The sequence below is a fragment of the Rosa rugosa genome, chromosome 3 (assembly GCF_958449725.1).
Source record: "Rosa rugosa chromosome 3, drRosRugo1.1, whole genome shotgun sequence".
NCBI classification, from domain to species: Eukaryota; Viridiplantae; Streptophyta; class Magnoliopsida; order Rosales; family Rosaceae; genus Rosa; species Rosa rugosa.
This window is the reverse complement of record NC_084822.1, coordinates 3,329,403-3,391,233: the sequence shown is the minus strand read 5'-3', so window position 1 is coordinate 3,391,233 and position 61,831 is coordinate 3,329,403. Positions and strand designations below refer to the sequence as shown.

Sequence of the window (61,831 nt, the reverse complement as noted above, 5' to 3'; positions counted from 1 at the left end):
CTAATTTGTGGTTATTGGACAGTTTCGTGGCTCGTGGATGGAGCGGAAGTGTTTCGGACGAATTTTTATTCGGAAAATATGACTTTAGGGGTGGCACAAAGGTTGAATTTTGAACCGTTGAGATTCTCCAAAAACTTCCTTCATGAAAGTTGTAGAGCGCGACGATACGAGTTCGTGGACATGTGGAACGCGAAAATCGGAGTTCGTATGAAGAAGTTATGGCCATTGGAAGAAGTTTCCATTATGGTATAAATATGAATTTTCCGAAATTATGAAAATAATTTCCAAGTTTCCATTTTCAGAAACTTTCTTTTCTCTCCGTTCTCTCTCCTCAGCCTCCGCGCAACCTGACCCGAGTTTTCCGGCTGTTCCTGACGTCCGCCGGCGACGAAACCAACGCAGACGTGATCGCCACCATCTCGCCGTCCTCCCTCTGGTGCTTGACGGCGACGGAGACCATCGGAAAGTGGAGATCGGAGGAGCTACAGTTGACGTAGTCGGATCCTGTCGGATTTTCTCAGTTTCCGGCGACTCCTCGGCCGATCGTTCTCAGTTTTGGAATCTCCTCCTCCTTCTGATCATCCTCATACCCGCCTTAAAGGACGATTTTGCGTGTGGAGTGGAAGATCAAGGGTTGAAGATCAGCGGTGCACAGTGAATCTGGAGCTGGATCAGACGACAGCGATTGGTCGATCTTGTGAGCTTGATCTAGGACGATCTAGACCGATTTAGGCTTAGCTTCAGGTATGAAAGTTGCTCTACTCTTCATGATGATCATGTTTGTTGGCCTTGATTTTCCAGTGGTCGAGTTTGACCCGACGGCGGCACCACCGCCTGTGGCAGCGTTCCGGCCATGTAAGGGATAGTTTCTGGTATTATATATTTTCTACTGGTCGATACGAGCATTTTGATATATAATATGCAATTTTTGGAGATCGTATGATTAAGTTGTAATTTTTACTGTTTCGGACCGTTTGATGATTCGATCCGTGAGGATTTGAGCGTCCGATCGACTTGTGATTTTGACATATCGATCGTATAAGTATTCCGGAGACATTGGGTGGTCTCGGATGTGGTTTCGCCTCATTTGGCGTCACTTTGGGAATTTTGGTTCTATTTAGGGTTTCGAACGTTATTCATTGTGATTCGTTGACTGAATCAGAGCTGTACTTCCTTAGGTACTTGGCGAAGTATTTGGACTGTTATTTTGTGGATTGGCTGCTTTGTTCTATATTGAAGACGCAGCGGGAGTTTCGAGGTGAGTAATCTCACAAGGTTCATTTACGAACGGAATACCTTTATTTTTTAGAGTTATTTAGTAACTGCAAACTATAGTTGATATTAGTAGGCATTCCTGAGCGGATGACTACGTATATTTATATATATATATACATATTTACGTAAAATATATATGTTTTGGTGGTTTGTGGACTTATGAAAACAATAGGCATGAATGATGCGTTTTATTGTTTTGGGTTGTGGCTTTTGGAAAACAAATGATTGTGGAAATGTTGATTTTGATTTGTTTTGAAAAGCGTTGAGATTTGGGAAAAGTGTTGAGATTTGTGTATGAAAACAATATGCATGAATTGATGTTTTTTATTGTTTTGTGTTATGGCTTTTCGGAAAATAATGATTATGAAATTGTTGATTTCGATTGTTTTCAAAAGCGTTGCGATTTGTGTAATGTTTTTGAGTCCTGTGCGACTGCTTTAATGATTTGCTCAAAGGGACTGTGCGGCCCGAGGAACTAAGGTCTATGACCTTGGGCAGAATATCAGGTAATCACATCTTTGGCCAGACGAGTGGTTACGTTTCAGTTAGAGCTCTAGTCTGTCTGCCATATAGGTAATTCATGGGGTAACGGGAATTGGTTATTGATAACTCATGACATTACGTGTTTTTAGGGAACAAGGTGTGAGTTGCTTCCTTATTAACGGTTTTTAAGGGGACAAGGTGCAAGTTGTTTTCCTTATTAACGATTTGATAGAAATCAAGATGTGAGTTGCTTTCTATGGTACGATTTGGTACGATTGATAGAATTCAAGGTGTGAGTTGTTTTCTATGTTATATTTGATAGAAATCAAGGTGTGAGTTGCTTTCTATGGTACGATTTGGTACGATTGATAGAATTCAAGGTGTGAGTTGTTTTCTATGTTATATTTGATAGAATTCAAGGTGTGAGTTGTTTTCTATGTTCTAATTGATAGAAACCAAGGAGTGTGTTGTTTTCTATGTTTCGTTTTAAAAGAAACCAAGGTGTATGTTGCTTTCTTTTATTTCGATTTGAATGGGAATTAAAGTATGAGTTGTTCTCCTTTATTTCGTGTTTTAAGGGATCAAAGCGTGATTTGGGTTCTTGATTGAAACGTGCGGGGTTCATCCCGTGATTTTGGTGTGAGTTGTTTTGAGTTACTCATACAAGCTTGCAAAAGCTTACCGGGTTTGTTGTGTGACAACCCGGTGCACTATTCAAACGGTGTAGGGGTTAATCTTGCAGGTCAGGGTAATCGTGGCTGAAGCTGAGGTAGCTTGTTGGCAGCAGAACAGGTAGGAAGCAAATTTGGTTGGCTTTGCCATTGTCATGACTTCCGTTATGTAGTAAACTCTGAGGAGCTTTTACGTTTTATCTTGTTGTTGACAATTTAATTCGTAAGCTTATGTAATATATGACTCTGTGGGCGGGTCAATATTGACATTGTGGGTTCAAGGTATCAATACATATGTAGTTTAAAGGGAAAAAGTTTCCAGGCCAAGTGCTTGGTATTGATGGTTGAACGATCACACATATGTAATTATGGGGTTATATATCGATTTTTATTTGTGTTAAAAATCAGGGGCGTGACAGCAAAAGAGGCTCATTTTTCTCTAAAATAGAGTAAAATCAAAATATAGGTGTTAGAAATCCTAAATTATAGTCATGAACAAATCACTGTAGTGAAAACACAAACGTGAACAAACCACTACAACAAATTTTAATCGCAAACAAAACATCGCAATGAATTCCCCGCAGTGAATATTGTAACCTATCTCAAATTGAATACATGAAATTAAACTATCTGTGTAATACATTCTAGGAAAGTAAATAACAATCTTACTTGAACCACTCGAGTTGTCCATTTGGTTCTTCTCCTGATTACACATTATTTTTCTCTTTCAGTTGATGGGACTATTTCAGAATGAGAAAACAACATGTGTATCAGCAGGGACCAAATCTGACATATATACAGTTAGCCATTCACGTCAGTTTCTTCCATCAAGAAACTGTCATCATATGTTAACTGTATTTTCAAACTAAACATCAGATAATACCTCATAACTGCATTTATTTGAATTTCATAATTCTAACAGATTATAAGTAGGACCAAATATGATTTAATATAGTATCTATACTTATTTCAATGCTTGAACTCAAAAACCAGTCATACATATATCTACATTCAGCTTTATACAATGTCATGTTCATTAGGATATCTAACAGGAAGCTGTTGGAGTTGTTCTAAGTGACTAACAGTAGTACTCAGCTTATAAATTTACACTTTACAATATATCCAACTTTATGTGAAGCATCAAGCACTCGAATTAAACTTTCTTGAAGATTGCAAGTTCGTAGGTGTTGCTAGCTTAACCAACTTAATTAGACCAATAAGCGGGTGGAAAACAAGCAAATGCAAAAAATTGGCTGCTAGCAATAAAAGCCGTATAGGCTGAAGGAAAAGACAAAAATTACATGGAGTTATTGTTGAAGGAAATTTCCTGGAAATTCATTCTAACTATCTAGTAAATCATTCAGCCTAGAGGAACCAAATCATTGTGAGAATGACCGAAAACGTATTTAAAATTGAACATGGACATGTTTTCTCTAGATGAAAATACTTTATCATTGTGAGAATGACCAAATTCAACGGTTTGCTCTTGAGGTTAGCTGCCCTAGTAAAAAGTGGAACGGTTGAGATTTAAGAATATTAGACTAGTTAGAATTTAGAACTAAATACAAATCATTCTCAAATTTTATCAAAATCGATATATCAATTTGTCCTTAAAGTCGATATTGACCACGTCAATAGACTCATATTCATTTAGTTCACCACAATGCTAGAAAGATATGCAAATTTAGACTATTCAATATATGTTAAAACTAACGATCATACGATGTAATTACAAGCTTATTCTTTCTCTCTCCAAATTTTTTTGCTGGTTAATTGAACCGATTTTGTTTTACCTTAACTATTAGGGGAAATGATCATTTACCCAATTTCAGCTTAAAAATTGCTCACTTGCACAACGAAGAGTTTAAAAACCCCATTTACCCAAAACACTCTAAGGGATTATTTCCCCTTTACCCAATTAATTCTTTTTTTATTCTTTTTATTTATTTTTGGGACTTTTTTGCCCTCTCCTTCTTTCTCACTTATAGAGAGAAGTCATCCTCCACCTTGCTAAGCTCCGGTGACCAGTGGTAGCCGCGGACTCCGGTGACCGGATTCCGGCAACTGGTCGCCGAAATCTCGAATCCGGCTACCGGACTGGTGACCGGATTCCGGCGTCTGAATTTATTGCCCCCGAATAATGCCCAGTAACTATATTATTGCCCCCCAGTAATCATATTATTGCCCCCCAATACTCATATTATTGCTTTCCAATAATCATATTATTGCCTCCAATAATCATATTATTGTCGTCCAGTGAATTGTATAAACTCCCAAAACCAAAATTAATACCCTACAGACACAATTGATCAATTTATATGCATATTATTGCCCCCCAGTAATATGAGTATTGTCCCCCAGTAATCCTATTATTGTCTCCCAATAAACATATTATTGCCCCCAATGCTCATATTATTACCCTCTAATAATCATATTATTGCCCTCAAGTGAATTTCGTAAACTCTCAAAAACCAAAATGAATACAATATAGACACAATTGATCAATGAAACCAATATGTTCAGTTGTGCATATTTTTTCCTCCCCCATTCTCGGAGCTCTTCCCATCGAATCAGAAACAAAAAAAAAACCATCGAAATCAGGAAAAAAAAAACCATCGAAATCAGGAAAAAAGAAAAAAAAAAAATTCTCCGGCCACCCACGCTTCCCTTCTGGACACCCACGCTCCTCCAGTCCGATTCCAGAACGATTTCGGCCGGATCGCCTTCGTCTTCTCCACGTCATGCACCCCATGCCTTCTTCTTCTTCTTCCTCCTGCTCCTCTTCTCTCTTCACTATCCAATCCGTCACAAAATTAAAAGGAAATGGCTGGGCTCGAAATGGTGCTCCTCGTTGGACATGGCTGGGCTCTGATCTTTGAGAGAAAGAAAGAGAAATGGAATTTATCAAAGGATGAGAGACGAGCAGCGTCAGAGGAAGGGATTGCAGCGGTCTGATTCGTTGATGTCCTGAGTTGTAGATTTGAGTCAAGGAGTGGGCAAATCGGTCGTGGGATTCTTCGAGGCAGTTGCAGTCGCAGAGAGCGTGGATGACGCTGCTGAGGTTGAGCGGGTCGGGGCGGTAGCCACAGAGGCGGAGGCGGAGGCGGTAGCCACAGAGGCGGAGGTTGAGCGGGTCGGGGCGGTAGCCACAGAGGCGGAGGTGGTAGAGGAGGTGGAGGGCTTGGTCGACATTGCGGTGGCAGGTGCAGAAGAAGAAGAAAATTGAGAGGTGATCGGTGGTGGGAGAAGGAAACGTAGGTGGGAGGGCCGGCGAGATCCAGTTGAGAGAGTGAGTCTGAGAGAGAGAGATGAATGGAATTTATTAAGTAAAACGAGGGTAATACTGTCAAACACTGTTGATTTGGGTAAATGAGGTTAAAAAACTCTTGCTAGAGTAAGTGGCAATTTTTAGCCTAAAATCAGATAAGTGGTCACGGCCCCTAACTATTATATTCAAAGACACAACCTTTAATGTAAATTATATTGAATTGACTTCATTAACCATTCCTGCCAATCCTCTCACTGTAGAGGTTAACATTCTCACACAAAATTAACCCAAGTAGTCCATACCTGGTTGCATTCTCTTGAGTTGGTACGCGTGCAAATGTGTATCGATTTCAAACTATTAACAGGAGATCCATGAATACGTAGACATAAAAATACGTATGGGGCATGCCATTCTAGAATGAAATTGATGGTGTGGTACATGCCACATTATGATACTCAAATCTTGTTATAAAGTACATATGGGCATTTTGATTGCTCCAACCCAACCAAGATATTTCAGTTTCCAGAGACATATTCCCCACTTCCACTACTTCACTTCCTAAATTCCTTAACAACCAAATCTCTGTCAAAGCAATGGCCAAGGTGGAACTTCGAGAACTGGGTAACACAGGGCTCAAGCTCAGCTGCGTTGGCTTCGGCGCTTCCCCTCTCGGCAACGTTTTCGGCCCAGTCTCCGACGAAGAAGCCATCGGCTCCGTTCGCGAAGCTTTTAGCCGAGGCATCAACTTCTTCGACACCTCTCCGTATGTAAAATCTCATCCTCCGCAGTTTCTATGTATTCTGTTCTGTTTGGTTTGTATGAAAAACGTGAGAAAAGTTTGATGCTTTGTAATCCTATGTTTGGTTACAACATAAGAAACTGAAGAGTTGGGATTTGTGTCAATGCTGATCAAAATGAAACTATTAACACTTTAGAATTCTCATTATTTCTGACCAAGAAAACATTTTTTTTTGATGACCTTGTGTTTGATCTATAGGAGTAGACATAGTTTGATGTTATGGATTGAATCCACCCTTCTTTTGTTGTTATATCTACTTTCCATTTTGATATGTTGTTTTTTTTGCCCATTTTTAGGTACTATGGAGGGACATTGTCGGAGAAGGTGCTTGGTAAAACACTAAAGGCTTTAGGAGTTCCGAGGAGTGAGTATATTGTGGCAACAAAGTGCGGACGATATGCTGAAGGTTTCGATTTCAGTGCTGATAGAGTGACTAAGAGCATTGATGAGAGCTTGGAGAGGTTGCAGCTAGATTACGTTGATATATTGCAATGCCATGACATTGAATTTGGGAATCTCGATCAGGTGCTTTGCTATTTTTTCTCTGAGCACTTCAATGTCTATTAGTTTTATTTGGCCACAAATCTTCTGTTGTGGAATTGTTGAGTACAATCATATTTAGTATGGGATATTGATCATGCTTATGTTCTTCTGCTTGGTTTTGTAACCAGATTGTCAATGAGACAATTCCTGCTCTACAGAAACTGAAAGAAGCAGGGAAGATCCGTTTCATTGGTATCACGGGACTTCCTTTGCGAGTTTTCACATATGTTCTTGACCGGGTACCACCTGGCACAGTGGACGTTGTTCTGTCATATTGCCATTACAGTATTAATGATTCAGCACTGGAGGATTTACTGCCTTACCTGAAGAGCAAAGGTGTTGGCGTAATTAGTGCTTCTCCACTTGCAATGGGGCTTCTCACTGAGCGTGGTCCTCCAGAATGGCATCCGGCATCTCCTGAACTCAAGGTACACTTTCTCAAGACAGCATTTTATTTCAGGCCCCTAAGTGGATCGTCTTGTTTACCAGTTTAGCAATTTGTTCCTGTAAAGTTTTTTATTCTCATAACTGATTTAATGTGTTATATATGTTGCAGTCTACTTGTCAAGCTGCTGCTTTGTATTGTAAAGAGAGAGGGAAGAATATTTCAAAGTTAGCTATGCAATACAGCTTGTCCAATAAGGATATCTCATCAGTGCTGGTTGGCATGAACTCTATTAAACAGGTTCTATTCCATCACTTAAACTTTAACTTTCACATCATCATGCAAAGTAAATGAATTACGTATACACATTCACATCACTTCAGATGATACCCTTTTCTTTTCATACAGATGTCTATAAATAATTGATCGAGTATTGAATCATAGTGCTTGGTTGCTTAAGAAGCTGGGAATTACGGAGGATGGGACTGAATATTTTTGTCACCTTCTTTCTAAAACTATTAATCAGATCCCTGCTTCTTTTATACATTAAACTGCACTATTTCATAGACACCACTTCACTCAAACTTAAAGTCCATCTATTAACCATAATCAGACAGCTAGAACTCTTTAACAATATCTAGCTAGCGGTAGTTTAAATTTACATTGGTTTTATGTACTTGAGGGTAGAGCTGCTATAGGATCAGAGGGCTCTCTAGTTTCTGGAGAACGATTGCTGTGCTGATCTGAAATATCATAACTTGCTGAGATGTTAAAGCCACTCAACAACCCCATCCTCCCCCCCCCCCCCCCCCCCCCCCCCAGGTGTGCAGGGTTTTAGGTAATGACTAATGAGGCTTTGGCTCGTTATTCTTGAAGGAAAAATGTATATGGATGACCAGATTTCCCAGACAAAGCAAGGCCTTGAATAATTCCTCAGGCTAGCAGTATAATTGGTGGGAGTGATAGGAATTTGAATATAGTACTCTGTACTGCTCCATACAGATTTTCCTTCATACTGTAAAATTTGTTCAAATTCTATGATAGCAGTATAATTGGTGGGAGTGATAGGAATGGTAGGGGTGAGATCTACAGCTGGAGAAGAAATTTTGTGCATAGTAACCATGAATAGTTTGTACTTTGTAGGTAACCGATCTTAGACCGAGTGCGCATAGGATGAATATTGCTGAGTTCTGGGCAGGCAGTAGAGGGATAAACATATGAGTGAGGTGAATTTGAAGTGTGAGTAGAAGAAAGCATAGGAGAGTGATGAGACGAAAGGAGAACCACAACTCAGCACATTAGGAGAAATAGGCGGTGACGACCGAAGAGAATATGAAGAAACAATAGGGAATTAAAAGACTGAGAGGATTGAAAATGAATATCTTGACTTGAAAACAAGTGGAAGTGGAAGACAAACACAAAGTAAACAACTTATAAAAGGAAGGAAAGGAAGACAATGAAGACACAGTAGAATTTGAACAAATTTTACAGTAGGAAGGAAAATCTGTATGGAGCACAACATGTCTGGATACAAATATTTTACCAAAACCTAAATTCAAGCATCTATATCCTTTATCATGCAATCTATGTACCCAAGAGAAAATACAGGGCTTACTTTTGGGTTCGGGTTTTTGATTGGTAAATATAGGCAACTTTTCCTTTGGTAGATGAATAACCAGAAGCTTTCAAATGGAAAAAATTCTTAATAGAATTGGAGGGCAATCTGTTAAAGAGAAAATTTGAGGTAGAAGGAAACATCAACACACTATTTAAGAGGAGCATTTGGTTGAGCCCTTGTTCAGCTGTTCTCTATGGTTTTTCTCCCCAATCCCATTTTACTCAGGAGTGGATGAATAATGCCTTGCTTGGCTAGAATGAAAGATGACTGATGAATTCTCCACTGTTATTTGATCTTATGATGAAGAATATATTTGGTCTCCACTTGGCATAGAAAGGCATGTGAAGTTGGATGAAACATCAACAAAAGTTAAAAACAGCATATTCAGAAATCTTGCTTAGAAGGATGCCCAACTCTTCTATGCCACATGCCAGTAGAAGCTTTAGGATTGATTTAAACACTGAAGCATAAATATAGATTGGATACAAATCAGCCTTAGCTGGACAGTGAAAGAGAGTCTTCCCCTAAAGTTGGTCCTTCACACCAAGCCAATAGAAGGATGTTATTGAACAAGAATTATCAGAGATAGACTTATGAACAGACAACAAATAGGCTATATCAGGCACATGAAGAATATTATTTACATGAAATTCTTATAATGGAGTAGAAAAAGTAGAGGCAATGTTTCCCATGTGCAAACCTTGACCATCGCTAACATAGACTTTCACTCCCATCGGTTTACTCAGATGTAGAAGTGAAACTAGGAATGTTACATGATTGGAAGCCTTGAAAGCTACATTAGCTGAGTGCTTTCTCTTTAGCCAAATAGTAACAGGATTTAGTAGAGTACACAGAGAAGTGCCAAAATGAGCATGCGCTGGTGGTAAACCATTGAGAGATGGACAATTATTGAAGCTTGATTCAAAGGTGTTTTGGAAGCCGCAAGACTATCAGCAATCCGCTTGAAATCATTCTGGTATTGTTTCATAGTCTGGGATGATTTAGAGAGACTTTGATGCTTAGTCTGAGATTATAGAACCTTGCAGAAAGTTACACAATTCGTCTTCTTTCTTAGCCAGAGAGTAAATCTACCTGAGTAGTACCAGTTCCATCTTTGCCAAGAAGTAACTTGGGGCTTTATCAACACCTTTCTTCAACCTAGAAAACTTACAACTCCTAATTGGAAGGCTGATATTCTTCCACAATAGGTAGTTGTCATTCTTTAGCTTGATATGAAGGACATTAACAAGATAATGAGGACTCACAGTGGAACTGATAGAAGCAATTAGGTTTCATAAGTTCATCGTTTTTAATAGAGAATGAGAAATTCATGAATTTAGGAAAAAAGTCGGTCAAACACAAAATGAAACTCAGGGAAGTACTAAGCAGAAGGCTCTGATACTATGATTAAATTGAATCCGAGTGTTTGGTCTCTCGAAAAGTTGCGTAGTATGGAGAGACTTTAACGACTGAATCTTTCTTATTAAAGATAATAATAAGGTACATTGTTCAACCAAAATTTAGTTATGGCAAATGAGCCATGTGGGGATCAACTCTCTAACGATCTAATTTTCCAGCTATTAGTTATGGAATTTATCTCACTTTTCAGCTATTAGTTCTGGCAGAAATTTAACAAGTTCTAACTAAAGTAATCTTGTTTAAGTTTACATTGATTACTTGAAGTTACAGCTGCTTTATGATAGTTGTTCTTGCTGACTTAATATGTTCAGTTTCTATTTGGATGAACTCCTCATCTTAACACATTCTTGTCTCTATGTTGTACACAATCATTTTTAAAATCAGGTAGAGGAAAATGTTGCTGCTGCTGTGGAGCTTTCAACTGTTGGGAAAGATGAGCAAACCATATCAGAGGTTGAAGCTATTCTGAAACCTGTCAAGAATCAGACTTGGCCTAGTGGAATCCAGCAGAGCTAACAATTTTGGTGCTCTAGCTTGCATGTAACTATTTGTATCTTGTACATTTAGTGCTTTCAGTTGCTTGGATTGGCCCTACTGGCAAGATAATAATTATCTGGGAGCCTGACTAAAAGTTTGGATGAATCAATAAAATTTGTGTTGTATTTCCAAATTTGTGCCTAGTATTCTTGTTGATTGTAGTCCTTCCCTACCTTTGAGGCACTTTTTTGTTCACTTACTGTGTAGCTAATTCTTAATCTAGTCTATAGATTGCCCGCCCGTTCTTGGATTAGCTAGCTATTCTGCATGATGCTGATTTTTGGGTAGGAATTGTTTTCAGATGATGTTCACTATTTAGATGTACTATTTTTTTCATTATGCATTGTTTCAGGCATCATAGTTCACTGTCCACATATTCTTACGAGGCATCCAAATTTACATGATTTTGTTTATAAATGATTTAAACATTCTGAGTCTCCAGGTGAGATGAAGGCTAGAAAATCCAAGTTAATTAGACCCACCTTTGATATAGTGCAACTGAGCCATGTGGGGGTTGGATACTAATAAGTTGGATCCAAAGGCATGATCAAAGAACAATTATATAAAAGCATACCGACTATTGATGACTTGGTTTCCACTGCTTTGCATTACGAATAAGCAAACCTGTATCGATACTTTTTTGTCCTTGCAAATTTTTATCCAATAACTTGGATCAAATGGGCATCAATTTGGGAAAAAAATCAACCTGACTAAGATGAAGACACATACTCTCAAATTTCTTGAAGAGGACAGTGGTCCTCCAGAATGGCACCCAGCATCTCCTGGATTGAAGGTACAGTTTCTCAACACATCAATTCTAATTGGCATTTCCTCTTGTTTACTACTGTAGCACTTTTTTTTTTCTTTCTTTCTTTTTTTTCAATGTGATTTAAATATCATAACTGATTTAGTGTGTCACATACATTGCAGTCTGCCTGCCGTGATGCTACTTTGTATTGTAAGGCGAGAGGGAAGAATATTTCAAAGCTAAGTATGGCTGGTTTCCAATACGGCTTGTCAAATAAGGATTTCTTATCAGGGATGGTTGGCATGAACTCTCTTAAACAGGTTCTATTCCATCACTTACCTTTCACTTGTGCATTGGTCAAGAATTATAACAATAGACTCCATTCTTCTTTAAAGAGTTTTAGTAGCATGATCACTGTGCAGAGGTTTTAATGGAAACTGAAAAGTCTCTGGCTCTACTGTGTGTGTGTGTGTGTGTGTGTCCAAGTATCATAAGTATGCAAAGCTCAAGATTCAACATCCCTTGTAATATCATTGGGACATTTTGTTTGTGACAAATGCTGATGATCACCTGGATTTGTCTTCCAACCTACTATTGTCATGAGGACTAGCTTCAGCCTTCATGCCTAGTTTCCCGAAGTAGAGAAACATCTTGCCCCACCACTGAAAAGATGAAGAATAGTGAGAATGGAATCAGATGATTTCATTGATAGTGAGAACAAGTATTTGTACAGAGAGACTCTTACAAGTATGGAAATAGCTGAATCTAGGATAACTAGCTACAAGTCAGCAATTACATATAAGAAGGCTAATGTTAAGCTAATGTACAGCTATATGCAGATCTTCATGTCTCAGTAAGGAATATATGGAGGATTGATTTCCTAACACTCCCCCTCAAGTTGGAGAGTGGATATCCTGCACTCCCAACTTGCGAATCATAGGAACAAAGATTTCCTTCCCCAAAGGCTTGGTTAATACGTCAGCTAGCTGATGTGCAGAACTGATGAATTTGGTAGAAACAGATCCATCTTGAACCTTGTCTCTAATATAATGACAATCCATCTCGATGTGCCTAGTTCTCTCATGAAAAACTGGGTTGGCTGCAATGTGTAAAGCGGCCTTGTTGTCACAATATAGCGAAGCAGATTCATGATGTGTAAGCCCCAAGTCCTCTAATAAATAACGAAGCCATGTTAATTCACAGCAAGCCCCTGTCATTGCACGGTATTCGGCCTCAGCAGATGAAAGTGAAACCGTTTTCTGTCTCTTTGATCTCCAAGATATCAATGAAGGTCCAAGAAAGATACAATAACCCGTAGTTGACCTCCTAGTGAGTGGGCAACCTGCCCAATCCGAATCACAATAAGCTCTCAACCTAAAGTCACTGTTTGATGAGAAGAAGAGACCTTGTCCAGGTGCACCCTTCAAATAACGAACGACCCGAAGGGCTGCTTCCATATGAAGTTTTCGGGGTTGGTGCATAAACCTACTCAAGACATGTACAGGATATGTGATATCGGGCCTCGAAACAGTCAAATATATCAACCTCCCAACTAATCTTCTATACCTGCCCGGATCCCTGAACAAATCGCTCTTGTCTGACAACTTCAAACCTTTCTCCATAGGAGTATCAACGGGAGCTGCGCCCAACAGCCCCGCATCTTTGATAATCTCTAATGCGTACTTACGCTGAGATATAAAAATCCCATTTCTAGAAGAAGAAATTTCAATTCCCAGAAAATATTTTAATTCACCAAGATCTTTAAGACGGAAACTGCTATGTAAAAACTTCTTAATCTCAGCAATACTGGTGAGATCATTACCAGTAATCAGTATATCATCCACATAGATTAAGAGGGCAGTAAATGACTTGCCTTGTTTCTTAGTGAACAGGGAGTAGTCAGCTCGCGATTGCACAAAACCAGCTGAACGAATAGCGTCTGAAAATTTAGAGAACCACTGCCGGGAAGCCTGCTTTAAGCCATACAATGACTTATGTAATCGGCAGACTAAGTGCTCCTCCCCCTGTCGCCGAAGCCCGGGCGGTGGAGACATATAAATCTCTTCAGCAAGGTCGCCATGGAGGAAAGCATTGTTGACGTCTAACTGGTGAAGCGTCCATCCACGTGCAGCAGCCAAGGCAAGGAGGCAACGAACCGAAATTATCTTAGCAGTAGGGGAGAAAGTGTCATGATAGTCAACACCCTCCAATTGGGTAAAACCCTTGGCCACCAACCGTGCTTTGTACCTCTCAATGGAACCATCGGACTTGTGTTTAACCTTGTATACCCAACGGCAGCCAATGGGTGTCTTGCCTGGGGGAAGAGAGGTGAGAGTCCAGGTACCGTTAGCCTGCAGAGCGTCTAATTCGGATTGCATCGCATCCCGCCATTCGGGAAGAGCAACAGCCTCGGAATAGGAGCTGGGTTCTGTCACGGCACTGATTTGAGCAACAAAGGTGCAATAGGCAGGCAAATATCTGTGATAGGAAACATAGTTGACCAGGGGATAGCGAGTACCTTTTGACGGACCTGGCAGGAAGGAAGGCGATTGGGGGGAACAAACGTTGGAGCAGACGTAGTCATGAAGCTTGGCCGGCGGACCGGTCTGGCGGCTGGAGCGACGGAGGGGGATGGGATCAGGAGCAGGGTTGGGGTCGATGGGAGGGTCGGGTTCGACGGGGAAAAGATCTGTGGGTAGTGGGGTTGGCGGTGATGGAGGAAGAGGCGAAGATGATTCTGGGGCCGGAGATGGAGCTGGAGAAGGGGCCGATTCTACAGGAACAGAGGATGAGGGCGGAGCGACCAAATCCGCAGGAACAGATGAAGCAGGCGGTGGTGTTGGAGAAAGAGAAGGTGTGGGAGCCACCGGCGCCGGTGGTTTAGGTCGACGGGAATAAGTGCGAAGGGTGGTGGGAGGAGGGGAAGGCGAGGAAGAAGAAGAAGACGGGGCTGCAGTGGGTGGAGTCGTGGAGACGCGTGAAAAACAAAGTCAAGGAGAGAGGATGTGGAATGGGTTGGTAATGGAATTGGGCCTGGGTCGTGGGCCAATGGTGAAGGAATGGAGTTGGGCTGAATTGAAGCATATGGAAAAACATTCTCATGAAATTTGACATCCCGGCTAGTAAAGACCTTTTTGGTTGATAAGTCGAATAATTTGAAGGCTTTTTGACCAACAGGGTAACCAATGAACATTGAAGGTATGGCACGATGATCAAATTTGTGAGAAGGGTGAACATTGGTGGCATAGGCTAAGCACCCAAAAACCCGGAGATGAGATAGAGATGGCAGTTTTGAATAAAGTAGTTCAAACGGAGTTTTGAAAGAAAGAGTTGGTGAAGGTAACCGATTGATGATGTGGACAGCGGTGAGAACACACTCTCCCCAAAATTGGGTAGGAAGATGAGCCTGAAATTTGAGAGCACGGGCCACTTGGAGAATATGCCGATGTTTGCGTTCCACAACCCCATTTTGTTGAGGTGTGTAAACACAAGAATGTTGAAAAACAACCCCATTATCTTGAAAAAAAGAACGAAGTGAGATAAATTCACCACCATTGTCACTTCGAAAAGTTTTAATGCGAGAGTCAAATTGAGTGAGAGTGTATGTAAAGAAGCGTTTGAGAAGTGGTTGTGCTTCATCTTTGTGTCGCATTAAAAAAACCCAAGTGAAACGTGTAAAGTCATCAACAATAGTGAGGAAATAAAAAGCACCAGAAAGGGAAGGGTGTCGATAACGACCCCAAATGTCACAATGAATAATCTCAAAAGGTCGTGTAGAAGAAATAGAACTAGTACTGAATGGTAAACGACTTTGCTTAGCCAGAGGGCATATGTGGCAAGCATTATTAGGCTGAATGGAAATATTCAAAAAGTTCTTGGCAATGAAATTTAAACATGAGGATGATATATGGCCTAAGCGATTATGCCAGAGATCAGTGGATGAGATAGTGAGGTTGCAGGCTGGTCGGTTGGTGGAAGGAGTGGTCACAGATTTCTCCGTCGCTAGTGCCACCAAATAGTATAGCCCGTCACGTTGTTCACCCAAACCAATCGTCCTCTTCGTAACCAGATCCTGCAAAATACACCAATAAGGGAAGAATGTTACTGAACAATTCAGACCTCTTGTCAGACGACTAACTGACATTAAATCAACTTTGAATCGTGGCACAGATAATACATCATGTAGATAATATACGGTATTCAAAGGCAAAGACCCTTTTGCAACAATATTCATTTTATCACCACTAGGTAACAACACGGGTGGTAACGAGCTGCTTTTCTTCTGATGCAATAAATGAGATGATGAAGTGATATGATCCGTCGCCCCGCTATCAATAATCCAATTACGGGAAGCGACTTTAGACAAACCTGGCTTTGTAACCGCATTTGCTTTGGAGCTAGACCCCTCATTTTGTTTGTTAAGGATGGACAAAAACTGCTTGAATTGGGCTTCTGATAATGAAACAACTGGGCCTCCTTCATCCTTGTCTAATGCCTCAGATACCTGATTTGCCGATGGAACACCTCTTGAATTCGAGTTATGCTTAGCCTTAGGATGACCCGGTGGGTATCCAATTAATTGATAGCATGTTTGAACCCAATGACCTGCATCTCCACAATAAGAACATTGAGGCCGACCTCTCCCCAAACCACGACGCCGATCACCGTCAAAACGGCGGCCTTCTTGCGCTCTATCTGGGCGAAAATTTGGGCGAGAGTCTTGCTGCCAGTTTGGACGATAGTCAGGCTGCCAGTTTGGACGATCTGATCTCTCGAGTCGTCCTCCTCTAGCTGGGTTCGGATTAGGCTTGCTGTTCCTAATTGCCATAGCCGCACCAGAGCTTGAATCGGTTGAGGGATGAGAGTCACTAATAAGTCGTTGCTTCTCTTCTTGAGTGACGGCAGCGTATGCTTGACGAACGGTTGGAAGAGGATTCATAAGAAGGATTTGCCCGCGTGTTGCACTGTAAGTCTCATTCAAACCCATTAAGAATTGCATCAATTTTTGTTGATCTGCCTGTGCTCCACATGTTGCGTCTGAATACATGGCCAATTCATCCCATAAGCCCTTCAATTTTGTGTAGTAGGTAGAGACAGAGAGTTGTTCTTGTCGTAGGCTAGCAATTTCTCGCTGAATCTCAAAGATGCGAGGTGCATTGCATTGAGAGAATCGCTCACGAAAGTCTTCCCAAACCTCATGAGCAGTAGGATAATAGATGACACTATCCGCAATTTCTGAATTGACAGTATTAACAATCCAAGAGTGAACCATGTCGTTACACCGTGACCAAGTTGCATACCCTTCTGGATCCACTTCTTCTGAAGGAGCCTTGATTGAGCCGTTGACAAATCCGAGCTTGTTCTTGGAGTTTAAGGCCAAAGTCATAGCCCTTTTCCAACCAGAATAATTATCTCCATTCAAGGGTTTGGAGACTAGAACCAATCCCGGATGATCCGAGTGATGAGTGAAATATGGGTTTGAGATGTCAGATTTTGAAGTATCTGATGCGGTTGCTGACTTGGATGGACTAGAACCGTCAACTGACTTGGCGGTCTGAATGTCATCGATGGCCATGATAGCTGACGAATTAAGGGGATGCTACACGAGAGATTATGATGTAGCTAAGAGTCAGGATCTTGTTCCTGCTCTGATACCATGAAAAGATGAAGAATAGTGAGAATGGAATCAGATGATTTCATTGATAGTGAGAACAAGTATTTGTACAGAGAGACTCTTACAAGTATGGAAATAGCTGAATCTAGGATAACTAGCTACAAGTCAGCAATTACATATAAGAAGGCTAATGTTAAGCTAATGTACAGCTATATGCAGATCTTCATGTCTCAGTAAGGAATATATGGAGGATTGATTTCCTAACAACCACAACATAATTCTATATGTATATACATCATAGATAATAGACATGACATTCAGCACCGAATTTTCTGCTTTTGGTTCCAAATTCATCAAGTTTCAGTACAAGCTAAGGATCTTCAATTTCACATGAAGCATGCATGTCCTACTGCGAATCCCATCACTTCATACACCCACTTAAATAATCAAAACTGGCTAAATACTTGTGTTTAGAGACAATTGGGGTTTCTTAGGTGACATATATCAATGCATGGTTAGCCATCAAACTAATGATATGACTTGATACTCAATTTCACCCTACCTTCAATGTTATGGTTATGGTTGCAGAATAAAAGGAGATGGACCAACCATATAACACCTGCAGGCAGATGGGACTAGAGACTATTCAGCAGCAACTAATATTGTGAATTTGTGACAAAAACATGGTATAGGATTTGGTGATGGATGAACTTGGACCATAGTTTCAGTTTTAAAGATATAGCTCTCTTGACTCCATTTAGTCAATTGGCTAGAGCAGGAGCGTGCTTTACTATTTAGTCTAGAAGACATTTAAATTGGATTGGGATAGGAGAGTGGTAGGCTTGATCTTAGGCAAGTTACAACCTCTTGATAGTCATATACACACACACATGCTATGGGTATCAAATTTTTATCACCCATCCGAAGATCTCTGCATATGGCTAAGCAATTGAGTATGCCTACTACAAATGTCCCAAAGGGCCACTTTTCTGTTTCTGCAGAAGACGAACAGAAAAAGAGATTCATAATACCAATATTATACTTGAACCAACAGTAGTTCAAAGACTTCCTGAGTTTCTCTGAAGAAAAGTTTGGATTCACTCATTCCCTGCACTGAAAATACTAAAGAAGTATTTCAGACTTTCAGTTCATGTTTACATCCTTTGCAATGATCTGACCAGCACAGCTGATTGAAGCTTTTCAATTTTGTGCATTATTCATACTTGTTTTGTATTTTCAAAGTTTGCAGAACTGGGTGAGCTTTGGCAAGGTTGCTGTGTTCCAAGGTTGCTGTGTTCCAAAGTTGCTGTTATACTCATTGCTGTGTTCCATGGTTGGAGAACTGATGGTCATAACTATTCTGTGAGGTGACTTTACTAGTATATGACTTGACCAACTGTAAGTGATATATGAAAATTTTTGCATTTCTGAAAATCTACTAGCTCATTCTTCATATATGTCACATCAGATGTTTGTGGCGGTAATGGGTTCGAGCTGCTTTGGAACACAGCAAGTAGATTTCTTGACCCAATGACTACTGGAAAGAGAAATGTATGAGAATACTTGGTTCTTTTTCTTTCATTATGAGCCGCTCAGAAGTGCTAACTTCTGCATTGGTTCTACAGGTGTTATAGGCAACAGATAATCGTAACAAGTGGTTGGAAGTTGTAGACTTATGGTCGATCAAGACAATCTTACCACCTGTTAAAATAGTTCAATTTGAATAGAAAATATGATATTTGGAACTTTTTGTTAATCATGTTAAAAAAATTAATTTAGGAACTTTCTATTTAAACAGTAAACTTCCTGATTTCCTTGAGGGAGCTTGCTCGTCGTTCCCCTGGAAGAATTCTAGTGAGGTTACACTGCTGTCACAAACAATATTGATATTTATTATGAGCTTTTCCTGACAGGAAACTTGCATCATTACAGTCATTACTCATAGATATGACTTCTTTTTACAGCTGGTAGGTAAGCATGGGAGAAGCAATGTCTCTATATATATATAGGCTCATTTGATGCTTTTCAGTTTTGAATGCATCTAGGAAGCAAAAGCAGGAACACAAAGGATTTATCTGAAATGAATATTGGATCGAACCAAATAACTGAAACTTACCAAGAAACTTGATATGGAAAAATTGGTAGATTGGCCAATCAAGCTTCTCTTAATTTTATCTACTACCCATTCCAATTTTTCACTGAGAAAATCAATTCAACTTGAAGTACCAAAACTTAGGACAAATGCATTGAAGATCACATGGTTTGTCTCAAAACTAACAACTACATCCTGCTGATCTTCTGTCCCTATTATATAATGGCCTACCATCACTTGCTGAATAAAACATATAGCCCACAGAAAAACTCAGACTATAGTGACTCAGACAGGAACTTGAGCCTACCAGATGAATGGTTTTGAGTGATAGAGTCTTTATTTCCCTCCATTTAATCATGTTTAATATAAAAATTGATTGGCCAGACATGTTAGATGAGGATCAAACTTCATCCATGAAAGAGCAGATACCATACTACTTTACTCTAGGCAGACATTTGAGTTGGACTCGTATAAGTGGTAGGACATGATGTATTGAAAGTTGCCGTCTTTATTTGGATAAAATGACCAATCAACTTTTGAAACTCAGTCTAAAGACAGAAGCATGTGGCCTTAGACGTATGTAGTATATATCCTCTTAAACATGTCTTCCCTATATATATACACACAGAAACACAGCTAAAGAAAGTATCATCCCAAGTCTTCACATCCTCTTCTACTTACAGAAACACAGCTAAAGAAATTGTCCTTCCCCAAGTCTTCACACCCTCTTTACACACAAACTATGGGTATCAAATTGCTATCAACTATTCGGCGATCTCTACTGACGTCTAAGCTTTCAAGTGTGGCTACTACGAATGTCCCAAAGGGCCACTTGGCTGTTTATGTAGGGGAAGAACAGAAAAAGAGATTCATCATACCAATATCATACTTGAACCACCAGTGGTTCAAAGAGTTGCTAAATTTTTCTGAAGAGAAATTTGGATTCACTCATCCAATGGGTGGTATCACTATCCCATGCACTGAGGAGGCCTTCATTGGTTTCAGTCGTTCTTGTTTACATTCCTCGTAAGGATCTTGTCTTACAGACATGGCTGATCAAACTCAACAATTTTGCAGTATGTAGGGTTGACAATGAATGACTTGTAAATGTTATCTTTGTATTGTTATACAGAGAAGTTAATTCAAACTCGTTTCTTATATCTGTTTCACAAGAGCTGATCTAGTACTATTTTTCCTGGATGTCAAACTGTTTGGTTTTTCACAATCATTTTCAATTTCAATTTCTAATTTTAGTTCTTAGTGTTCCTTAGGCCGGTTTCTTATGCAGAGGCACCTAAAAACCAATGTACAAGAACAGATTACAATTACCTAATGGTTAAAGAGGAATTATGCATGTGGTTCTTTGTTTTTTTTTCTCTTTTTTGTTGGCGAATGGATTATGGTTCTTCTATTTTAGCATATACACTAAACGTATATTGTGTCATTGTGTCAAAGCCAGTTCCTGAATATTGTACAACTTAAACAAAGGTCTTGAATGATTTTTTTTATGTTGTTCTTCACTTTTTTCCAATAGTAGTTCTATAAAACCATGGATCAACCACAGAGTATCATGTTGATTAATGAAACTACCTGGACAAACCAACAATGAATTAGGCCTCTGGATCAGCACTCATAACATCTTCGTTGAATAGGACAGAGTCCATGTTTATCTAGTCCTGTCTTTTCTTATTCTTTTTTTTTTTGGCAATGCTTATCTAGTCTGTCTAACCATGACAGTCGACTCCTAGTGATAGGCTGTCCATGTGAATTAGTCAAGAGGGGACCCAATTATAATGGTTTAGCTAGCCTAAAAGGTAATCTTAAAGTAGAAATGATCATATGGATGAATTCTGGGGTCTAACTCATCACCACAAAAAAAGGCTTATTTGATCACTGAACTCGTCACTAAAGAAGATAGTATATGTGCACAATGAGTCAGAGAATCTGAGTATCATCTTTAATAATTGGTCCTGGTACTTCTAATGGTAGGAGCTTCACAAAGGTCACCACAGTCAGCACTGCTTTACGAATTATTAGTTGAAACATTAGTCAAAAACTCTATATATCTCTCAGGTTTAGCCACTTTAACACTGGTTCCTTGTGTTAATATCAGGACAGAATATGTTAGATAACTCCATATACCTTTCAAGGTGAAACAGCACTCATAGAAACATTTCTCCTACCAACTGAAACTCTTTCAGACAAAAATGACTAATTAGATTCAGAATTCTTAAAAGTTTTCCAAGATAAAAGCACAAATAGACACAAAGGAAAGCACTAAATGGGAGATGATATTGCTGCAAGAAAATGCCAAACGATAGATTCAACAGTGAAATATGGATACAATCGAATAGCAAGAAATGCTAGTTGTTCGCAGTGGCTGCACATTGTCTAGTAATGGCATATTGGCATTACAACTTGGGGTTCAATTTCTTTAAGTTTCCCAACTACTCGTCCCTTCACTGCATATACCAACTTGACAACCAAAAAACAGTCTAAACACCTGTCTGGTTGTAGTGTATAGAGACAACTAATTGTAATTGGGGTTTGGTTTAGGACAAATTCTTGATGAATCAAATGGTTTGTCTCCCAACTAAGAAGACTTGACACATTTCACACTGCTTGTCTTCTGTCACATTCAAAGAACATATTATGGTTCTGAAGTTTATGCTATTTCCATTGTACCATCACTTTCTGACTAAAACATAGAAATCCACAGAAAATACAAACCGGTCACTAGAGACTAGTCCAGTAAAACCAACAGATGGAACAAACCGTGTGTGATGATAGGAACTTGGTGGTAATTACTAAGATCTCAAATGAAAGGTTTTGAAATAGACATTACTTTCCCCTCCATTTAGTCAATTTTGATATCTAATTGATTGGCCATACAAGGAATAAGATCAAACTTATGTATTAAGCCAGGTAGACATTTGAATTGGAATTGCATAGGTGAGTGGTAGGGAATGATGTCAAGCAAGTAGCAACCTTCATTGGATAAATTGACCAGTAACCCCTTTTTTCTTTTTCTTTTTTTTGGAAAACCAGACTTGAGACAGAAGCATGTGAATTTACTTATCCTCTTAGAAATATATATATATATATATACAGATTTTATCCAGAGCGAGGCATCACTTTGAAATTTCAGAGCGAGGTTAGGGTTTAGGGACACTTTTTGGTCACATATCCACATCTCGACCGTTCAGTCTTTAGGTACTAATGTATAGATCATCTATGCAAAATTTCAGCTAAATTGATGATCTTTAAGGTATATAACTCACTTAAACCAGTGGACGAATTGAATATGTTCAACCTAAACCGTACTAGCTTTAAGGTAGTTATCAATGCCTTAACGACCATCAATTTGGTTGAAATTTTGCAAAGATGATCTATACATTAGTAGCTAAAAACTGAACGGTCGAGATGTGGAAATGCGACCGAAAAGTGACTCTAAACCCTAACCTCGCTCTGAAATTTCAGAGCGAGGCATCGCTCTGGATAAGATATATATATATATACAAAAACACAACTAAAGAAGTCATCAGCCTAAGTCTCCTCTATTATAACAGCTTTTTTCAAATCAATCCATTATCCACAAAAACGATGGGTATCAAATTGCTATCAGCCATTTGAAGATCTCTCCATATGGCTAAGCAATCAAGTATGGCTACTACGAATGTCCCAAAGGGCCACTTTGCGGTTTATGTAGGAGAGGAACAGAAAAAGAGATTTGTAATACCAGTATCATACTTGAACCAGAAGTGGTTCAAAGACTTGCTGAGTCGTTCTGAAGAAAAGTTTGGATTCACTCATCCGATGGGTGGCATCACTATTCCATGCACTGAAGAGGCCTTCATTGGTTTTAGTTCTTGTTTACAGTCCTTGTAATGGGCTGATTTGACCAAAATAGCAAGCTGATCAAAACTCTTCAATTTTGCGCCACGAAGAGTTGGCAATCACTTTTTAAATTTCATCGTTCGTATAGTTGTACTGAGAATTAAATTGGAATCAAGTTCTGTTTCACCAGTATTGAGTTAGTTTAATTATTTGCTTCTTCACAATTATCTTCCTACATACTGCAAATCCTGCAATGTTGTGTTACTTATCTTCCCCATCCAATAAAATAGAAAAAGAAAATCATCACCTACTATACATATCAAGTGATCTTCAGGGTTCATCTTGACATGCTCAGAGATAACTAAAGAACTATCTGATTGGAAGAGACTACCATCCATATGGTGATTAATATGTATATACTGATACACACACACACACACACACAGACATCCAGTTTATCTAGTGCAGAACATAGATATGGACATTGGTTTCTAAAATAGTTCCTGATTCGAAAGTTGAGTATGAATCATGGTTACAGATGAATTATGGTTCTTCCACTTTACCATAAAACATAAGGTAAAATCAGTAATAGGTATCTTAAATTTAGTTCTTGAATGATTCTTTATTAATGTTCTTCTCTTTATTACAATAATATACTTCTATAAAACCACAGACCAGCCACAGAGAAATTTAGTGTTAATTCATGAACTTACCTGGAGAAACTGACAATGAGGCATCTGCATCAGCACTCATATATGTCCTGAACATATAGGTCATATACAGAATCTATTTTTATGTAGCTCATTTAACCAGGAATATACAGTCTACAGGCTACTCTGGCCTCATGGAGTGTTGATGGGAATTGAGTCAAGAGGGGCCCCAATTGTAATGGTTTCAATACCATAAAGGTAGTGTTAAAGTAGAAATCATGATGTCGATTAATTTTGGGGTCTAACTCATCACCACAAACAAAGGTTTTTAGCTAGTTGACACTAAAGAAGACACTGAATAGAGCTGAAGTCCAAGTTCAGTGGTTTTAATATGCACAATGAGTCAGAGTATCAGAGTATCTTCTTTGATTGATCCTCATTGTTCTAATGTTAAGAACATCACAAAGGTTACCACAGTCAGCATTATTTACTAATTATTAGTTGGAACATTACTCAGAAAGTGAGAAAACTCTACAGACCTTTCAACTTGAACCCCTCTTCAATATATACTGATTCCTGAAGCTAATAGTAGGGCAGGATGTGTCAGATAACTCCATATGCCTTTCAAGGTGAAACATTTTTCATAATTTCTCCGACCAACTGAAACTTTTTCACACAAGAAATGAATAGTTCAGATTTAATAAAAGCTCTTCAACATAACTCACAAGATCAGAGACATGCACGAGACATTTAGTATTTGACAAGAAAACTTAGAAGGAAAGCATTAAATGGGAGATGGCTGCAGGAAAATGCCAAATGACAAAATTCAACATTGAAATATGGATACAATCAAATAGTGAGAATTGTTAGCTGTGGCTGCACATGATGGCATTACAACTTGGGGTTCAAGCTTCTTGAAGTTTCCCTACTACTCATTCCTTCATTGCATACACCAACTTGAACAACCAAAAAACAGTCTAAATACTTGTTCTTGTTGTTTTGTATAGAGACATTTTGCCATTTTATATGGTACTTGCCACTTCTTCGTGAAGAGACAACTACTTGTAATTGGGGTTCGGTTTAGGACAAGAAAGATGAATCACATGGTTTGCTTCCCAACTAATAAAAATTGACAATTTTCATACTGCTTAGTTTCTGTCCCAGTTAGATCCTGGCCTACCATTAAAGCTATTTCCTATGTATCATCACTTTCTGACTAGACATATAACCCACAGAAAACACAAACAGGTGGAACAAACCATGTCTGTTGATGAGAACTTGGGCTTGTAACTAAGATCTCAGATGAATGGTTTTGAAAAGATGCATTATTTTTCCCTCCATTCAGTAAATTTTGATATTTCAAGTGATTTGACCATACATGGAATATGATGAAACTTATCTATCAAAAGCTGGTAGACATTTGAATTGGATTTGAATAGGTGGCGGTAGGGAATGATATCAAGCAAGCTGCAACCTTTATTAGGATAAACTGACCAATGACCCTTGAAAATCAGACTTGAGAGTTGAGACAGATGCATGTGAACTTAAGTGTGTGTAGTTTGCTCTTAAATAGTTGATCCCTATATATAGGAAAAGACATCTAAAGAAATCATCACCCAAAGTCCTCACATCCTCAATCACAAGATTCATAAGAGCTCTTCTCATATATATCACAAACGATGGGTATCAAATTGCTATCAACCGTCCGAAGATCTCTCCATATGGCTAAGCAATCGATAGTATGGCTACTACTAATGTCCCAAAGGGCCACTTTGCTATTTATGTAGGAGTGGAACAGAAAAATAGATTCATAATACCAATATCATACTTGAACCAACAGTGGTTCAAAGACTTGCTGATTTCCTCTGAAGAAAAGTTTGGATTCACTCATCCAATGGGTGGCATCACTATTCCATGCAGTGAACAGGCTTTCATTCGTTTGAGTTCTTGTTTACATTCCTTTTAATGATCTGATCTGACAGAGGTAGATCAAAGCTCTTCAATTTTGTGCTGTGAAGAGTTGGCATCACTTGTAAAATTCATCTCCCGTATCCTCATACTGAGAATATAATTGGAACCCCATTTCAAATTTTGTTTCACCAGGTCTAAGTTAGTTTAATTTTTCTCACATTTATCACCCTTCAAACTGCAAAGCCTGTAATCTGTGTAACTTCTGTCGCCCATACAACAATACAGAAAAGAAAATCATCACTACAGTATATTTAAAGTTAATAGTGATCTTCAGGGTTCTTCTTGACATGCTCACAGAGAACGAGAGAACCATCTATTTGTAAGTGACTACATCCTAATCCCTCACCATACATCATAAGCAAACCCAGATATGATATACCTATTGCAGAACACAGAAAAGCATCTTGGTTTCTTAAAATGGTTCTAATTCTAGAGTAGAGTACGAAACAGAAGAATCATATTCACCATATGACATAAGATAAAATCAGTTCCCAAATCATGGATACTTGACCAAGCAAAAAGAAAACTGATGTATAGTTTATTGGCCGAAAAAAAAAATAACAATAGACTTTTCAAAGAAGTACTTGAACCATTACTTGATATATCTTTTTTCTTTGGTGCATGAATGGATCTATAAAGAACCAATGGACCAGCCACAGAAAACATTTGGGGTGTTAACTAGATCCCAAATCTGCTTGACTTACAACTTTAATGCGATTATTTGTTTACTCACTAATAGAAATCTTATGGTACTGTGAAAACTGAGATCATGGATGGATGGACCTATATTTGGTCAAAGCAATGTGTATGACTCATAAAAAGCAACTCAATGTACATTTTAATTAAAATCAACAGAAACTAACGGTGTTTGGCTTAGATGCTTTACAGATCAACATGATAAGCGATAGGAACAACAAATAGAAAATGAGTTATAGACTGCATTCGAAAAGCTTCTTGAATCATAAAGAATGAGATGATTGGTTCAACTCTACAGTCTACTATCTGTCCCTAGTCATGTGAATGAGTCAAGAGGGGACCCAATAATGGATTTTTAGCTAGCCTAAAAGAGAATCTGAAAGTGGAAATCATGAATTGGATTACTTCTGGTGGCTGATCTTGACCACAAACAAAGGCTTATTGGCTGGTTGTCACTAAAAAAGCTACTGAATAGTGAATAGCCAAGTCCAAGTTCAGTGGATGTTCTATGTATCAACAATGCTTCAGAGACTCAGAGTATCTTCTTTAGTTGATCCTGGTGCTACTACTTTCAAGAACATGCCTAACATAGAAAAGATCATTACTGGTTTGTTAATTATTAGTTGAAACATTACTCAGATAAGTCGATATAACTTTCAAGTTGAGCCACTCTTTATTAATTTCTAAAGTTGGTAGGACAACATGTCTTGGATAACTAAGGCAACTACCATGTGAACCCTCACCAAGTCCTTCACCTGATGTGTTTCTCAACATTGTTAACAGGGCTCTTGCAATTTTATCCACTTTAAGGTTTCCACTTTGAATTCTCCCACTATATATATTTAGGGTACTAAACATGCCAATTCATCAAACCATATCTGCAATTCTCACAGATCACTACAACTTTTCTGTATCCAACCTCTGAGGTGCATTTCCTTATTTTTGTATTCTGAAGATGGGTATCAAATTGATGGGTATAGCTCATGCCAAGCAGAAACTACAGCGAACCCTTTCAGCGAGGTTGGGAGCAGTTACAGACACTACGGGTATTGATGTCCCGAAAGGCCACTTTGCTGTTTATGTTGGAGAAGGCAAGAAGAAGAGGTTTGTGATTCCGATATCGTATTTGAACCATCCTTTGTTTCTAGACTTGTTGAACAAGGCTCAGGAAGAGTTTGGATATGATCATCCTACAGGTGGTCTTACAATTCCATGCAGTGAAGACTACTTCATTACCCTAACTTCGGCTCTAAACTCCTCATAATCATTATTGATGATAGTTCTGTATATGACCTGAAACAGGTCGATTATTTAACCAATTCATTTTTCTTTTAATTTGTTTTCCTTTCATCCTACATTAAAACCAACAGAACTTGAGACTAATAAGTGTGAGTCTCTTAAGTTTTGTGTTAGTTGTTAGTTCTTGAGTAATACCGTTTTGTAATTTGTAGTCAAATTTTTCACCATCACTATCTACATCTTTATGGTCTACTTTTGAACTTCAATGTCTACTACAACTCAGGCAAAAGAACAATGTATCTAAGAACCATAAAATAGATATCAAGAAAATTTAAAGGACAATAATAGAATTAGATCCGATAATTGTGACAAAATATTGACTACAATTAGGGGGAGAAAAAAGACCAAGAAAAGTTCTTACATAACCATTTTGAAATCCCATTGAAAATTGCTAGTTTCAGAATCAGAGAATGATGTATTCATCATCATCATCTTCAAAACCAGAATCACTTGCGGAACTCTCCCTTTCATCCTTTTCCTCCTCTGCATCTTGAAGCTCATCACTATCACATCCAAGACATGTAAAGTGGCCATCATGCAAAAGTAGTTCATGAAATTCAACGGAGGGTCTTATTGTTTTCTGCTGTGTCCTATTGTTTTCGTCTGATATTGTTTCACTGTTCGAGTCTTTTGCTATGTCTTGGAGAACTATCTGGGTGCTGATTCCGGGGTTGCCATTGTTGTCCTGCAATTCTTCAAAGTTGGTCTCCATTGAAGGATTGGTAGTGTCCATTTTGATTTCTTTGTAAGTATCTGGACATTTTCCCTTGGGCAGGCAACATTGAAATAGCAACGCAGCCGCAGAGGCTAGGGTTGGTACTTGTTGAAACCGTGGCATTTGGGAGTACGTAGGTTGACGGGCAACTAATATGATCAGGTTTCTTAGAATATATGGAGCTCGATCGGCTACCAATCACAGTATCACACCACACAAGAACACCACTGTCACACCACAAAACAAATTCTAAACAGACTTTGCTATCTTACTTTCATGATCGTGCCCATAACTTTGTTTTTATCAGGACTCTAGTAAAAATATTTAAGAAAAAAAAAATTATGTATTTGTCCCTCTTCATTTGGAGGCCCAAAATGACAATAAAATTTGCTGAGATTCGGTCGTTTATAATTCCAATAGCTTAGCAACTTTACCCTTTTTTTGTAGAGAATTTGATTCTACACCCAAATTCACACACCCCTTTTAGAATAAAATCATCCATAAGAGTGTTTTAATATACACCCAAACCAATTAATTAGGTTTATTCAAAATAAAAAAACCTATTAAATAGGGTAAATATTAAAACCCAATGTTGTTAAGAATTACTGAAGCTGCCATTATCAAATTCCTCATTCACCTATTAAATAGGATTAACAGTCAAAATCATCTAGCAAATATTATGGAGTTTGATTGACGTTATTGTTGGTATTACCTTCACTTTAGGTTTTTATCAGTACTTAATTTTAGGTGTTTACATTAATGTCATTATTATCATATAATGATGAATTTTTGGTATGTTTCTTCCTATATATAGAAGCTAGTGAATTCATTCGTCATTTTTTCTTTGGGTGGAGACCTTTCACAAAGTTGCATATGATTTCAAAGGATGATTTCAAACGACCTATTCATGAGGTTTATTTCATCATTTTCTTATGGGTTAGAGACTTTCTTTCAAATAGGTACATATATCATATTCGTAATTCAAATTACCTATTCATCAGATTTATTTAGTATAATATATTTGTTAATCTTTTGATTTTGTGTAAAGTTTGAATTGGATGGATTTTTAGTAATTAGAAATTTCAATTTATGAATTTGGTACAAAACTTAGTTTCATTCCTTCAAAATAGAATCGTTGTTTCTAATTACCTGATACTTAGATTGCTTTAATATGTACATATGCTTTAGATGTTTGTTTTTGTAGTTTTAAATTATTTGTGTGACTCTATATCATAGGTTGTTTATTCCATAACCTATAGTATTGACAATTAATATACCTATAATTTAGATAATATATTTTGGATATATGTATTTAAATCCTAATAGAGTTTTACCTTTGAAATAGATCTATGAAGGTAATTTGCAATTGTATAAGGAATCACAACATGCAGGGCACTAGTAGTTGGGAGATTTATGAAGATTACATTGCAAAGTGCTAGTCGAGATGACGGATGAAGTGTTATAATGTTCTTTATATTAGGTTCGAAAATGTAAAGTTTATATTTCAATTGTAAAAACAAATGCTTGCTCACCTAAGGGACAGTTTTTAAGGGACTGTGAGGGACAAGTGAATCTGACGGCTGAAAATAAATGCAAAATTTTAAATTATTATAATTTCTACTTTTATTATTAATACATGTGGTTAAGATGCATTTGTCCCTCACAGTCCTTTAAAACTGTCCCTTAGGTGAGCAAAACTGTGTAAAAACAAATTTAAAATTGTTTATTTCAATACTGGATGAACATCATTTACGGTTGTACTCATTGTCCCTATTTCAATAAATTTTTAGGTTGATTCCTTCAAAAAGAATGTGTATTTAAATTACCTTGATATTAGAAATAAACTTCTTAATATTGTAAAGTTCATTTTCAATTGTAAAACAATGAATGATAATAATGAGTTTGCTAAATTATAGTGCAAAAACTCTTGCACATTCAAAATTATTCAATGTGCCAAAATTAAGGGATAATTATATATTAAGCAAACTCTACAGTTACACATAACTATTATGTGGTCCTTGACCACCCCATAGAATCAGGCAGAGAAAAATGTAGGGGCGGGAAAAAAAAAATCTTAAAGCAATCAATCTACATCAAGTACATTTTACATGGGCTAATTACATTAACTCGACCATTTTAGAAAACTAATGAATATGGAATGATTGTATAACTACACCTATTAGAACGGATAAGCAAAATAACATACCTTAATGAGAGGATGTTTAATCATGTCGAGAAAGAGAAATATTTATATAATAGGAATATAACAGAATCTGATAATACACAATAGCAAATATATAGATCACATCGGAAAAGAAGAAATATAGGATAATTAAGGCAATTAATCGTTTTAAATAAGAGAAAAATGAAGGATTAAATTGATTGTATTAAATTATAAATATTTAAATTCAAAAAATAATCAACAGCTATATTTGAGGAATATTTTATTTATTCAATCAGAAGGGCAAAAAAGTCAAACTAAAAAATGTGAAAAATGTTAATTATAGATTTAAAACCTATAAGGAAGGTTCAATTATGTGAATTGGGTGTAGATTAAAAGAAAATATAGGGATGAGTTTTTCTTAATAGGAGCTTTGTTTTTGGGTTTTTATCTAATTTTCTCTTCTTCTTTTTTTTGTCTTCAATGATGAATTTATAACCAGTTGTCAAAAAAAAAAAATGATGAATTTATAACCCGAATGATAATAATAATTTTTGTGGGTGCTTTAATAGTGGCCTCGTAGGAGAGAGTAATCTCTAAATCATAACGAACGTATAATTCCTAACGGAACATAAGATTTTCTCTTTTATCAAATAAGCTACTGAGCAACTCCAACAGCTTCCCTATAATTTTTGTATTATAGGGAAGAAAAAGTCAAACCTTTAGCCTCTTTTTCTTCTCCAACTCCAACAGATTCTCTAGTTTACAGTAATCTATAAAATCTCCATATTCTTCTTTAAAATTTTGGAGTTTGCTGTAAATATAGGGAATTTGGTTTTCTCTCTCCTCACTTTCCCTAAAATAGAGATAGTTATAGGGAATCTGTTTGAGCAAAAGAGGCTCATTTTTCCCTAAAGTAGAGAAAAATAAAAATATAGGGAATCTGTTGGAGTTTTTTTTTTTTTTTTTTATTTTTTTTTTTTTTTTAAGGGTTTGGAACCCAGCCAAGCTGGGAGGCTCAGCCCCACGCCCGGTTCCGTTTATTACAATAAAAATAAAAACAAAGAAAGGGAATGGGGGACTAGACCAAAACCATTCCCTAGAACCAAAAGGAACAATAACAGAACAAAGAATACAAGCTGAGAACTCATGAATGAAAACCATAAGTCGTCTAGATTAAGCAAATCTATATGAAGGGCGACCAGAGAAATCACCACCCAGAGCCGAATGCAGGAACTGAGGCACCACCTCCCACCAGAGAATCTGTTGGAGTTGCTTATTGTACACATTCGCCATCCTCATCACTTGAAAATATTGATAGCTACTGTAATTCTACGACAAGTTCCGTGATATTGAAAACAGATTTATAAAGGTGATCAAGAGAAAGATGTTTTTTGCAATTACTTCGGTGATTTTGTTATCCCTCATCTTTTCGTTAGTCTATATTTTTCTTACATTATGAACTCATATTCATTATAATCTCTAATCTCTTAATTTACTTTTAGAAAGAAAACCACTGCGAAAGTTGATACAAAAATTGGTTATCCTCTAAGAGCAACTCCAACAGCTTCCTTATCATTTCTGTATCATAGGGAAGCAAAAGTCAAAGCTTTAGTTTCTTTTTCTTCTCAAACTCCAACAGATTCCCTATTTTACAACAATCTCTAAAATCTCCATATTCTTCCTTAAAATTTTAGAGTTTGCTGTAAATATAAGGAATTTGGTTTTCTCTTTCCTCACTTTCCCTAAAATAGGGATAGTTATAGGGAATCTGTTGGAGCAAAAGAGGCTTATTTTTCCCTAAAGTAGAGAAAAATCAAAATATAGGGAATCTGTTGGAGTTGCTCTAACACTATTAGATGGAGGTTGTTATAGAAACATATGATTGAAGTGTTCGTCACAGTAAACATTGAGGTTCAGATGCAGCGGATGATATTCAAAAGCAACGCAAATGCTACAAATTTCTTGAACAAAGCTAGAGTGGTTGATCATGATATGTGTCTTTTTCTTCATCGGTCATCTGTGCCTTAAGATTCGATGAAGTTGACGGCATGAACGTGTACGTTTTTTTCAATAGAAAAAAAAGAAGAAGAAACAACCGAGTCTAAATAAACTCTTCCACTACAACACATACTGTAATTTTCGACCACAAAAAATGGTCGGAAAAAAGTTTTTATTACAAAAAAGACTGTCGAAAGTGGTCGAAAATACAACATGATAAAAAGCATCCGTAGTAGCTAGAGGAAGAGAACTGCTCCATCCAACAGAAGTAGTATGATGGCTAAGATTTACAATATGCTAAGAAGTTTTCTTCAAGCTATACGTGCCTGAAGAAAACGTTTGAAAACTTCGAAGCAAGAAAATAAATGTTCTTGAGTAGCATTCTAATTGGAAATTGGAACTAAGTTGAGATTGGGCAAGAAAATGAATGACCTTGAAGCAAGAAAACGAGAGGAAAAAATGTAAGTGAAAAAAATATTGAAAATAATTTGAGATTGCGTTGAGGCGACAAATGAAAAAAATGAGCATATGACGCCCAAAATTAGTTCAATGTTGTTTGTAAGTGCCATTAAAGAAGTTCCGATGATGACCCTAAATACACCATAATTTTTCATGGCATTTTGGAAAAGCTATTAATTTTTAGAATATTTATGGCGTTTAAAAAAATATGATAAAGTTTTGGTACCAAATAATCAATGATGTTTCAGTAACGAAACTTCAATAACATTTTCTATAAAATGTCATAGAAAAAATGTCATTAAAGGCCATGTTCAATAGTACGTAGTGTACTCAAAGTTTTGTTTATGTTGTCCTTGTCTTGGGCACTCTTATATTGAATACATAATCGCTTGAAGTGGAGTAACCTAGCTATTAGGGGTGGGCTCGCGGAACCGAAAACAGAAAAAAACCGCACCGAAAGCCGAACCGAAGCTGAAAAAAACCGCACCGAAAGAAAACCGAACCGAAAAAAAAAGCCGAACTGAACTGATTTTGTTCGATTCGGTTTTCAGTTTTGGCCCAGTGAAAACCGAACCGAACCGAAAACCGAAACACTGTTCACATTTTACAAAACGGCGTCGTTTTGTTCTAGGGTTAGAGACAAAACGAGGCCTCGAATCGTCACTGCCTCACTTCGAGTCTTCGACACTTCCTCTGTTCCTCAGCCCCTACTTTCTCCTCTTCGTGGGACTCGCCGCTACCGGAGCCCGGACCGTCCACCACTCCGCCGTCGCTTAACTCCGACGACACGAATCATGTCGAACCCAAAGTCAGCAGCTTTCCATTTCTGTCTCTCTTGAAGGTAAGTTCAATTCCGCCTCCGTTTTGATTTTCACCGATCTGAGATTATGATCAGTGTAGCTACTAGCTAGTTGGTCTCCAATCCTATGTTTAAAATCTCTACTTGTGTGTGTAGCTAGAAGTTCCCGATTCATTTTGCTTCTCCTCAACATCAAGTCCTCAATCCTCACTAGCGGCGCCATCTTGTCTTCTTATTTCTTTTTTTTTTTCGACTTCGGAGTTCGGAGATTGAAGAAGACTCGGTGTAAGGGTTTACGATCATCTTCATCAACTCAGGTAGCTGACTTGTCTAGTAATGGTTTACGATTTTCTGGAAATTGGATAATTGGATTGGATGTGTTGAGACTTGAGACTTGTTGGCTTGTTGTTGCATTTATAACTTTTGAATACATGCTGGTTTGCGAATACATGTTGAATACTTTTGGATTGGATGTGTTGAGACTTGTTGAATACTTGGATTGGATGTGTTGAGACTTGTTGAATACTGGGTAATTGTTTCTGCTGGAGTTTGACTACTGGGATTGTAGAGTATTTGGGGGTTGTGGGTTTTGAATCTGTGGAGGGTTTGTTTTGGAGGCAAGAATTGTGGGTTTTATGGTCTGGTGGCGACGAATTTGAGAGGAGGGGAAAAGGAGTTTGGAGTGGGATTTGAATGATTGGAAGTGGGATGGTGATATCTTTCTGTAATTGTATTTTAAATTTTGGTACTTGCCTATTTTCATATGCATCTGTTCCGGAAGATATGCTTCCGGAAGTAGCTCAAACAGGTTTAGATTCTGAGTCTCAGTATTGATAGGTTTTTTATGTGAATTGTGGCTACTTAAGCACTTATTTGAAATTGGGGCTTGAACTGTGTACCTGTGAATCTTCAGAAATTGTCCATTTGAGTAATTTGGAGCGTGCTTTAGCAAGGGAGGAAGAAGTTAAGAAGAGGCTCTAAGGTTGTGACCTGTGTTTACTGTGTTTCGATTGAAAGGTAAGAAATGAGATGTGCTTTTGTGCTTTTGTTTAACAGATTTCATTGATTTACTTTTATTATTGCTAATTTTTTGTTATTATTGTTGTAGATTAGCTTGGAATAGACTTGCAGATTTGGGCTAGACGTTGGTGTTTATAGCCGGATTAGATACGTACTTTCTAGATAAGGTAAGAGCCGAATTGAAAGATGGTTTCAGTTTATGTTATGTTGTGTATATCCATTTTTATGTTTATAGCTTGGGTTCTAAGTAGTAACAGATATGCATGATTTCTTAACAAGGAGTAACAGATATGCATGATTTGTTACAGCCTTGCTTTCAATAGATTGAATTCACTTTCAGTTTTAGTGCCTTGCGTTCTCTATCTTTCTTCACCATAACTTGATCTGAAACTTTCAGGTACTCTGCATTTGTTTTGGCTGAGTAGTGAGTAGTTCTAGATTTGAGATTGTTGAAAATGAAGAGGCAAATGGAGAAATCTAAGTCATGTGGTACAAGTTCAACCTCAGCCCCGGAACATAAATCGTCTTCATCATCTCAGGTAGCAATTTGGAAAAACAAATCTGTAATCTGATTCTGTTACTGTTTCAAGTGTTACCAAATATGTTTTGCTATTTCTTTTTGGTCTATACATTAGAAAGGAAAATCAAGATCGTGTTTGGTCTATATATTACTAAAACCTGGTATTTTAGGACATTAATACTTCATTCTGGGGAAAACAATGCCATTGCTGCATTTTTGGATAAAGTCTGGGCCTTTGTTTTTGGGTGACTTGGTCTGATATGTGATATGTAAACTGCATCTGTTTCTACAACTGTTTTTTTTTTTTTTTTTTTTCTGTTTCTGCAATTGTTTTGGTTTGTGTTTCAGCAATATGTAAACTGCAATCTGTTTTGCTTTTTGTTTCTGCAATCTTAAATTGCAGCTGTTTTGCTTTATATTCTTTTCTGCATTTCTGTTTTTTTTGTCTATGTATCGATCTCTAACAATCAAATTCTATAAAATGCATCTGTTTTGCTATCTATATGTGATATGTAAACTGCATCTGTTTCTACAACTGTTTCTGCAACTGTTTTTTTTTTTTTTTCTGTCTCTGCAACTGCATGTTTTGGTTTGTGTTTCAGCAATATGTAAACTACAATCTGTTTTGCTTTTTGTTTCTGTAATCTTAAACTACATCTGTTTTGCTTTATATTCTTTTCTGCATTTCTGTTTTTATGTCTATGTATCGATCTCTAACAATCAAATTCTATAAACTGCAGATCAACACTAGTGTTGGTGAATCGACAACACCAATACCAGTTGACGAAAGAAGTAATGCTGCAAATTCGGAGGAAGAAAGAGGAAGTCAAGCAACCAAGCTTGAAGATGATGGAAGTGTGGAAAGCATCCTTGAGGCGTTGAAACGGAAAGAAAGGTCAGATATTTGGAATCATTTTGAGAGGGATGTGGCATGGTGGATGGTAGAATTAAGGGTAAATGTAATTATTGCGGAAAAGAGTACTATGCCGATCTTAGGAAGAATGGTACAATTAACCTCCCTTATAAATCATATGGACAAGTGTCCAAAGTATCCCCCTAATATTGAGAAGTTGAAAGCTAAAAGGCAAAATATTTTCTCTTTTAAAAAACCAACTACGGAGTTGTGTACTGTAGAATGCACTCAAGAAGAGCTATCTATGTTATGTGTGGAGTACATTATATTAGATGAGCTACCATTTTCTCATGTGGAGGGAGAGGGGTTTAGGCGTTTTATGGGTAGAGCTCTTCTTTATTGGAGAATTCCTCCCCGTAAGACAATAGCAAAGGATGTCCTTAAGCTTTATTTGGGGGAAAAGAAAAAATTGATGGATCAATTGAGTAGATATAAGTTGTCTCTTACAACCGATACTTGGACTTCTATTCAAAACATTAATTATATGGTCCTCACTGCACATTTTATTGATGATAATTGGGTGTTGCATAAGAGAATTTTAAATTTTGTGTGATTCCAAGTCATAAGGGAGAGGCTAGCTAAGCTATTGGAGGATTGTTTGTTGGAATGGGGTATAGAAAAGATTCTCACAATCACTGTTGATAATGCTTCATCAAATGATGTTGCATTGAAGGAGTTGAGTAAGAGGATAGGTGATTGGGGTGTCCCTAATGCACTTTTGCATGAAGGGAAGAATTTGCATGTGAGGTGTGTGACCCATATTCTTAACTTGATTGTCAATGATGGGTTGAGTGTGATGAAGCTATTCATTGGTGTCATTCGCAATGCGGTGAGGTATGTTAGATTCTCCCCACAAAGGCTTGATTTTTTCAAGGAATGTGTTGAAGGGGTGAAACTAGAGTGCAAAGGGCTTGTGATTTTGGATGTCCTTACTAGGTGGAATTCCACATTCTTGATGTTGGAACGGGCTTTGAAATTCCAAAAAGCTTTTGATAGAATGGTGGATGAAGATGCGGGTAATTTTTGGGCATAGTTCCAAGGTGACAAGGGTGAAAAGCCAAAAGAAGGGCCACCAGCAAGTGTTGATTGGCAATATGGGGAGCAATTTGTGGATTTCTTAAGACCATTTTATGAAATCACTTTGAAAGTATGTTGTTCTAATTCTCCTACCGTTCATAGTATTTTTGGTGATATACTCTCTATTTATGGTCTCTTGCAAGAACAAAAGAACCCATGTTTGTCTGAGATTGCATCACCTATGCAAGACAAGTTTCTCAAGTATTGGGGTAGCTTTGATAAGTTGAATCCCTATCTATTCATTGCTATTGTTCTTGATCCACGTCATAAACTTGAGAAAGTTGTTGACTATTTTGAGATTCTTGATGATGGGGATATGGATGAAAAGGTGGAAGCTAACGCAAAGTGTGTGAAGGATCTCTTGTGTGACCTTTACAAGGTGTATGAGGAATAGGGAAGGGAAAGTGGTGTTGGTGAGGTTGGTGGTTCTCAAGTATCAAGTGAGGAGATATCTAGTTCAAGTAAGGGTCTAATGGAGTTAGAAAAGAGATTGAAAGAGAATGAGCAAAGGAGAAGAGCAAAGAAAGCCGAGATCGTAAACAACGATGTGGATAGATATCTTGGAGATCCTATTCAAGGAGATGGTGAAGACTTTGACTTGTTGAATTGGTGGAGGGTGAATGGAGTTTGTAAATATCTTATATTGGCCCGCATTGCAAAGGATGTTCTAGCTATTCCGGTGTCAACCATAGCTTCAGAATCTTCCTTTAGCACGAGTGGGAGGATTATTGATCCATACCGTAGCTCCCTAAGCCCTAGAATGGTGGAGGCCTTGATATGTACACAAAATTGGCTTAGGAGTGAAAATGTGTATCTACATCATATGCCTACTATTAAGGAGATGGAGTTGTGTGAAGAAGCGGAAAGAGGTAATTGTTTCTATTTTTTTAGTTAAAGTTTTTTGGGTTAATGAAGTTGTAATATTTATGTTATATATGATTGTATGTATTTCTTTTCTAATGTTGTTATTTTTATTATTCTCTTATACTGATGTAGAGATGCTTAAGATGTCATGTGGAGCTGCAGTGGGGAGTAGTCGGAGCGGAATGTTACCTCCAAAGTCGAAGACTTCATCTTTCCGAGCTTGAGATCATGCCATTGCCCTCCTTCATATGTTGATGTTGGTTCATTATTTTTGTAATGTTTAATCTTGTAGTGAACTTATACATTTTTAATTTGTGAGGTTAGTGTTGATGTAATGATGGACTTTTATAAACTTTGGACTCTATATTTTTTGACCATTTCATATTTTCATATGTTGATGCTAGAACTTGATGGACTATTGGACTATATCAATTGAATTATATGGACTATGAAGTATGAAATTATAGATTATTGTCTATTGAAGTACAAAGCATGCATTAGTAAATTTGTAAATTTATTGTTATAGATTATTATTACAGGTTTGAAGAAACAAAAACTTCTTCAGTTACAATACCAAAGAAGTATATTTGGTAAAAATCTGTTTTCAAAAAAAAAAAACCGAAACTAGGCCGAACCGAACCGTTCGGGTTGGTTCAATTTTTGGTGTCAACTTCTCAAAATACAAAAACCGCACCGAACCGCAACGATTCCAAATTCAGTTCAGTTTTCAGTTTAGGCTCATAACCGAACCGATCGAAACCGAACCCACCCCTAGAATTACTTGATTTTCTTTCCATTCCATTAGCATCAACATATGCCACTGTGAACATATCATATATTAATTAGGATTCTTGACCCATAAATCCCATTTTTAGGGAAAATTTTCCCCAACAGCCCACCAACAAAAACAGCTTCCCCATCAGTCCATTTAACTCAAAAAAAAATATTGAAATGACGAATTTTTAATAACCTCAATTATAAATTTACAAAATCTGTCTCCCCCGTTTCTATCTCTCTCTCTTCCCCTATAACCTTTGCACAGTTTTCCCGTTGTCTCAAAACTGAAGAAAAAAACTCTGAAGTCAAGACTCAATCCATCATCTCAAAACTTTGAGGTCAAGATTACTCAATCCACTTTACTTCTTCTTCTTTCGGTTATGCTCAATTTCTGGTTCACTCTACAGTCTCAATCAATCTTGAAATTGGGGTTGATATTTTGATGAAAACTTTCGAATGAAAAGTTACAATTCCAATAACATCGAGAAGGTATTTTACAATTCCACCCGTCTAAGTTTAATCTCCAACAAATTGGACTTTTTTTTTTTTTTTTTGAGAAATAGAAGTTTCATTAAATGGCATTCATAATCTCATATGCATCCAATTCCACTAAGAAAGCTATTGCCTTTAGGGTGGATTTATCGGCATTCTCTGTCAATCTTTACTTTTCATACTATTATTAAATCTTACTTTGTACCCAAAAAAATAATACTTACTGGATATTGAGACCGAAATTTTGAATTTGAGATACTGAACTGTGGCTTTTGAATTTGAGATATTGAACTTTTAAAATAGGGAATTTAATTTGCTTGGGGGCCTTGGTTATGATTCGGTTTGTTTTTTGATTTTTTCTCTGTTGAATGAAATGTTATGTATCGTGGTTGTGCGGTATAAAGGCCGGAATTGAATAAATGTAGCCCTTCTCCCAGTATGATTCAGCTATCCCTAAGGACTAACTGATTGAACTATGACCACACACAAAAAGAAGCTAGCTAATATTAGATGACGTTCTTAGACTTAAGGATATTTTATACGCATATTGTTAGATATTAGATGACGTTCTTTTTAGATTAGAGGACATTTTTCTTGTATAGCTGACACTTTCTTTCACATATGTTTTTTAAGTATCGTAATATACATTAGATGAATTTTTTCAAAAGTGTCATCTAATGTTTTCGATGACGTTTTTCGAACATCATTAAAGGCTTTTTTTTGGTGTAGTGTAGACAACTAGTAGCCGCTATCTGTTTTGTTTCAGAATGGCTTGATGTGACTTGTTAGGGGTGTTGATAGACTTTTTCTTGTGTTTGAGAATGCCTTATGTGAGAATTATTCTAAAATAGAGGGACTATATATATTCTAGAAGTTTTTCTTCTCTTGGAAATTCTATTTGATAAGCTTGGATGAGTAAACCCATGTGAGTACGTAGTTTCCTGAAAGACCTCTAGAAAAAGTTTTTTTCTTTTTTCTTTTTTTGTATAGTAACCTTAACTGTTGCCATGCCATGCCACTATACTATGGTTGTAGTGCCCCAGAGACACAATAGTAATTCAATAATATTAAGACTAAAGAATAATAAAAATAAATGTATTATCTCCACAAAACAAGGACAAGTTTTCCTCATAAATAGGAGAGGGAAACATCTTTATCTTTAGCAAACTCTATATGGGTCCTTAGCTATTTTGGAGAGTAATTTTAGTAATTGCACCAGACTCCTAAGTGGCTCTCAATTCTAACTTTTATTCAAGATTTATGAGAGTGTAATGTGGTACGAAAAGTGTGGAAATGCCCTTTCTTTGGCTAATGTTTGTAAAGTGTGGAAAGAAAGAGGCTTCTTTGAACTATTTCTACATTTTGCTATAGTAGCTAGAAAGGATGAGCTTGAGTAGACTAGGGTGGTTTCCAAGAAGCTTTGGCATGAAATGAATGAGAGATTGCATGGGAAGCAATTGAGAGCAGCAGAAGATATAATATATTGAAGGTGCGGCATGTTGGTGGGATGTTTATGACTTTATGCAAGTACAAACGCAAGTGGCCAGGATGGCTGTACCGAGAAAATTTCTAAATGGGCTACTGTCTTATCTGGGCAGAAGCAATCTAGATGGAAGTGTTTGGACCCAAAATGGGAGTATCCAATACAAGGTGCTATTAAATTGAATGTTGGTGGAGTAATAATGGAGAGTCAAGGCATCTATGGTACTGGTACGGTCTACAGAGATGACAAAGGCTATGTTTGGGGGGGCTTTTTAGCTCCCCTGCTTATAAGCAGAAGACCCATAAGTGTTTGGTAAGCCAACTTCTCATCAGCTTCCTCCAGAAGCTGCTGTGGCTTCTGCCCAAAAGCAGAAGCTGCCGAACCCCAGCTTTTAAAAGCCAGAAGCCCGAAAATCTACTGTAGCGGTGTTACTGTAGATTAATGAAAATTTCAAAATACCGGTAGATACCCTTCCAAGCTGAAACAATTTCAGCTGAACCATTAACCCTTCGCATTTCCCAAATTGGTAACTGTTCCCCATCTCTCTCCCTCATCACACCCGCGGATCACAGCTTCCCTGCTCCCCCAGATCTCTCCCTCATCACACCCGCACCGCCGCATCCTCGCTGCTCCCTCACCGCCGCATCCTCGAAGCTCCCCGTCACCTTCACATCGTCGCTGCTCCCCATCACAGACGTATCTCTCTCCCTCACATCGTCGCTGCTCCCCGTCACCGCTCTCCATCTCCGTCCGTCATCATAGACCGCAGCCCCGACGTCGATATACCCATCTCCACTCCTCCGACCTCAAAGGTACTCTCTTTTTTCCCTCTTCCTCTCTAAATTTGGCTTCTTTTTCTTGTTTTCTTGGCAGAAATTGATTGTGTCATTTTGCAGTGTGTATCGGACATGGCGAAGGCTTCCAAGGGCAACCATGATGAGTTTGAAGACGATGATGAAGAAAATCAAGCAGGTTTTTTTTTTTTTTTTTGAGGTTTGAGGAATTTTTATGTAGAGAAGGAGGAGCAAGATTAATGAGAGGCAAGCTTAAGCTCAGTGATTACTGTTTACATTTTCTTTTTCAGTTCTGGTTTGTATTTGATTTTGGATTTTGGATTTAGAATATGTAGGTGAAGCAGAGTATTGTGTTGGGTTTAATATCCAAGATTGTATATGTGAAGGGTTTCTGTGTAGTCTCTGTCATATGTGTGTACTTTTTGTTTTTTGAAGAAATGTCACCTTGCAAGCATTTTCACAGTGTTACCTGAATTGTTGTAGTTTCTGGACTCAAATGCGATGTTATTTTACTGGACTGTATCTTTTTGCAAGAAGCTTATTTCTGCATATGTTGTGGAAGAGGCAAACGGACATGGTCCTGAATAGTTAATAGATTTGTATGCCATTGAGTCACTGGTTGAAGGTTTTGTGAAATTTCTGTTGTAGCGAAGATGTAGGATGAAAGATTTAGGGTGGTATGTAAGACTGCTATGTTGTAGTGTGTTTTTGGGGTGAGTTGATTGGTTCTTTACTTTTTAATTGGAACTTGGTGTCAAATTCCATGATTTCCAAATTGTTTTCAAATGTTCTACCTTGTTTGATAACAATTTCCAGCCTATCTGGTTATCTTGTGTACGCCAATTTGTTGTGCGAGTAAGCAATTTACTACCAAGTTTATTGGAATGGCATTGTCTGTTGACTTTAGAATGTAGTCTTTGATTCTTCAGCTCCATTTATTTCCACATGAAGTCTTGGTGGTAGTGATGGTTGTCTTTTATTATCGTTGTATCATCCTTTGCTGCTCTTTTATGCTATGCGGATCTTTCTTTTTAGTAGCATGGACATAAACTCTTCACTCACCTCAGCAATACATCTTTTTAGTGAAGAAAAAGCACACTCTTCTCTTAGAAGCGTTATAGAACGCACATTTGGAGTTTGGAAAAAAAAGTGGAAGATTTTAAGGGACATGCAAGGTTATTCATTTGAAAAGCAAGTGAAGATTGTCATTGCTACCATGACACTTCATAATTATATACAGATACATGCACATGGTGATAGACATTTTGTCCGCAGTGAAGAAAGAGAAGGTTATGGGTCAAGTGGTGAGATAGAAATGGATGATGATGTAGAAAAAGAATATCATGGTCACGGTGCACAAGAAATGGAAACAATAAGAAATAGCATTACTCAAAGTTTGATGAATGCGCATAATAACGTGAACATTTGATGCGAACCAGAAACAAATTGTTATTAATGTTACTAATATATTTGTATAAGTTATTTTTAAATTTGTCCAATATTAATCATATAGTCACCATGATTATAAAAATTGAAAGTTAACAAAAATTAATAAGAACATAATAAAGATTAAAAATAATAACAAGAGGATTTGAACAACATTGTTTGGTATATAATCAAGGCAAAATAATCTCCCATGTCCAATTTGGTCATTCCACAAATAAAAAGCACAAGCCAGTTTGATTTACCAAACACTTTCCCACTGCTTCTGCCACTGACAGCTCCTATAAAAAGCCAGTTTACCAAACACTCAGCAGCTTTGCTTTTCAGCCACTTATTCTCAGAAATAAGCAGAAGCCAGCTTTTTCTCAAAGAACAGCCCTACCAAACATAGCCAAAGGAGTGTGTGTTGGAGTGCTGCAGTGCCTGGAATAGGCTATTTGAACCCACAAACCTGTGAGTTCTTAGCCATAGTGAATGGGTTACACTTTTGGCTTCAATAGGGGTTCACTCACTTAGAGATCTAAGGTGATTCTTAGAACATTTTCACGGCACTTAATTACATTAGGAGGATTTCGGCCCGGATGGTGCTCTTGTTGATGAAGCTAATTAAGGTATTATTAAGTTATTTTCATTCTTGTAGTTGGGGTTATATACCTAGAGAATGTAATAAGGCTGCTTACTGTGTAATAACGATTGATCGTCTAATGTAGGTGATTGATCTTTGCTGCTTCTACTGAAGTTCTTCTTTTCTCCTTCGAATTGCTCCAAGGTTTGTCATTCTCAGCTTCAAATAAAAGCTTTAATGAATTCTCCAATATTTGGCCCGTTTAGGATAATTAATTGACATCACCAAACTAATAGAAACGCACCACGTTAATAAAATTGATGAATAGCCTCCATCATTGCGCAGCCCAACAGCTCTCCTTGATTCACCGAGAATCCACGAGTGTTCATAATTCCGCACGTACTTCCTGTTTTTGGCTCTTTTTCTCTTTTTGGCTTTGAAAATTCTATAAAATACAAATAAACAAATCACTCAAAAATAAAATAAACTAAGACCTGGGTTAGTTAAAATACCCAATGATTCGTGCGTCTGCGGTGCAGTGATTAGTCTGGCTATGCTGGAATACACTGCATGGGTGTGTGTATTGGTTCTATTGACGTCTTCCACTCAAAAAAAAAAAAAAAACTAAGAAAGTGAAGTGATTTATAATACAAATTAATGTCGCATAAATATGCTCTTATCATATTTTGGAGTATTGAAACTTCAGAACCAGGGACCGTAAGTTAAATTATAAATTGTTTGCAGTGTGCCACATTCAATGCACTAATTCAACGACTCCGGACTCTGAAGCTAGCTAGACAACCAGCTAAATGAAATTTCATTGTGCCAAAAATGACCAAATGACATATCTAGAGTGGGCGAATGACGTCGATCGGTAGAATTGAAGTGGAGATGTAAAGGTGAGAAGAAATTAAAGGGTCGGTTGAGAAAAAGCAAGAAAAAATGACAAAAAATGGTGAAAGTATCTTGAATGAAGTCTAGAGACTAAATTGAGAATTTCACATACAACACCATCCTTCTAATTTTGGTAAGATAAATTATAGTTTTTCTAGTCCGGCTGACACTGACGGTGATAAAAATGCTTTATTGCATGCATGAAGACGCACTGATTCGTACTGCAATTTTCGCAATCAGTATCACCACTACCGGCCGAAGCAGAAGTATCAAATGGGGTTGTTTGGGCGTCTTTTTGACGGTGATTTCAAGGGCACTGTCCTCTGCGCATTGAATAAAATGATGGAAGTGATATGCAGAGAACGGTGGGCGCCCAGATTATTGACTGATGGATATAATTAGGTTCCCTATACATTGTGGTACAAATGAAGCTTACGTCATGCCTCCCTACATATCTGGGCACTGACTGGTTCGGTTTGAAACTCAGAGCCACATGGACCAGTCCATATATAACTGCTTCATTTATTCATTCGCCATCTTCTTCTTCACTTATTGATTTGGGTACTCCATCATTTCAGTCTCAGTGTCGTCTCACTCTCAGTTTCAGTCTGCACATGCACTCTAGTTGCCTGGGATTCAATTTTCCTTTGGTTGAAGGAATCCACCAAATAAAGAAAGAAAGAATATAGTCTTTACTCGGCATGAAGACTATCAGGATAAAGGTTTGGTGTCCAATGTGATTCCTTCATTGGTTACAGAGGAAGAAAATTGTGCTCTTACTTCAGTTCCTTTATCTGAGGAGATTTGGGCTGTGGTTAAGTCTATGGATCTAGATAGCGCCCCAGGTCCCGATGGCTTTAGTGGTCAGTTCTTTGTATCATGTTGGGAGATTGTTGGTGCGGATGTGATAAATGCGGTACAACATTTCTTTACTACTGGTCAGTTATCGGCATCCTACAACTCAGGGCTTATTATTTTAATTCCAAAAGTTGATCATGCGGACTCAATTAAACAATTTCGACCTATTGCTCTCACCAATTTTGTTTTCAAGATTATTCCAAAGATCCTTGCAGTTCGCTTGTCTTCAATTGCCTCCCGCATAATCTCTCCTCAACAACATGCTTTTGTTCCAGGAAGAAACATTTCAGATTGTATTTTGACGACTTCTGAGTGCTTTAATCTATTGGACTCGAAATGTTATGGAGGTAACGTGGCAATTAAGGCTGATATTACTAAAGCTTTCGATACGTTGTCTTGGGATTTTCTATTGCATGTTCTACATGCCTTTGGTTTTCATCCAACATTCGTTCAGTGGGTGCATGCTTTATTGTTGTCTGCAAAGCTTTCTCTCTTAATTAATGGAAGACCTGTGGGTTATTTTTCTTGTGGAAGAGGGGTTCGTCAAGGAGACCCTCTTTCTCCCTTGCTTTTTTGCTTGGCAGAAGAGGTCCTCAGTCGAGGTATATCAAGGCTTATTTCTTCAGGTGGGTTACAGCGCATTAGTTCTCCTCGAGGTACTCTAGCTCCATCTCATGTATTGTTTGCCGATGATGTAATTGTTTTTTGCCGGGGTGATCAAAGAAATTTAGCAAAAATTATGAAGTTTTTTTCTGAGTATGGGGATTCTTCTGGGCAAATAATCAACAAAGAAAAGTCACAAGTCTTTATTGGTAAGCATTTGCATCGACGCCGGTAATCAACAAAGAAAAGTCACAAGTCACAAGTCCAGCTTCTTAGGTATTCCTTTGGGCTCTGCTCCATTCATATACTTGGGTGCCCCTATTTTTCATGGCAAGCCTCGCGTATCATATTTTCAGCCGATTGTGGATAAAATAAGGCTACGATTGTCAAGTTGGATGGGTTCTTTTTTGTCAATGGCCGGGAGACTCCAACTTATTAAATCTGTCATTTACAGCATGTTTGTTTACACTTTTCAAGTGTATGAATGGCCTGTGTCTTTACTTAGACGAGTTGAGGTGTGGTGTCGTAATTTTCTTTGGTCAGGTTCTATTGATCGGTGGGGCATTCCTCTAGTGGCATGGCGGTCATGCTGTACTCCAGTTGATGAGGGTGGTTTAGGGCTTAAGCAACTTGTGCTCTTGAATCGTTCCTTATTATTAAAGCGCTGCTGGGAGGTTTTTTCTTCTCAATCTGAAGGTTGTTCATTCATTCGGAATCGGTTTATTCAGCGTCGTTCTTATGCTTCTTCTTCTATCTGGCCTGGGATTCGGCAATTTTGGGTTGTTGTTCAAGATAATGCTCGATGGTTAATTGGTTCAGGGGATAAGATTTCTTTTTGGAGGGATAATTTCTTGGGCAGACCCATTAGTGATTTCTTCGGTGTCTGTGTTGCATTACAGGACGATCTTCCAGACATGGTTTCAAGTTTTATTAGTAATGGTTCATGGGATTTGCCTCAGCTTCTACACTTCTATTTTCCATCCTTGTGTGATTGGATTAGTCAAGTTCCAATTGCCGCAGATCCTTCAGCAGAAGACAAACTTATTTGGACTGCTTCCTCTTCTGGTGAGTTAACTGCAAAGCATGCTTACATATTTTTGCGGCAGCCTTCTCCTTCAGTAGCATGGGGCAAATCATTATGGTCTAAATTTATCTTGCCTCGAATGTCTCTGCTAGCTTGGAAGGTTTTAAGAGGTAGAGTGATTTCTGATGATTTTTTACAATGAAGGGGAGTAGCTTTGGTCTCTCGTTGTGATCTTTGTGGTATCGATTCTGAATCTCTTGATCACATTTTTCTTAATTGCTCTTTTACGGCGGCAATATGGAGTCATTTTACTTCTCTCTTTGAGTTGGGTGGAGTTCCTCCCTCAATTTTGGAGGGTTTACAAGTGGGTATGGCTGTAGGACGAAGTGGACAGCTCAAAGACTTATGGTTGATTTGTTTCACTTCAATATTGTGGTTTGTATGGAATGCTAGAAACAAAATGAGACATGAGGGGAAGGTGTTTTCAGTTGGTACTATTTGTAGGCTTGTCTCTTGTCATATTCAAGCAGCTAGTCGTTTGGCAGCAGGTACCATGCACAATTCCATCCAAGATCTACGCATTTTGAAAGCCTTTGGGGCCCATTGCAGATTGCGTCGTGCCCCTAGAGTGATAGAGGTGAATTGGCATCCCCCATTGATTGGTTGGGTTAAGATTAATTCTGATGGAGCTTGGAAACATGATGAGGGGGTTGGAGGTTATGGGGCTGTGTTTAGGGATCATATGGGACGTTTGCTTGGAGCTTTTGCTTCTAATCTTGAGATTCCTAGTTCCATTGCGGCAGAGGTGATGGCTGTGATTAAGGCAATTGAGCTGGCATGGGTTCGTGATTGGAAGCACATATGGCTAGAAGTGGACTCTTCTCTTATTCTGGATTTTATTAAATCTCCTTTGTTGGTCCCCTGGCAACTTCGTATTAGCTGGCTCAATTGCTTGTACAAGATTTCTCAAATGACTTTTCGTGTATCACATATTTTTCGTGAAGGTAATAAGGTAGCTGATGCTTTGGCGAATTATGGTACGACTGCTCCTAATATGGTGTGGTGGGATGCTACACCATCTTTTCTTTTATCGCATTGTCAGAGTGACCAATTGGGTTTTCCCCAATTTCGGTTACGATAGCTTATTTCTTTTCGTTGCTTTTGTAGGGAGGTTTGGTTTGGTCCCCCTCCTATGTTCCTTCTTTTCTTCTTACTCTTTTATTAAATTCAAGTAAGGGGCATGCCTCTTATTTGCTTCAGCTAAAAAAAAAAAAAAAAAAAAAAAAAAAAAAAAAAAGAATATAGGTAAGATATGTTATTTCCTTCTAACTAACTAATGGAGAGAGATGTGAGCAGAATATGCAAATACGTACTCGATCATCACCAATAATAGCGAGCATTAAATAACAAGATTGATCAAGTATAATGTTTGAGCTTAAAGTCTGAACCAACAGTAGCATTCAATCATCGACTCATCCAGAACATGTGCCAAACCAGGATAGGGTTTTAGTTGTGTTATATATAAATGAGGAATTTTACCTACCTCTTTTTTAATAATGTAAATGGTTTAAACTTAATTTTCTTTAATTTTTCCGTTGCATATGATACTATGTTAGAGTAGTACTGTTCTACATTTTGGTGAATTAAGGAATAGATAAATCGAATAATTTTGGAGATTATATATCTGGAATATTTTTCTCTTTAGTTTTGTCCTTTTCTTTCCACTTGATCAGACTACATATCCTTATCTGTTGAAGGGGCACCCGGTTTGTGAAAAACAGTGTGCGAATTATAGCTCTGTTGATGTGTATTTCTGAACGGACCCAAATTCAGTCCCAACTCCCACAAACCCTAGAAATTAATTCTATCATATATGCAATAGGACAAAGGCCGGTGGTGATAATATAGTTAAAATTGTTCCTATATATACCTTACAAAATGCTCGGAGAACCCATCCATCTAAAAGATTCTAAACTACTCAACTATAGCTAGCTTGCATAAACATAAAACTCGATCGCCTCGTCTAGCTTTGTGATACATCTCGCTAGTGTGAGAACTGAGAAGGAAAATGGGGATTCGATTGCAAGAGATGGTTGTTCATGCTAAGCACATTATGCAGCTGCGCCGGCATGCAGCGACGTCGTCTAAGAACCAAATAAGGTGCAGCAGTACTACTAGTAATAATGTTGATGATGTGCCGAAAGGTCATTTCGCAATTTATGTAGGGGTAGAAGAAGAGAAGAAGGAGCGGTTTGTGGTTCCTATTTCATACTTGAAGCAACCGATGTTCCAAGACTTGCTGCTCAAGGCTGCCGAGGAGTTTGGTTTTGATCAAATGGGTGGCATTACACTTCCGTGTGGAGTAGAAGACTTTACTAGTCTTACTTCTCGTCTAAATTAATCAGTTTCTTGTATCTATATGTAGCTCCTTCTTCTTTAATTTGTTTTTCTTGTGATTTTTGTTCTTCTTTTTTTGGTGAGGTAATTTCCCATAACTATTCGACATTGTTGTGTGAACTGAGGTTTTCAACGCAGATTTCATGTATATATAGAATTCTCCAAGAAAAAAAAAATTAAATAAGAGGAAGACTACTGCATGTGTGGCATGTGTAGATTCTATATTTTCAATTTACATGTATGTACAGGATGTGAGGATTAAAACTTGATCGAGATCGTTGAGACATGATACAAGCAGGATAAACACTCTTAATTAGAAAAGACTACATACCCAAATTATAGACCTAGTAGTACACAAAGGTAGACTTCACAGGTTCTTTCGGACCAAAGCAATGTACAAATGAAAAGCGTAATTTGGAATACTAACTAACAGTAATTATAACAGGACCTTTGGTTTACATAAGGTTTCAATTGCGCGCTTTTAGACACAGGTTACACCATAAAATTAAGAATCCATCCAAATGAGAGGGAGTAGGCTGCAATGAACCAACGCATATGTAGACCAACAGATGCCGTCAGGTTTTCTGTTAGATTGACCCCGTCAACTCACATAGGACAGGAAAGATGAAACTGTTATTCCTGTTGTTACCAGAGGGGCTTTTAAGGAAGAAGGAGAAAGGCATGTGCATCGAGGAAGGGTTTTCATCGGACTTGGCTACTATAGCAGATAAGCAGAGCGCTTCGCTTCTTCCTCTACCTATCCAACAATAATTCAATTCAAATGCAAATGGGTTGTACGTTGTTGGGTGCTAATCACTCTCTCAATCCAAAACCCAGTCAAGTCTGCCTCTCTCTCAAACGACCTCCGCGTGCGTCTCCAATACTGCTCCTCTCTCTCAATCAAAACTTTCTCTTCTTTTTAGTCTGGGTTGTTACAAAATCCGACGACGATAATCAAATAACTGCCTGCTCCCCACCCACTTTTTTTCATCCTGCAAACTGCAACACTCTGCACGTGGTACATCTCTCTCTCTCTCTCTCTCTCCCCCTCTCCTATTATCACCTGTTTTTGTAATATTTTGTTTGTGAAAGCCCCTTGCTTCAGTTCCATTTGGCTGGGCAATGTACCCAATTTCAATTTACTTGTATTTCATCCACTTGCTCATAGTTTTATTGAGAATTGAGGTTTGGATTGCTGTGGGTTGTAGTTAGTTATTCTGAAATTAGATTGTTAAGAGCTTGTGCTTTTATACTATGGTGTGCAATTCTGCTCTCAACTATTCTTGATTATGATGAAATTTCCATTCTAAAGAAACTTTCAGGTTTGCTCATATGCTTGATTTTGCAAAGAGGATATCTTGGTTTCATATTATTTATATTGGGATACTGGTAATGATTTTTGATACTTCTGCTCACATTCGAATTCTAGTGTTCTTAGCTTAAGTGTTAGGATTATATTTGTTTTGTTGAGAGGTCATGATTTGGACTCCAAATCAGTTCAAACTTGAAAAAAATGATGGATGATACTGAATGTTTTTCATTTGTTGGCAGGATGGTAGTTTTAGGTTAATCTAGAACTTTGATTGCATGGACTTCTTGGACTTCTTATAATAAGTTTCAAGTTATTCCGTAGCAAGCAGCTTTGGAGGACAGTAAAAATAAGGTCAACTTACGTTTTACAGCCTTGGAGGCTTGGATTGGAGCATTAGAATTTGAGATTGTAAGATATAGTTGAAAGCTCCTTTTAGTTGTATCTTGTATCTTCATATATCGGGGGGTGGTTAATTTTCTGAAACTGGTTTAGGGGAAGTTTTTTCCCAATTTTTTTAGTCACGTTGTTAGATTCTCTGGTTATGCATGTTAAGTTTTCAGGTTGCTACTTCACCTCAGATACCTGCAAATCCTCAAAACAACCTGCAAAAAAAACAAAAAGGGGGGTTTTAATTTCCTCATTGTTGTTAAACAGAAGATGTGTCCCTATACACTTGTGTATTTTCTCTTGGTTTGCCTTTTTCTCTGTTTAGCTATTATGTTCTTCAGTTATGGAATATATTGTATATCAATAACTTTGTTTGGATATACTCTATTTGACCTCATTTTAATGAATGCTTGACATTTCCAGCTACATGTTTTGATTCTTAAATGGTCTGCATTGATATTTGAGTGCGGTATATGCTCTGGTCAACCTTTCGCCTAATCTTTTGCTCGTGGTTTTATGACCTTATGCCCTCAGAATAGATGCTGAAGCCTGCAGCATAAGGGAGGAACTTGATAAACTGATGACACTGCAGCAGCCTTTAAGTGGAAGTTGTAACAATTCATCGGAGACCGCAAAAGATGCAACGGTAGAGGTATACTTGATTTTCCTGCATAGGCAAATGAGCATAAAATCCATATAAACAGATCAGTACTGCACAAATGTTGTTTAAGATAATTTTTATACATGATCCAACTGAATTTCCATTTTAGTAAGGCACCCGATTTCTGTGTGCATGCTTGTTCTAATTTGTCTTCCGATTTTTCTATGCCTCTGTAATAACCATTCAATATTAGGTGCTCCCATTTATCACATCAAAAGGCACAACATACATTTTTGCTTGCTGTATTTTATCTCTTTATTCACAACTAAGCACTTATGTTGGTCCTTTTTTTTTGAATAGTAGACCATGTTCAATCAGTTTTCTCAAACATGGTCTCAGTTAATTTTTCAAGGAAGGAAAAAAATGTGAATGGAGTCTTTGGGTTCAGTATGTTTCAGTTGTGCTAAACTACCTGTACAGTTCAGGCAGTTGAACTTGACCATTAGTGATACTTGTACCTGATACAGTTGTGTTGATATAAATTTATTTCTTTATTTAACTAAAGAAGTTGTGACTCATCAAAACTGAAAACTCTAATTTCCTTGCAGCATTTAAAAGCAGCACTCGTAGAAATTCAACTATGTTCCAGGTTGGAGTCTCTGTTACTAAAGAAGAAATCCTTGAACAATGGGGACTCACCTGAGCTGCACACTGAAAAGGTCCCAGTTTGATGTCATTTCAGCTAGCCAGTAAAAGGGCGTTAGAACAAGCATTTCTTGGTTGCAATGGATAAAAATAGTACCGAATAGGCAAATATTAAGATACAAAATTTGAATTATACTATAAAAGTTCATCTAAATGCCGTACTTTATTCATTTATCTGAAAACTGAGTGATTCCTTTGAGGGGTACTGCATGTGCTTAGTTAATAATGAACAATCTTCTTTTTCCATATTACTATTGAACTCTCCTCTTTTAAATTGCAGGTCGAAAAATTAAAAGTATTATCAGAATCTCTTGCTAATTCCACCTCACAAGCAGAAAAGCGCATTTTGGACCACAGGTTTGAACTTAGCTTTCATTTTGTTATTAAGATTTGGTTGTATTCAATTTAATTGTGATTTGTATTCTTATGGATTTTGTGGCAATTTTGGTTGAAAGAACAGGGAATGGTAAGAAACTTGGAAAGGGAGGATTTCATACATGAAAGCTTTGGAAATGTTATCCCCTCAAGGTATGAAATCCTGGATCCATCATTTTTTTTTTTTTTGCCCATATAGGTAGGAACATAGGCGATAATGAAAGCAAAGAAGTCTACAATAGTTTCTTACTGAAAAACTGTCCGAGTTATATAACAGTAGATAGGCACAGATTGTGGTAGCTGTCAGAAAGTCATATATTTTCTCAGTGGAACCAAATTGTGTATATCAGTGATATCGAACAAAATTAGACTGACAGGAGATAGAAAATTTGGTAAGATTTATGTGTCCTACAGAGGTTGTGCTAATGGTTTCATCTATTCAAGATGTGTACAAGTGTAAGCTACACTATATTTGGCTTCATTTTATTGACTGTTTCTATACTTCCTTGTGGGTGCTTCTTTGTTTAATCCTTCTTACAATTTGTTCTAATTTTTCTTTTCAATTAGTGTAATTGTAAATTTTCCCGTCTTTCTCTTGAGTGGGTGAGTAAATCCCCTATTCAATATTTGCATTCAGCATCATCTCATCAAGCTCTGCATGTAGCCTTGTGGGTTCTTTACTTTCTATTTTACCAATGTGGAGTTAGCTCTATACTGCTACTGCTAATAAAATGAAATTGAAAAACGAAACTTTTGCACCGGGAGCTCTTAAAAGTTTACATTTTGACTCGTTAGATAATATCAGAGTATGTAGCGCGTACACAGTACACACATATTGTAGCTACTGCTCTCTCATTCTATTGCTTAATCTACTTAATGAGGTCATGGAAAGGGATTCTCTTAGGATTGCAATATTTCCTAAAAATTTGTGGTACCATTTGTCTGTTTTCAGTTTTTTGCTTTCTGTTTAGCACACTTCTATGTTGGTTTTGATAAGACCACCTTTTAAATAGATTAAGAGATTAGTGCAGAAAAAAAATACACTAGAAAAGACCACCCTCTTGTTCGAGCCACTTAGAAAAGTGATGATCATCTCCATTTAGATATGCAGCTAGAAACATTGATGCATATTTTCTCTTCATTACAGAATTTCATTGTAGGTTAATTGTTAGCTAGGTGGATGGGAATACTCGTAAAATAACACAAGAAAAGTACTAAGAATAGGTATTCCACCTAAGAAGCTAGTCAATACATGCAATTTTTTTCTAGGTTAAATGTATACTGGACGCTGCTTGCTCAAAGTTCATTTCATGGAGCAATGGCAGGGTTCACAGGCTTTTTAGTTAGGTTTGTAGTTATCCTTTCTCTTACAAGTTTGTTTATTGTCACACTTGAATGGTGGAAGCTTCTACTTTAACTTCATCGTCTTAGTATGTATCTCATTCAAAAAGTTGCTCTTACAGTTTGAAGTTAAGACTCACATATTGATCTTTTTTTACTTTGATATACAGCATATTACTGAGAGCCAGAACCAGGTTGTGATTACCGATAGGATCTGGGCCACAACTCCTTTCTTCAACCAACCAACCGAGCTTCTTGAACCCCAAAGATGTTGATGAAGTCCAAAAAGAGGAAGAGCCTCCAACTCAACTGCTAGACAGGGAAAATTGTAAAGCTAGCAAGTACTGAAGACATTCCTGGCATGATATGAAAACACAAGACTGTTTTATTCGAAACCTTCTGTTAGAATCACTAGTATTCAGATCTTTGGTTGATGCCCTACTGACCCAGAATGTTGATGGGAATTCACATTTTTGACTGCTAGTAGCATCTGTGGAGCGTAATTGTTTGTTGTTGTATCAGATGAATTCAATTCACCATGTCCTATCTAAGAGATTTCCGCTTAAAATGTTCATTTGATATAAGCAATACTAGCATCTCTGGAATGGGATTAGCAGTCTAATTAAGCTCCATCCTGTACGAGTTTGTAATTACTTAGGTCATTGCATATTTTTGACAAGTGCTGCTACTGGCCGTTTGTTCTGTTGGATAGTTTTGGGTGCTTAGCAGTAGATAGTAGTTTGGATGTTTAACAGGAGCTGCTATGCCATCTGTTCTGTTTCATTTTTATGCTTTCGTCTTAAAATTGAGTCGAGTATATTCATCCTTTACACATTTCCTGCAATGCGGTAACGCAATTATTTCATTGTATCTGCACAGCCATACCAAACAGTCATAGTGGCATGGTCATTCATTGTTTTGCGATATATCATGTGTAGGGTTTGTTTGTGAGTTTCTAACCGTATTTGTTCATTTCAAGGTCTCTAATACATCATGTACCTTGCGGACTAACTACTTCGTATGTATTATGAGTTATATGTCATGAATGATTCATTCTACTGTGCGCTAGTTTTTCAATCTTCATACTGCTTCCCTGATAGATTTTTCTTGGTTGAAAAGAATTTTGAAATCATTATTCTAGTTTTGCAATTGAAATTTAATGCTCACATCCAAATGTTGAAACTTAAACTCTCAAGGTATGGGCAGAACCAAGTTTCATCAACTTGTCAGTCATATAGCTCGTGTGGGGCAATAATATGGAGCTCAAGGAGGTGATGAGATTGAGCAGTGTAATTGAATGGTTGGCTGAAGCTGAATTTCAAATGAATAAAGACTGATATACTTAGAAAGTTTCCATAGCATTCAAAATTGGTAAAAATCATAAAATCCCACAAACAAAGTCTACTGGTAGCATCTTGATCAGAGCCGAGTCTTCTAGCCATCTCGGTCAGGCATAATTTTAGGTACAGATCATAAAATCCCAAGAACAAAGTAGACTGGTAGCATCTTGTTGGTTAATCAAAGCCAGTCGTACACTAAACAAAGCACACTAATATCAGATTATCAGTAAACAAAAAAAAAATGACATAGTTCAAAGTTTCTTGTTCTACATGTCCTCTTCAATAGTGTCCATGTGCTCGTTCAAAAGCTCCTCTTCAATAATAGGCTCCAAGTGCTGCTTGCTCAAAAGCTGGCTGATAAAAGACAACAAATTAAACACACAACTCCTAAAAATTGGGTGAACGAATAGTATTTTATTGGAGATAGAAAATCAAGACGAAGTGATTACCTGGGATGGCTAGAAGACTCAGCTCTGATCACCATCCAATAGGATAAGGAGGCCAAAGCCTTATTTGACAAATTTATGCAAGTTCAGGCCGTCTTTAAACACGTCATATATCAATCTCTTGCCTATCAGCATCTCAAATAGCAGGATTTCATAGCTATAGATGTCACCACTTGTTGACACCTCCATTCCTATGCCATACTCTGAACTTCATTTCCAAATGTACAAAAGAACAAGCATACAGCCTATAAACTATCATATTTGTGTGCATCCCCACCTAAGGTCCTCGACTCTTAATGATTAGACTGGGCCAAATCTAGGACCTAGATGCATTCTTTGACCAAAGATCACATTGTAGATCAGTAGATCACCTTGTAGCATATTTATGTATGCAACATGAAAAAGAAAAAAAAACGAACAGCAAGCTTTGACAACAGAACAATATAGTTGGATGTCAAATAGGGACATTCATAAACACATTGGGCTTCTCCCAACCTACTATAAAATCCCTCTATAATTTCTTATACTCTTCAAATAGCTTCTATCATAATCAGACCCTCAAAATCCATAGTCACAACTGAAATAAACCATTTCAGGTTATTAGAAGAAAAAGAAGCTCAAACCTTATTCTTTGATACTTCCAGCTACACTCTTGCCAAGTGCAATGACTACTTTCTTCAAGATAACTTCAGTTTTCCACGGCCTTAGATCACAAAAAGAAAAAAGAAAAAAAATATAAATTAGTAAAAAGAACTATATATTTAAAACCACCCACCTAGATTGAACAAGATCAATTATACAAAACAGCGAAAAAAAAAAGCCAATTCAATTCGAGTTCAACAAAAACTAATAATCAAATTGAAAACCGAAAATCCTTGAACTTTTACCGGTATCGAATCGAGCACAAGAAGAGGATGTTTGTGGTGCGTGCAGGAATCGAGGGCCATTGCGCATAAGCAAATAAGAGAGAGAAGAATATGCAAAGACCAGCAGTAGCACATCAAATAGAATAAAATAACCCACTTAAAGTCCAGATTTTTAGGTCATGTAAATTCTTCCAGCATATAATGTGATCTACTTACACATTCTGCTTGATTATGTGCGCAAGTGTAGGTGGACAAGTGTGATTATATATATTTGTCTTTCTTTATTAACACTTTTCTCAGTAATCATTTGTCATTGACAAATTTAAAGCTTACTTACAGAATAGTTGACATCAAGCTTAGGATCGCTATTGCAAACCAAACAAGTCTGAGCAATGCAGTACCAGTGGGAGTGCGCTGTGATGTTTTGGACCTCCTATAAATATCTCAAATATAGACATACAAGAAAACAGTGATATGAGAATTCATTGATCGCTTGATATAAGTGATAGCATAGAAATACTAAAAATCAAATGCAAAATGTTCAAGAAATCATTATAACCATTCATCTCTTTCTATAACCAAACGTGTACCAAATTATACAAAAAATCTATATTTCCAATTGAATAACAAAAAGTAAGGCAAGAGAAAACCTGCTTCTGGGGAGCAAAGTTCGGAATCCACCTGCACAAATTCTTCAAACTGGTATTCCTCTCCTGTCAATTCCTAAACTCATCAGCACGGCAGTCTAAAAGTCCTATAGCACTACCAACTCAATAATCAAACTAATAATCTTCAAGCAACATATATAAGAAATAACAGTAAAGCCAATAGACTTGCATAATAAACTCAAACTAACAATCAAAAAGGGTTCACTGCATTTTCTTCTCTCTTCTTGTCCTGCTTCAATTTCCCAGCAACCAAACATGAGATTTCAAGAAGAGCATCAAAACCCAATAATAATCAAACATAACCAAACCCCGAATCCCATAAATACCCAACATAACATAATTCACCAAAACTACATCAGAATGCGAACAAGCCAACAGAAAGCCCATACATATCTTGAGCATATAGCTTGTGAATGGCAGGTCACAAGTCAATCGCAATCCCAATATCCCATTGCATCTCAAATTCTCAATGATCTTAAGATAAATCGAGTAGGCAACATACCACTCTGAAGATTAGAGCAAATGTTACAGACAGCAAAACGGCAACAACAGGGTGAAAGATTTCATCAAGGTATAAAGGAAGGGCCTGAAAAATAAAATCCAATGTAATTCATGAACAATGCACACATAAGCACTTTCCAAATCCGAACAGCAGAAGGATCCAATTCAGATCGAATTGATGCTTGGTTTCGAAGAAGATGACATTGACATGCATCCACAAATGGCAGCAAAGCAAACTCAAAACTTTCTCAGTGTGTGTCTGGGTGATTCTTCTTCTTCTTCTTCTTCTTCAGAGTAAGATCAAGGAGCCCAAACCAGATATTTTTCGTGGTTTTGATGTCAACCCATACAAGTTATTAGCTGTAAGCGTCATCCCAGATGCCAAAATACCAGATTGATGCCGGGATTGGTTTGCTCTCTCTGCTTTTAATCAGCTGTAAGGAGAAAGAGATATCGAGAAAGGCAGATATTTGCCTCGCACTCGCAGAGAAAGACAGTTCATCCCTGATCACAGAAATACCATTAGACCCCGCTTCTTTCACCATGACGGCAAAACAATTACAGTTAACGTTCAATTCACAGTCAACAAAAAGTAAGCAATTCCTGAGGATATTAACTGGCCACGTCAGTGGGGCCCATTTGGTCTACAATTTTGTTGGTTCATTGCAGACTCTTCCAAATGAGAGTGGTTAAACCCTATATAGACTAAGGACTAATGCTGATCAAGACAACTCTATAACACTAAACGATTAATTTGACGCTAAAGTTCTACATCAGACCAGCCATAGGGAAGAGTCTGCAATGAACCAACTGAATTGTAGACCAACAGATGCCGTCAGGATTTCCGTTAGATTGACCGCGTCAACTAGCATAGGACAGGGAAGATGAAACTGTGATTCGAATTGTTACCAGAAGGGCTTTTAAGGGAGAAGGAGAAAGGCATGTGCATCTAGAGGAGATAAGGTTGGAAGACTAGAGAAAGTCTTCTGGGTCATCCTTCATCTCTACAAAATATCATTGAAGAAGCCATAAATGTGCAAACAGAGCTTAGTTGGTGTTGTCGTCTGAAATCACAACACTCTCCCAGCAAACAAAGCAACTTCATCTGCAAGAACCTAGTTTCAGGAGAGTGTCTTATGTGAACCCTCACCGGAGTCAAATCCCGCCTGTGAGCAACACGGCACACCCCCTCACCAGGTTTAATTCCTTATTGCTATCCAATATGTTAATTTTGCTGGAGTTTTTCTAGCAATTGTAATTCCGATTATCTTTTCCATCCTGACATTGTTGCTTACTAGTCGTGCGTGCCATGAACCGGTCATGGTGGGTTTATATATTCTACAATTGCTCTTGCAAAATTATATCCCATTCAATCAGTTTCTGATCAACTATTGTCCTCTTATTTCCAACCATAGCATTCTACTTTTCCAAATGAGTTTAGCGACTCAAGATAATATTTTACTAGTATTTTCTATTTAATTATGTTCATTCTATTCCAGAAGTTCTTATCATGGTTGATTGAAGTTCTAGAAGTTAGTTTTCATTACTTTTCATTACCTGGAATTATAGGCAATTTAATCTGACCCATTTGTTCATTATACACAGGCTGCTAGAGTCTTTGAAAGTCTATTGGCAGAGTCCATCTTAGAAGGTGAGGGCAACTTGCATTTCAAATGCTTGCAATAACTACAACACTTGAAAAACTAATGCCGATGATAGAAGGGAAGGGAAAGTTTGATCAGGCAAGGTGGAGGCTAGTGTATGCACCACAGATACCTAGCTTGCTTTCTGTTGATCCTACTGTGGATCCTCTCAAATCCCTGGCTAGTAATATTTTGTTTGGTACAGAAGTTGAAGTCCAACTTGGAACATCTTACAGGTATTTTTCAAGCAAACTCCTTAATCTACTTTCTATATTGTTGCAACTCATATTTGATTTGACTTAATTCTTATTCTAGTTTTGCTATGTGTTATTATTTAGAATATTGTGTCGCTTTAGCAAGGGAGTTGACTGTTGAGGTGATTAATTAATTAACCTTTCAGAGGGTTACTTGTATAATATCTTTCATTGTCTATTGTGAACTGAGTTTAGTAGCAGTTTACCTTGTAATCCTATAGTGTGGGTAGAGAGAATGTTGAATAGATGAATACTAACTACATTTTTTCTGTCTTTAAATGATGTTGAACATAGACACTCGGGAGATCCGGAGATATTGTTACTTTTTACCTTTGAATGTTGTTTGTGATCCTATAGGGAGATATTTGTCTCCTCCCGGCCTCAATTGTTCGACAAATGAAGGACTCGGAAATGGCAATGCAATGAACATTAATCTACCAGCTTACCAGCCGCCCGCACGTTCAAAATGCCTCATTTTTGAATATTTTGCTACAACTTGGGATTAATCTGCTAGCCATTATACTTTTAGTTGTGAACCATATTAAGTGTTCACTTGTAGCTTTTAAATTTCCTTAACTGTCAATTGTACATATGACACTATTTGCTCAAAATTGAATGAGGCCCCTTTGTAAGTTCACAATGTTACTTTGTATATAGTTCAATAAATCATCAATGAAAGAAGATCGATTACCAGTTCTAACTTCCAATTGCAGTACATCAATGACTTCTACTAAAAGAAAACTCAAATTCTTGCATTTCATCTCTCTCTCTCTCTCTCTCTCTCTCTCTCTCTCTCTTTCTCCCTCTCTCTCCCTCCCTCCCTCCCTCCCTCTCCCTCCCTCACGTCAATGTTTGATTTCTTACAAGCCCCAATAATGGGAGCCAAAATTTGAATGGTAATAGAATAAAGGTATACAAATTTCTCAAGTTTTGCACTAGTGGGACAAGAAATCAAATAGACAGTCACCAAAATCCCATGGATCCTTGAATAGAGGAACATAGTTTTCTGTGGGATTGAGAAGGTGAAATGAATCTACAGTTTCTGCATCAAAAAAAATTTCATCATTCACAAGTAACAGTAAATTCAATAGCTGCTTCATAGGTGAATTGGGCACTGGCATGGTCTATGTATGTTAACATGTTTCCTCAAAAAATGTTGGAGTCATCAGGCCATAGTACAACAATTAATAATATGCTGCAAACAGAAAGGTTAACTGTGCATCAAGAACTGAACTCTCAGCCATATACTGAGTTTAGGTAACCCGCTGCAAGAAATTTTAACAGGGCACTGAAATGGCTTAGTACCGAATTTCTCTTCAACTCTTGAGATCTCCATAATTGGAACTTACCCATACTATCTAAGCCAAAATTAGCCTTAAAAAAAAAAAAAAAAAAAAAAAACTGAAGAAGCAAACACCAATTCCTCAAACCAAGTGTTTGAGAACCTTAAAACCGCAGAACAATGCAGCTGTTCTTTACAAACTGCCTATAAAAAGCTGCAAGAAGCCACTAATCTTGTGGCAAAACTGAAGCATAGATAAAATAGAACAAACTGAATTCCTCCAGAAACCCAAAGATTTCATCTGATACAGCCAAACCAAATTTGATCTTTAATATCATACATCTCA

The 61,831-nt window shown here is 37.6% G+C and overlaps 4 protein-coding genes and 4 long non-coding RNA genes across 21 annotated transcripts; 7 read left to right on the top strand and 1 right to left on the bottom strand.

Annotated features, from left to right (window-relative positions):
* Positions 1-6,152: 6,152 nt before the first annotated feature.
* LOC133736708 (L-galactose dehydrogenase) lies at positions 6,153-12,066 on the top strand. The gene is made up of 6 exons (XM_062164304.1): positions 6,153-6,460; positions 6,793-7,021; positions 7,168-7,467; positions 7,596-7,724; positions 10,846-11,791; positions 11,929-12,066. The coding sequence occupies exons 1-5, from the start codon at positions 6,291-6,293 to the stop codon at positions 10,975-10,977; spliced, it is 960 nt and encodes a 319-aa protein (XP_062020288.1). The 5' UTR covers positions 6,153-6,290; the 3' UTR covers positions 10,978-11,791; positions 11,929-12,066.
* A 15,288-nt stretch (positions 12,067-27,354) lies between these two features.
* On the top strand, positions 27,355-28,105 carry LOC133739605 (auxin-induced protein 15A-like). Its single transcript, XM_062167390.1, has one exon. It carries the CDS (start codon positions 27,562-27,564, stop codon positions 27,868-27,870), a length of 309 nt encoding a protein of 102 aa, XP_062023374.1. The 5' UTR covers positions 27,355-27,561; the 3' UTR covers positions 27,871-28,105.
* A 5,852-nt stretch (positions 28,106-33,957) lies between these two features.
* LOC133735863 (uncharacterized) lies at positions 33,958-36,732 on the top strand. Its single transcript, XR_009859307.1, has 6 exons — positions 33,958-34,082; positions 34,197-34,357; positions 34,954-35,057; positions 35,149-35,227; positions 35,458-35,599; positions 36,321-36,732. It is a non-coding gene; the product is annotated as an uncharacterized LOC133735863 (long non-coding RNA).
* A 4,090-nt stretch (positions 36,733-40,822) lies between these two features.
* LOC133739187 (uncharacterized) lies at positions 40,823-42,448 on the top strand. Its single transcript, XR_009860479.1, has 2 exons — positions 40,823-41,998; positions 42,083-42,448. It is a non-coding gene; the product is annotated as an uncharacterized LOC133739187 (long non-coding RNA).
* Positions 42,449-49,435: 6,987 nt separating this feature from the next.
* On the top strand, positions 49,436-49,768 carry LOC133737029 (auxin-induced protein X15-like). The gene has a single exon (XM_062164656.1). It carries the CDS (start codon positions 49,436-49,438, stop codon positions 49,766-49,768), a length of 333 nt encoding a protein of 110 aa, XP_062020640.1.
* A 647-nt stretch (positions 49,769-50,415) lies between these two features.
* Positions 50,416-55,553, top strand: LOC133741242 (uncharacterized). Of its 6 annotated transcripts, none has more exons than XR_009861743.1 (8): positions 50,416-50,782; positions 51,087-51,153; positions 51,316-51,484; positions 51,998-52,115; positions 52,673-52,783; positions 53,050-53,126; positions 53,230-53,297; positions 54,656-55,553. XR_009861743.1 is itself a non-coding variant. In XM_062169175.1 (5 exons), the coding sequence occupies exons 1-4, from the start codon at positions 52,044-52,046 to the stop codon at positions 53,268-53,270; spliced, it is 306 nt and encodes a 101-aa protein (XP_062025159.1). In that variant the 5' UTR covers positions 52,003-52,043; the 3' UTR covers positions 53,271-53,297; positions 54,656-55,553. The 6 variants fall into 6 exon arrangements, 1 of the variants encoding a protein (XP_062025159.1); XR_009861742.1 differs by having other exon boundaries at positions 51,077-51,153; XR_009861741.1 differs by lacking the exon at positions 51,087-51,153 and having other exon boundaries at positions 50,421-50,782.
* A 375-nt stretch (positions 55,554-55,928) lies between these two features.
* On the bottom strand, positions 55,929-58,776 carry LOC133741268 (uncharacterized). Of its 9 annotated transcripts, none has more exons than XR_009861771.1 (7): positions 58,456-58,774; positions 58,308-58,391; positions 57,788-57,850; positions 57,159-57,570; positions 56,895-56,974; positions 56,275-56,479; positions 55,929-56,179 (listed from the first exon to the last, which is right to left on the bottom strand). It is a non-coding gene; the product is annotated as an uncharacterized LOC133741268 (long non-coding RNA). The 9 variants fall into 9 exon arrangements; XR_009861770.1 differs by having other exon boundaries at positions 55,929-56,020; positions 56,096-56,179; positions 57,788-58,391; positions 58,622-58,770; XR_009861774.1 differs by having other exon boundaries at positions 55,929-56,020; positions 56,096-56,175; positions 57,788-58,391; positions 58,622-58,770.
* A 459-nt stretch (positions 58,777-59,235) lies between these two features.
* Positions 59,236-60,881, top strand: LOC133735420 (uncharacterized). The gene is made up of 3 exons (XR_009858994.1): positions 59,236-59,503; positions 59,912-60,185; positions 60,498-60,881. It is a non-coding gene; the product is annotated as an uncharacterized LOC133735420 (long non-coding RNA).
* Positions 60,882-61,831: the final 950 nt, after the last annotated feature.

Coding starts and splice junctions, on each gene's coding strand:
- LOC133736708 (XM_062164304.1), top strand. CDS start 6,291: ATGGCCAAGGTGGAACTTCGAGAACTGGGTAACACAGGGCTCAAGCTC. Junction 6,461..6,792: donor AACTTCTTCGACACCTCTCC/GTATGTAAAATC, acceptor GCCCATTTTTAG/GTACTATGGAGGGACATTGT. Junction 7,022..7,167: donor AATTTGGGAATCTCGATCAG/GTGCTTTGCTAT, acceptor TTTTGTAACCAG/ATTGTCAATGAGACAATTCC.
- LOC133739605 (XM_062167390.1), top strand. CDS start 27,562: ATGGGTATCAAATTGATGGGTATAGCTCATGCCAAGCAGAAACTACAG.
- LOC133737029 (XM_062164656.1), top strand. CDS start 49,436: ATGGGGATTCGATTGCAAGAGATGGTTGTTCATGCTAAGCACATTATG.
- LOC133741242 (XM_062169175.1), top strand. CDS start 52,044: ATGACACTGCAGCAGCCTTTAAGTGGAAGTTGTAACAATTCATCGGAG. Junction 52,116..52,672: donor CAAAAGATGCAACGGTAGAG/GTATACTTGATT, acceptor ATTTCCTTGCAG/CATTTAAAAGCAGCACTCGT. Junction 52,784..53,049: donor CTGAGCTGCACACTGAAAAG/GTCCCAGTTTGA, acceptor TTTAAATTGCAG/GTCGAAAAATTAAAAGTATT.